A 72089-nucleotide genomic window follows, 5' to 3' on the forward strand; every position below is an offset into this window, starting at 1 on the left:
TTAGATGTCGACCAGATACGAGATTGAGAAATTTGATGGCAAGATTAGTTTCAATCTTTGGCGCATTAAGATGCAACCCTACTAACTTAACAAGGTCTTGGCAAAGGTAGAGTTAGAAAGAGGAGTTACGATCCTAGTTCTTAAAAGGGTTGTGAGGGGATTACAGAACATGGTGGGAGAATAAAATCCGTTTTCAAATGGCAATTGAAGTTGCCACAGTCCTTACAGGGAGGCAATCCCATAAAGACAGATGTGATATTGACTTTTAATAATCTTGATGGCAATGAGATAGCCCATTTGAGCGCTATTAAGATTGTTGAATATTATGGCTCAATTGAGGTCACCCATGACTTCAGCCAAGTAGCTTGCATCATTACTTACATCAGCAAACCCATTTCAAAGGCTTACAAATAGATGGGCAAATGAAAGGAGAAATCACAACAACAACCACAACAACGTACAAACAAGAGTTGTGTAAAGAGCACAGAGAAGAAACAAAGCTCAGTAGCTCAGATTAGAGCAGAGCAGAGTGAGAGACAAGAGAGAAATACAGTGTGAGTATTTTTCAGAGAGTGAGCAAGAAAACACATAGTGTATTTTTCAGAAGTGATAGAGAGATACACAGTGTATGTATGTGTGGGATCTGCTAATCCACATCTTGTAATTACTCAACAGATATAGTGAATTTTTGGTGGCGCCATGGACGTAGGCAAAATTGGCTGAACCACATATAATTATTGTCTTGTGATTTTGTGCATGTTATTGTGTATATTGACGGTAGGGTCTTAAGGGGAATTAGTGGCGTCTAATTTCCCTAACAAAGATATGGGAGGCAAGTAGTTGGTCACAATAGAGATGCAAGGAAAAGTCAAGGACGTCATATTCTCCACAAGGGTGAGAAGATGACTTTTCATTACCAATCGATGGTTAGTGGGCGGTTGGAGAAGGTTGCTGAAGGAGATGTCAAACTTAGATTTTCTGAGGGTAAGCACTTTGACAGAAAATATTGCTGGTATGTTTGTGGCTGTGTAAGACATACATGTGTTAAAGAATGAGAGCCCGATGATTAAGATTGAGAATGACTAAAATTTAACTAAAATTCTTTATTAATTTGCTTTGTGTTGGAGATGATGATGACGTTATTACTCCATTGTGTTGAAGAAAGATTCTTTATGATGTTGTCTTATCATTTGTGCTAAGGTGGAGAAATTTTGCCAAAGATGGAGTTTTGTTGACATTTGTGGTACGTTCATTCGAAATTTTTGCCAAGGTGGAGATTTGTTAAAAATTTGTCTAAAATTCATTTATGACATGGCAAAAATCTATTGTCTACAGAAGTGTGATGGTGAAGATTCCAAAGGAAGCTTTGAAATTCTTGAGCAACAAGAATTATTCTTGGGCATCAAGTGCTATTTGGCTTCCAAAGGAAGCTTTGTAATATACTTGGACACCAAGTATATTTTTGGCTATAAATAGCTTTGCACTCATTCGATGAAAAGCATCCGAGCAAGAGACAATATTTGAATCAAGAAAGAATATTGGTTTTGTGTGTGTGAGAAAATCATTTTGTGTGTTCAATCTTCAAGTGACACTTGAAGCTTGTCTTTGGGTAAGTTTCTCTCTTGGTGTAAACCATATACTATTTGGGTATTTCTTGAGAGTGTTGTGTGAGTCTTTTTTGTTGGTGAGCTAGTGGTGTGAGAAGAGAGATTATTGTGGGGAATAATCAAAACGTTCTTCAGTTTGTAATATTCTTCTTTTTTATAGTGATACGAATCATCATCGCCGCCGCCCGTGGACGTAACCCTATTTACGAGAGTGAACCACGTTTAAATTCTTATCTCTTTTGTGTGTGTTCCTATTTTATTTTTCTTATCATTAATTTTCTCTTATTCTCGTAAACTCCTATTCAATCCTTATTTCATAATATTATCAAAAAACATCTAAGTAAACTAATCTAACAGTATCTTCCCCTCTAAGAGAATCCACCAGAGTATTATAGCTTTTTTCTTGCTAGGAGCAACAGGTAGCTCCTCAGCCGTGAACTATGTAACAACAATGCTGGCATGAATATCAAAACTTCGAAGATGGACTTGAGGAGTTTTGACATGGAAGCAGAGTGAACCAGTGGAAGACTAAAATGATTAAAGGAGATGCACGTGAATTATTAGAAACCTATAGGTGCGTGAGCAGGAAACGTCGCATACAATATTTTTGTAAATTGAAGAAATTATTTTAAAGTGTATATAAATTTAAAAATTGTTTAAAACAAGAATTCTTTGAAAAAAAAAAAAAAAGAAAGAAAGAAAAGAAAAGAAAAAGAGTGTAAAACGTATAATATTTTTGTAAATTAAAAAAATTATTTAAAAATATATATAAATAATCAAAATTAAATACACTTTTATACGATATATATATATAGAGTATGTTTGCCAAGTGCTGCAAGCCTGCAAATATAAGTTATTACATACACATATTTATAGGATATAAAATGGTACAAAATTTATTTTTTCTAAATATATATTTTTAAAAATTTATTTTTACATCCAAATATAAAAGAATAAATCATTTAATTTGAATTTCAATTTATTCCGAAGATAAATGGAATTCCATTTTAATTATAATCCAATTCCTTTTTCCATTGCAATTTCAAATCTCAAAAGGATTTGGTTCCAACTTTTACTTTTAAAAAAATCCATGTTTGTACAACAAATAGGAATATAACCTATATATATTCCTTTCCTTTTGTAACTAGTATTTTTTACTTGTATATGCGATCCTAGTGTTAAAACAAAGAGAGTTTCCAGTTTTTTCATAAGCCTTTTCTATTTTCTTTTCGGCCGATCAAGGTTAACCATTAATATGTTCCTAAAACTGGATTAGGGTTTCTGATTATCAGTTCCTGTCTCTTGATTAAATATCAAAATCTAGGGTTTCGGATTATCATGAAGGGAAGGCAAAACAAAATGGCAAGGATTAGTAGCAGAATAGAATCCTTAAATTCCAATCTTCACTATCTCCCTCTTAATTCAGATCCTCATTAGACTGCCGGTAAAATTACTACTCCTATTCACGTCAGTCTGCAAATCATGGTGCTTTCTAATAACTCACCCTACTTTCATTCAAGCACATCTCAAAACCACAAGCCAAAAAAACACTTAATCATCCTCACCTACTACCCCAAATCTGAGTTGTACCAATTTGGCCGGTACTCAATACGTTATGATGATGAATCTTTGATGAATCTTTTTGGGAGGATTATGAACCGCAGTTTCCCTCACACATTCTCACACAGTCATTAGCCATGCACAGTTCCTGCAATGGGCTCATATGCTTGTCTAATGAAGGCACAGGCACCGTATTCTTATGGAATCCAGCACTCAGAAAATTAAAGACACTCCCAAACTCTCTAATTTTGGACTCCAAGTTCAATCATTTGGCATTTGGGTTCCATCCCGGAGTTGATGACTACAAGGTTGTGAGGATTTTCTACTAGCACGATATGGATATGCCCTTCAAAGATCGATTCCTAATTGAGGTTTATAGTCTTAACACGGACTCTTGGAGAAGAATTGATGTTGGCCCTTCATGTTATATTTTTCCTCAGAAACCTGCAATCGTGAATGGAGCAGTATACTGGATTGGAATGAGGAGAACTAATGAGGGTGATTGTTCTCTCCTTGTGCGTTTCGAAATGGGTGATGAAGTTTTTAAAGAGGTAGTGTTGCCAAAAATTGCTCCAAAATATCAATTGGACATTGCAGTTTTGGAGGAATCACTGTATCTTTTTCAATTTTATGCTAGTTATGGAAATGAATGGTGTGACATATGGACAATGGAGGGTGGCAAATTGGGTTGTTGGACAAAACGATTTACGGTTAATGTTAATATCCCTGACCAATCTAATATCATTCTGCTAAGCTTGAGAAAGAGCGGTGAACTGCTACAAGCAGATTCCCTAGAAGAATTCCTTAAGGGTGATTGGCTGCTATCTTATAATTTTGAGACCCAAAGAGCTAAGGATCTAGGAATCCACGGATATTTGGGGATTTATAGTGCATATTCTTATGTGGAGAGCTTTATTCAACTTGATGGTGCAGAGAGTCTTTTTTCCGGCCACTTGATAATGGAAATTGATTTAGAAAATGCTTGTGATGCAGCTATATTTACAGGGAACATCGATCTCAAGAAGCAAGAAAGGGTAGAAAGAGAGGCCAGATAAATTATTTACTCATTTTTTGTCATATTATTAGACTTGTGTCTACTGCTGCTCCTTTTTGGAACTTTCTCTTTTAGTGAATACAATACAATGTAATTATCAAAATAAAATCTGCGTCGGACTCCTAATTTTGGATGATGAAATGATGAATACAATACAATGTAATTATACGTTTTTGATATTATCATCAAGGCCTAATACTTAATTGATGCTGTTAGCTAGTTTCATGCAATAGATGAACTTACTGGTTTAAAGTGTCTTTGTTATTAATTTTTTTTTCTTTTTCAAGAAAGGAAGTGCTATATGTTTTTGGAAGGTTAGAAGGCAAAAAGAAAAAGAGGTGACAAATTTTAGCCTTTTTATTTGAGTTTTGTTTCTATTTCGTGTTTCCTTGTCCATAGGTATTTTTTTTCCTGACAAGAAGGCCTTGGGTTAATTAAGGGTTCAAAAAGTTGAAGAGATACCACTTATGTACAACTTTTTATAGTAAACATTTGCTCCTTTTATTTGAGCTTTGTTTCTATTTTGTGTTTGCTTGGCCTTATATTAGGTTAATTAATGCTTATTTCTCTCTTTGCCTCTTTATATTTTTAACCTGTCCAAAAAAAAAAAGAATTGTACATCTAATTTGTGTCCTTACTTCATAGCGTCAGATGAACAAACATTATATATCATCTCTAATTACTTAATTACTGAACCTATATCATTCGATTCACTTGTTAGTACTTTGTTCATCAAGTGTGGTAATGTTGGTCGCCATTGCCAGTATGACGGCTGAACTGGAAGAGGTTCTGGACTTATAGTATGGCAAATGAAGTTATGTTGTAGACTTCGTTTCGATTGCTTTAAAAATGAGTATTTTTAATAGGCTTTCAAAGTTGTTTCTAGTGAATGATATTCTTCAAGAGTTCTTTAACACTGTATGAACTTTCTTCATTGCACTAAGACGTGACTTGCGAATAATAATCTAAAGGGGGTGAACAGGTTCAAATTTCCCTTTTATCCAAATTTTGCAAAATATTAATTTTACTGAAATAAAACTAAATTAATCATCACACAAAGCAAAAATAAAATGCAAGTAAAGCAAACGTAGATTAAGAGCTTGACACCAAAATTTTAGCGAGTGGGAAAAACTCTCAGATACTGTCATGCGGTCTTGAGTAAAAAGATCAACTATAGTTGAAGCAAAATTCAATTGACTTTGACTCAAACTCACACCCTCGATCTTTACTCTATTGAAACATATATTATATATATTCCTTTTGTTTAATTCCCTTCTTTCCTTATTATACATATATATTACATTCGGTTTTATTTCTTTCCACATTGTTTTACTTCTTGACTCTTTCCTCCTTGATTTATTCCTTTTGTTTACAACTTTATTTCCTATATATTGTGTATCAATATAAGAGAAATGTAGCCTCAGTGACTCTTGATCCATGGATATAAGCTGTAGTGTCGAACCTTGTATATACTGTGTTCTCTACATTTCTCTCTTCCATCTTCATATTTTACATCTTATATTCTGAATTAAAAAATTAACATGGTATCAGAGCAACGATCCTTGATCGTTTGCACCAAAGGTTGCGTTGTCTTCTCTATGGCTCCATTTGGAGCTCTGCCATTTTTTTTTTCCAGTAAAATCTGATCTGTTTCTAGTTCAAATCTCACTTTATTTTCCTTTTTCGATCAACCATGCGCTTCCGAGCGACGTCCCGCACCGTTACGCGCTGACGCTTCTGCAAAATAGATCTGACTTGTGCTTCATGCGCCTATGCGACGCACGCCCCTGTGAGTAGATCTCACTCGCGCTACATGTGCCAAAGCGCTCCTCCTTCACTGACGGTAGTCAAAGCTTCGAAACGGTGACCGACTATTTCCCAGCTTTGTTCCAGCATTTGTCGGCTTTGTTCCGACTATTCCCCGGCGTTGTTCTGGCTATTTCCTCGGCGTTGTTCTGGCATTTCTCGGCTTTGTTCTGACTATTCCCCTGCTTAGTTCTGGATCATTTTCATTTCTTAAATGGATCACCCGGATGTCTCCCAGTGTCGCTCCAGCCCATTTCTCGGCTTTGTTCCGACCCATTTTCCCAGCGTTTTTTCGGCCATTTCCCGTGCGTTATTCCGGCCTTTCGCATGCTTTTTGCTTCACCACGGTTTTCAATATTTCATCTCCAAACTCAAGTTGGCTTCGAGAAACCCATCTTAAGTTCGCGGGAGAATATATTTCATACATATTATATTCATTTTCCTTTCTTTCCTCGATTTATTCCTTTTGTTTCCCTTTTTTCTTCATACATATTATATTATATTATATTTGGTTTCCTTTCTTTCCTGCTTGATTTACTTCTTGATTCTTTCCTCCTTGATTTATTCATTTTGTCTGCAACTTTATTTCCTATATATTGTGTATCAATACAATGTAAACATATCAAGTAGTACAAGAGATAAGAGAAATGTAGCCTCAGTGGCTCTTAATCCAAGAATATAGGCTTTAGAGCCGAACCATGTATATATTGTGTTCTCTACCTTTCTCTCTTTCATCTTCTTATTTTACATCTTATATTTTCACACCATAAAATTAACACACTCTACCGAGAATCAACTGTTAAACATCTTCGGCTTTGCGACTCCCCCATCCAAATGCTCTCAACTTCAGGTTTAGTCCATTGATCCATATAGAAGGATTGTTGATAGATCAACAGTCCGTGAATGCTCTAGCCCCTTCAGAGTGTGATCTTTTCCTCATTTTCTTCAAACTATAGAATTATTGAAGTACTTGAAAAAACAAATCTGTTTTGATTACAGGTAGCAATAGATCTTGGATTGTCAAGAACTCCGATTAAGAGAATCACATCATAAATCACGCATGTGTGTAGTATGTGTATTATACATGTGAAAAATAATCAATCTCTGCAAAATCTCATAATAGCTCTGTAGAGTTTTTAAAATTAGATCACAAGAGCTGTAATGATTTTAGATATAATAAATAATATATGTGTGTTAAGAGAGACCTAACAACCCTAGTAAAATTTAACAATTTAGTACAAAAGCTTCTCTCTAAACCTTGACAAAAAAGAAATTCAAATTTTGACTTTAAAAGAAAATTTCTTTTTATGTTCAAACAACTAAACAAGTGCAATTGGTTCTTTTTGAAATGGAATCGGTTTTTTACTCAGAGTTACTTCAAAACCCGAGAAAAGTGCAATCGGATGTATTTGAAACAGAACCAATTATACTTTTATTGAGAATAAAAATACACTTGTCATGACTCAGAAACCTCACAATTAAATATAAAACATATATTGGGCATGAGGTAGACACATGGTACGTGACTCTATCAAAGGCATTTATGCCGTGGTTAGTGGTGCTTATGTTTGGAAGACAAGATCTAATTGTAGGGCTCATATGTGGTCACATGGTCCTTGTTCTCCGCCTTTGTTGGCTCTTTGGCAATCACCTTGGACAGCTGATTTACAATTTGGATTTTCCTTTTTATCTTCTGTGGTGGGCACTGCTTAGTTGTCATTTTGTTACGGTTCTACGTGGTTTTGTGGCTCTTTTGTTTTGTTGGGCTGTTGAGTGGGAAGCTTTAGTTATGGTTTTTGTGTTGTTGTTCTGTTTCTTGTAGATGCTGTAAGGCATTTCTGTTACCAGGAAAAAAAAAAAATGTATGTCCTTACTCTTATGGATCTACTGTGAGCTATAATTTTATTTTATACCCCTAAATTTGTAATTTTTTGTATTTATACTCATAAAATTTTGAAATTGCCCCCACTAGATTTATGAAAAATCCTTTTATATAAATTTGCCCCCCTCATATAAATTTTTAGATTCGTCCCTGCTCTTATAAATAAGTGATATTTATTCTCAATAGTCAGCAGTTTTTATTTTCTGTATGTTTGAACACCTCGTCACAATAATTTCTTTTGTTGTAGGGGCTAAATTTTTCTCATTTTAGTACTCGGGGAGGTATCATTTTTTCTTGTTTATTCTTCATCAATATCGTTTGAATTCTCTTCTGTTCCTTTATTTGTCTCTCTGTGATTGGAAATGCAAAGAGTTGTTTTGCATTTTGTGACTTCACTTTTGGGTTTGGAGGAGACTCGCAGTTATAATAGTGCGTCGTCACAATAAAGAAGCCTTGAAATTATACCAAATTGAGCAATAGCTGTACTTTACAAACCCACCTTCCCAAAAAGAAAGTTCAAAATTCAAACTTTGGTGAAATCATAGGTCTGTAAATTTACTTAACATTTCATAAAAAAATTTTAAAAAAAAAAAACCCTTGATGATCATTGCAAAATAAAATTTATTTAATTTTAGTCATTAAAATCTATTTTCCTTTCCAATGAAGAATGTATCAACTTTTCACTTAGTAAGGTAAAAAAATGCATTAAGTTAATTTTTTATTATTTTTTATTTGGTGTTCTATGCAGCAAATATTTTATGAAAAATCCTCCATCCCAACTCTAAAAAATTTCAAAATTACGCTAACCAAACCAATCCACAGGAAGGTAAAAAACAATACAATCCGGTGAACTCAACTATTGAGAGTCAACCTAGTCTTGACAAAAAAAACTTTCTAAAAGCTGCTTTAGTGGCTTTACCTACCTTATCTTTTATTAAACAGCTCTGAAATCCGTTTTTGAAGTCCGAAAGGTTGCCTATTTATCTTTTGCTCGCTGTCAGAGAAATTATTAACATTTCCGTTTATATTTGTTTTATAGGGTTTACTTCAAGTTTTCAAGCAAGTAAGTGTATTTTTCTTATTAATTTTCACTCTAGTGTATATGTTATTTAATTTTTCCTATTGTTAATTACTTAATTTTGTGAATTGTTTGGAAGCTAGCCAGTGTTGATATAAATGGAAATCTTGATTAAGTGTGCCATTAGTTGTCCAAAAACTGTTACTGATAAATTAGAGCAAGAAGATGTAGTATTAAAACTTGTTCAGGATTGGAAGCCTCCAGAGGTTCCTATTTATGATGTTTTTCACAAGAAAGGGATTTCTTTTTTGGGTAATGTTTTCCATAAGAAAGGAATTTATGAATCGGAATCAGGTGGCTATGCGATCAAAACCCTAGAAAAAACAGTGTCAATCAAAAATCAAGGTGAAGTCGAGTTTCAAGTACATGCAAGCCGTGCAATCCAACTGCACAAGCTGAGGTATCAGTACCTCCATATGGGGTTAGTACAAGTGGGTGTGAAGCCTTTAACTAGAAATGGTTTGAATACATCTGTGTTGGTTTGTCTTCGCGATGGTCGATATCTTAAGTTCAAAGATTCTATATTAGGCACCATGGAGTCCTCTATCAGTGATGGACCAGTTTATTTCAATTGTTATCCAAACTATTCAGTGCCTCTGGAGGATGCCCTAGACACTTGGAAACTATATGTTAGGACTCAAAATGGGGAGGATGAGGTGGGCTCACAAGATATTGCTATTGTTTATAGGGTTTATTACAAAGTTATGACCGGAAGATGCCTTTTCCGTTCACCCCACTCAAAGGTGCCATTCTCTAGGGGGAAAACAACTTTCATACAGACGAATCTACTCAAGGATAATGTTGCTGTGGCGAACACTGTGGAATGGGATTCAATCCAAGTGCCGGATGAAGTGGGACTTGAACATGAAGCGTAGCTACTATATATGCATACACATACACATGTATAGCATCGCCTTAGTATCTCGGTGAGAGGAAGCTAGGCTAAAGGTGGAGTTGCTCGCGTGATTGTTAATAAAAGGTGTTGGTGTCTGGTGATGGTTTGGGTGGCTTGGTTCTCAGTCGTTTTATCCAAGCCTATTATGCTTTGGGAGTGTTTTCTTATTTATATATTTAATCAGGTCTGTAAATTTGTTTGAACTAATTTTCTGTATGTAGTTTGGTCGTGGTTGGTTTTTAGTTGCCTTTCCCTTGTGCTCTTCCATCCTTTACTTTTATTAATACAAAAAAGTAATAATAATAATTAAAAAAAAAAATCATGCTTCAGCACCCCCACAAGCGTATAATTATATAATGCATCGAGTGCTTAAACTATATAAATTAAAGACCTAATAAGTTGACAACCACCCCTCCCCAAAAAAAAAAAAAAAAAGCCAGAGATTGGATACTTCTGCAATTTTTTTGCATTGTGTACACATGTGATTTTGACAGCTAACCACCTTCGTCCAAAATTCATTCAGTGCCATGACCAAAATGCCAATCAATTAACAGAAAAAGACAATTTTTATGCTCAGAGTATCCTTTTAAAAAAAAAAAGCAATGATACATATACGGAACAATTAGGTAGACTTACTTTGCCAATTACATTTGATTCTTTAATACATAATACATATTAAATATAAGAAAATGAGATTTTAACTTTTTTATTTAATACATTAATGACCAATTAAATTTAATAGGCCTAATAATTCTGCCTAATTAATCCGTGTAAGTATATTTACTTTTAAAATAATAATAATAATAATAAATTCCTTATTTTGAGGGATAAAAAGACTGACGAAAAAAGTCTTACTCCCTCCGTCACAAATTAAATATTCAAATTTTTATTTTTGATCGTCACAAAATAAATATCTCATTTGAAAAGTCAAAGTACTATTTTTTTTTTATAACATTACCAATTTAACCTTCTTACATTGAATTTATAAAAAGTAAATCATCACATCAATGGACCCACTATGAATATATTTGGTTATTCATTCGCAATTAATATAATAAAAAAATATTAAAATCCATCCTTTTAAAAAGTTAGATTTTCAAAAAGAGACATTTAATTTAAGACCTTTTTACATTGAATTTATAAAAAGTAAATCATCACATCAATGAACCCATTATTAATATATTTGATAATTCATTCGCAATTAAGATAATAAAAAAATATTAAAATCCATCCTTTTAAAAAGATAGATTCTCAAAAAGAGATATTTAATTTGAAACGGAAGGAGTACTGTTTATGAACTTAAAAATAATTTTTGAATTTTTAAAACACTAATTTTTTAATCAATTTTATTTAAAAATACATTTAAATTAACATTTAATTAAATTTGTAAATTCACATTTCCAAAAAACCCACCCTCGTTCAATTTCTACAGCGAGAAAGAAATTGTGTGAGGGGGCAACAGGGGAAAATTGTGTGAGGGGTAATAGGGGGATTATTTTTTTTTATTTTTTATTTTTGTAATTTCCCCTTGGTGGGGAGGAGGCAATAGTAAAATAAAATTTCATAAGTATATACAATTTAAAAAATAATAATAATAAGATGTGTATTATGAACCGTACTACGACATTATTTTTGTTTTCTGACTATCAAAGTTCATTGTGACACGCTCTTATGGCCCTCACTTTCTCTCTTCCATCGAGGACTTACTTTTTATTTTTTTTTTCCTAAAGCATCCCACTTACTTTCTTCTTCTTTTTTATCCTAAATAATCGGGCTTGCCTTCTTTTATTTTATTAAAATCACCTGACTTACCTTTGAATCTTAATAAATTATTGGGAGTTTTTTTTTTTTGTTTTGTTTTTAGTAATCATAGCATTACACCATAGTATGTGGCTCCCAATGTCAATTGACAGTTACAAATATCATCATCCCTTGTACACACACACACACACACATATATATACACTTACACAACCTGATCATCTTCACTTGTACTCACACACACACACACACACATCTATATATATATATATATATATATATATATATATACACACACTTACACAACCTGATTTCACTATAACCACAAACATATAGAGTCTGAGCATTATTTGATTCGTGTGAAGGGATCGCTTTGCATTAGTTATGTAGACTAGTTGGGACAAAACCCTAGACAACTCGATTAGCGAAAAAAAAAAAACTGATCTCACAATACTGCAAACATAATCATAATGTGGGAGTTATAATGTAAATTACAGATTTCAACAACAATTATAGTAAGTTGAGGATTCAATTCGAGAATGAGTAAAGGAAAAAACTTTAAATTGCAAAGAAGGTTGAGGATTCATTCTTCTTCTATTTCCTTCAAGCTTTCAACACTGTAAAAAATTTAGTTCTTTTTTCTCACCATGCCTCTCTTATGTATGCTCTAGTCATCACCAAATTTCCACATGGGTGCCACCAAGGTTGTTAAGCCAACTCATTTACGGGGCAAACAGTTTCCTCCACAAGCCAACCTGTAGGAATCAACCCCTTCGAGGAGGACAAAGAGCTTGGCAGCTCTTATCAAGTCAAAAGATTTATAATAGTAAAATTTCTCTCTATGGACGTAACCCTAAAGTTGGGTGAACCATGAAAAGTATTGTGTTATGTGTTGATGTATATGATTGTTCTCTCCATATATGTTTGTGTTTATGTGATGTTATGATGCTTATGTAATGAATGAGGGATTTAACTCTTAACAACCGTCGATCGTTGAGTGAGTTAGACTAAGTTAATTTCCTTAACAACTAGAATTAGAGTTGATGGTGGGTAAGAACCTGTGGTTGGTCTTAAAGATTTGGGCAGAAGATTGGTGTGAAGTTCGTCAAAGTAGAAAGTTAATCATAAGTTGCTATGGAAATTCAATCAGAGTTAATGATGACACGAATGTATGTTGGTGTGAATCCCGTGAGAAACAAGTTTTGGGGACAAGCCAAAGAGTAGGTACTAGTTTTTAATTAAGATGGTGGGAGTGTGGTGTGCAGAATAAAGGGGTTTGCTCTAAGCTCGATTAAGAGCAAAGTGATCAATGTATAAAGAGTATGTAGAGAAAGTTTATTGCTTTTAGTCAAAAAAAGTAATTGATAAGAATAGTGCAGCGGAAGCTTGATGGGTTGCCATATGTGAGTAATTGAACACCAATAGAATGAACGGAATGAAGAAAGAAAGAAAGAAGAGTTTTTTTGTTTAAGGTAGAGTTGTGATGACTTTGTGAACGGGTGTGCCGTGGGCGGGTGCGATAGACACTGTCAGGCTACCACACTGACGAGCTACGGGTGCACAGTCCCACATCGCCTGGGTAGAGGAAAGGTGAAGTATTTATATGTAAGTGTGTCACCTCCAATTGGTATGAGGCCTTTTGGGGTGAAGCCCAAGAGCAAAACTGTGCGGGCTCAAACCCAAAGTGGACAATATCATGCCATGTGGTGGAGTGGGTCGTTATAGTTGGTATCAGAGCCTGACCCAGCCGGAAGTGTGCCGACGGGGACGTCGGGCCTCCAAGGGGGGTGGATTGTGATGACCTTGTGGGCGGGTGCGAGAGACACTGTCAGGCTACCACACTGGCGAGTTACGGGTGCACAAGTCCCACATCGCCTGGGTAGAGGAAAGGTGAAGTGCTTATATGTAAGTGCATCATCTCCAATTGGTATGAGGCCTTTTGGGGTGAAACCCAAGAGCAAAACCGTGCGGGCTCAGGCCCAAAGCGGACAATATCATATCATGTGGTGGAGTGGGTCGTTACAAGAGTTATTGAGGAGTGAAGACGAATCCTCGTAATTGCAAGGAAGATGCTCATCTGCAAGAATTGATGAGTCATCCTGGAGCCCTCAACATTTGAATGAGGAATCACAAGACTCAGTCTAGAATGTTTAACAACTAATTATTGGCAGAGTGAAGTAAATGCGAGACTGAGACAAGGTTAGAGGTTGTGGATGAATTTTTCGCTTTTGATTGCTTATCTTCCTGATTTTTCCTTTGGAGGTTTCTATATAAAAAATCACGTTGTCATCTCAAACTCTAACTTCATTTACTTTCTAGCATTATCTTTATTGATTTGTGTGATTTATTTCATTTAAATTATGTGGAATTAAAATAATATAAAAATTAATTAAAAGGACAAACTAAACCTATTCAACCCACTCTAATTCTTTCGCTTGGGATCAAACTAATTTCCATACCACTTCCGCTTGACTCACACAAAATAATGGAACCTTCAGAGCAAATGAGAGGTAAAAGAGATAAAGTGAGGCCATGGTGGCGACAGTGGTGGTGGGAAGAGCGAAAGAGGGTGTGGCGGCTAGCCGCAGTGTTTGAGAGGTAATTCAAAGAGAAAAAAGTTGTAGAGATCGAGAAAGAGTGGTGAATGGGAGGAGGGTAAAGAGGAAAAATAGAAAGAAATAAGAGGACAAAATTCTTGAACAACAAGAATTATTCTTGAGCAACAAGAATTCTTTGAAAAAAAAGAAAAGAAAAAAGAAAAAGAGTGTGTAAAACGTATAATATTTTTGTAAATTAAAAAAATTATTTAAAAATATATATAAATAATCAAAATTAAATACACTTTTATAGGGTATATATATATAGTATGTTTGCCAAGTGCTGCAAGCCTACAAATATAAGTTATTACATACACATATTTATAGGATATAAAATGGTACAAAATTTATTTTTTCTAAATATATATTTTTAAAATTTATTTTTACATCCAAATATAAAAGAATAAATCATTTAATTTGAATTTCAATTTATTCCGAAGGTAAATGGAATTCCATTTTAATTATAATCCAATTCCTTTTTCCATTGCAATTTCAAATCTCAAAAGGATTTGGTTCCAACTTTTACTTTTTAAAAAATCCACATTTAAACAGCAAATAGGAATATAACCCATATATATTCCTTTCCTTTTGTAACTAGTATTTTTTACTTGTATTTTAAATATTTTTTCCACATTATGTACGGAGTATATGCGATCCTAGTGTTAAAACAGAGAGAGTTTCCAGTTTTTTCATAAGCCTTTTCTATTTTCTTTTTAGCCGATCAAGGTTAAACATTAATATGTTCCTAAAACTGCATTAGGGTTTCTGATTATCAGTTCCTGTCTCTTGATTAAAAATCAAAATCTAGGGTTTCGGATTATCATGAAGGGAAGGTAAAACAAAATGGCTAGGATTAGCGGCAGAATAGAATCCTTAACTTCCAATCTTCACTATCTCCCTCTTGATTCAGATTCTCATTAGACTGCCGGTAAAATTACTACTCCAATTCACGTCAGTCTGCAAATCATGGTGCTCTCTAATAACTCACCCTACTTTCATTCAAGCACATCTCAAAACCACAAGCCAAAAAAACACTTAATCATCCTTACCTACTACCCCAAATCTGAGTTGTACCGATTTGGCCGGTACTCAATACGTTATGATGATGAATCTTTGATAAATCTTTTTGGGAGGATTATGAACCGCAGTTTCCCTCACACATTCTCATACAGTCATTAGCCATGCACGGTTCCAGCAATGGGCTCATATGCTTGTCTAATGAAGGCACAGGCACCGTATTCTTATGGAATCCAGCACTCAGAAAATTAAAGACACTCCCAAACTCTCTAATTTTGGACTCCAAGTCCGATCATTTGGCATTTGGGTTCTATCCCGGAGTTGATGACTACAAGGTTGTGAGGATTTTCTACTGGCACGACATGGATATGCCCTTCAAAGATCGATTCCTAATTGAGGTTTATAGTCTTAACACGAACTCTTGGAGAAGAATTGATGTTGGTCCTTCATGTTATATTTTTCCTCAGAAACCTGCAATCGTGATTGGAGCAGTATACTGGGTTGGAATGAGGAGACCTGATGAGGGTGATTGTTCTCTCCTTATGCATTTCGAAATGGGTGATGAAGTTTTTGAAAAGGTAGTGCTGCCAAAAATTGCTCCAAAATATCAATTGGACATTGCAGTTTTGGAGGAATCACTGTATCTTTTCCAATTTTATGTTAGTTATGGAAATGAATAGTGTGACATATGGACAATGGAGGGTGGCAAATTGGGTTGTTGGATAAAACGATTTACGGTTAATGTTAATATCCCTGACCAATCTAATATCATTATGCTAGGCTTGAGAAAGAGCGGTGAACTGCTACAAGCAGATTCCCTAGAAGAATTCATTAAGGGTGATTGGCTGTTATCTTATAATTTTGAGACCCAAAGAGCTAAAGATCTAGGAATCCACGGATATTTGGGGACTTATAGTGCATATTCTTATGTGGAGAGCTTTATTCAACTTGATGGTGCAGAGAGTCTTTTTTCCGGCCACTTGATAATGGAAATTGATTTAGAAAATGCTTGTGATGCAGCTATATTTACAGGGAACATCGATCTCAAGAAGTAAGAAAGGGTAGAAAGAGAGGCCAGATAAATTATTTACTCATTTTTTGTCATATTATTAGACTTGTGTCTACTGCTGCTCCTTTTTGGAACTTTTCTCTTTTAGTGAATACAATACAATGTAATTATCAAAATAAAATCTGCATCGGACTCCTAATTTTGGATGATGAAATGATGAATACAATACAATGAAATTATACGTTTTTGATATTATCATCAAGGCCTAATACTTAATTGATGTTGTTAGCTAGTTTCATGCGATAGATGAACTTACTGGTTTAAAGTGTCTTTGTTATTAATTTTTTTTTTTTTTTTTCAAGAAAGGAAGTGCTATACGTTTTTGGAAGGTTAGAAGGCAAAAAGAAAAAGAGGTGACAAATTTTAGCCTTTTTATTTGAGTTTTGTTTCTATTTCGTGTTTCCTTGTCCTTAGGGGTTTTTTTTCCTGACAAGAAGGCCTTGGGTTAATTAAGGGTTCAAAAAGTTGAAGAGATACCACTTATGTACAACTTTTTATAGTAAACATTTGCTCCTTTTATTTGAGCTTTGTTTCTGTTTTATGTTTGCTTGGCCTTATATTAGGTTAATTAATGCTTATTTCTCTCTTTGCCTCTTTATATTTTTAACCTGTCCAAAAAAAAAAAAGAATTGTACATCTAATTTGTGTCCTTACTTCATAGCGTCAGATGAACAAACATTATATATCATCTCTAATTACTTAATTACTGAACCTATATCGTTCGATTCACTTATTAGTACTTTGTTCATCAAGTGTGGTAATGTTGGTCGCCATTGCCAGTATGACGACTGAACTGGAAGAGGTTCTAGACTTATAGTATGGCAAATGAAGTTATGTTGTAGACTTCGTTTCGATTGCTTTAAAAATGAGTATTTTTAATGGGCTTTCAAAGTTGTTTCTAGTGAATGATATTCTTCAAGAGTTCTTTAACACTGTATGAACTTTCTTCATTGCACCAAGACGTGACTTGCGAATAATAATCTAAAGGGGGTGAACAGGTTCAAATTTCCCTTTTATCCAAATTTTGCAAAATATTAATTTTACTGAAATAAAACTAAATTAATCATCACACAAAGCAAAAATAAAATGCAAGTAAAGCAAACGTAGATGAAGAGCTTGACACCAAAATTTTAGCAAGTGGGAAAAACTCTCAGATACTGTCATGCGGTCTTGAGCAAAAAGATCAACTATAGTTGAAGCAAAATTCAATTGACTTTGACTCAGCCTCACACCCTCGATCTTCATTCTATTGAAACATATATTATACATATGTATAATATATTATATATATTATACATGTATATTATATTAGTTTTCCTTTCTTTCCTTTTTGATTTATTACTTGATTTATTCCTTTTGTTTAATTCCCTTCTTTCCTTATTATACATATATATTATATTCGGTTTTATTTCTTTCCTCCTTGATTTACTTCTTGATTCTTTCCTCCTTGATTTATTCCTTTTGTTTACAACTTTATTTCCTATATATTGTGTATCAATAAAAGAGAAATGTAGCCTCAGTGGCTCTTGATCCATGGATATAAGCCGTTGTGTCGAACCATTTTTATACTGTGTTCTCTACATTTCTCTCTTCCATCTTCGTATTTTACATCTTATATTCTGAATTAAAAAATTAACATGGTATCAGAGCAACGATCCTTGATCGTTTGCACCAAAGTTTGCGTTGTCTTCTCTATGGCTCCATTTGGAGCTCTGCCATTTTTTTTTCCAGTAAAATCTGATCTGTTTCTGGTTCAAATCTCTCTTTATTTTCCTTTTTCGATCAACCATGCGCTTCCAAGCGACGTCCCGCACCTTTACGCGCCGACGCTTCTGCAAAATAGATCTGACTTGTGCTTCATGCGCCTATGCGACGCACGCCCCTGTGAGTAGATCTCACTCGCGCTACATGTGCCAAAGCGCTCCTCCTTCACTGACGGTAGTCAAAGCTCCGAAGCGGTGACCGATTATTCCCCAGCTTTGTTCTAGCATTTGTCGGCTTTGTTCCGACTATTCCCCGGCGTTGTTCCGGCTATTTCCTCGGCGTTGTTCTGGCATTTCTCGGCTTTGTTCTGACTATTCCCCTGCTTAGTTCTGGATCATTTTCATTTCTTAAATGGATCACCCGGATGTCTCCCAGTGTTGCTCCAGCCCATTTCTCGGCTTTGTTCCGACCCATTTCCCAGCGTTTTTCCGGCCATTTCCTGTGCGTTATTCCAGCCTTTCGCATGCTTTTCGCTTCACCACGGTTTTCAATATTTCATCTCCAAACTCAAGTTGGCTTCGAGAAACCCATCTTAAGTTCGTGGGAGAATATATTTCATACATATTATATTCATTTTCCTTTCTTTCCTCGATTTATTCCTTTTGTTTCCCTTTTTTCTTCATACATATTATATTATATTATATTTGGTTTCCTTTCTTTCCTCCTTGATTTATTTATTTTGTCTACAACTTTATTTCCTATATATTGTGTATCAATACAATGTAAACATATCAAGTAGTACAAGTGATAAGAGAAATGTAGCCTCAGTGGCTCTTAATCCAAGAATGTAGGCTTTAGAGCCGAACCATGTATATATTGTGTTCTCTACCTTTCTCTCTTTCATCTTCTTATTTTACATCTTACATTTTCACACCGTAAAATTAACACACTCTACCGAGAATCAACTGTTAAACATCTTCGGCTTTGCGACTCCCCCATCCAAATGCTCTCAACTTCAGGTTTAGTCCATTGATCCATATAGAAGGATTGTTGATAGATCAACAGTCCGTGAATGCTCTAGCCCCTTCAGAGTGTGATCTTTTCCTCATTTTCTTCAAACTATAGAATTATTAAAGTACTTGAAAAAACAAATCTGTTTTGATTACAGGTAGCAATAGATCTTGGATTGTCAAGAACTCCGATTAAGAGAATCACATCATAAATCACGCATGTGTGTAGTATGTGTATTATAAATGTGAAAAATAATCAATCTCTGCAAAATCTCATAATAGCTCTGTAGAGTTTTTAAAATTAGATCACAAGAGTTGTAATGATTTTAGATATAATAAATAATATATGTGTGTTAAGAGAGACCTAACAACCCTAGTAAAATTTAACAATTTAGTACAAAAGCTTCTCTCTAAACCTTGACAAAAAAGAAATTCAAATTTTGACTTTAAAAGAAAATTTCTTTTTATGTTCAAACAACTAAACAAGTGCAATTGGTTCTTTTTGAAATGGAATCGGTTTTTTACTCAGAGTTACTTCAAAACCCGAGAAAAGTGCAATCGGATGTATTTGAAACAGAACCAATTATACTTTTATTGAGAATAAAAATACACTTGTCATGACTCAGAAACCTCACAATTAAATATAAAACATATATTGGGCATGAGGTAGACACATGGTACGTGACTCTATCAAAGGCATTTATGCCGTGGTTAGTGGTGCTTATGTTTGGAAGACAAGATCTAATTGTAGGGCTCATATGTGGTCACATGGTCCTTGTTCTCCGCCTTTGTTGGCTCTTTGGCAATCACCTTGGACAGCTGATTTACAATTTGGATTTTCCTTTTTATCTTCTGTGGTGGGCACTGCTTAGTTGTCATTTTGTTACGGTTCTACGTGGTTTTGTGGCTCTTTTGTTTTGTTGGGCTGTTGAGTGGGAAGCTTTAGTTATGGTTTTTGTGTTGTTGTTCTGTTTCTTGTAGATGCTGTAAGGCATTTCTGTTACCAGGAAAAAAAAAAAAATGTATGTCCTTACTCTTATGGATCTACTGTGAGCTATAATTTTATTTTATACCCCTAAATTTGTAATTTTTTGTATTTATACTCATAAAATTTTGAAATTGCCCCCACTAGATTTATGAAAAATCCTTTTATATAAATTTGCCCCCCTCATATAAATTTTTAGATTCGTCCCTGCTCTTATAAATAAGTGATATTTATTCTCAATAGTCAGCAGTTTTTATTTTCTGTATGTTTGAACACCTCGTCACAATAATTTCTTTTGTTGTAGGGGCTAAATTTTTCTCATTTTAGTACTCGGGGAGGTATCATTTTTTCTTGTTTATTCTTCATCAATATCGTTTGAATTCTCTTCTGTTCCTTTATTTGTCTCTCTGTGATTGGAAATGCAAAGAGTTGTTTTGCATTTTGTGACTTCACTTTTGGGTTTGGAGGAGACTCGCAGTTATAATAGTGCGTCGTCACAATAAAGAAGCCTTGAAATTATACCAAATTGAGCAATAGCTGTACTTTACAAACCCACCTTCCCAAAAAGAAAGTTCAAAATTCAAACTTTGGTGAAATCATAGGTCTGTAAATTTACTTAACATTTCATAAAAAAATTTTAAAAAAAAAAAACCCTTGATGATCATTGTAAAATAAAATTTATTTAATTTTAGTCATTAAAATCTATTTTCCTTTCCAATGAAGAATGTATCAACTTTTCACTTAGTAAGGTAAAAAAATGCATTAAGTTAATTTTTTATTATTTTTTATTTGGTGTTCTATGCAGCAAATATTTTATGAAAAATCCTCCATCCCAACTCTAAAAAATTTCAAAATTACGCTAACCAAACCAATCCACAGGAAGGTAAAAAACAATACAATCCGGTGAACTCAACTATTGAGAGTCAACCTAGTCTTGACAAAAAAAACTTTCTAAAAGCTGCTTTAGTGGCTTTACCTACCTTATCTTTTATTAAACAGCTCTGAAATCCGTTTTTGAAGTCCGAAAGGTTGCCTATTTATCTTTTGCTCGCTGTCAGAGAAATTATTAACATTTCCGTTTATATTTGTTTTATAGGGTTTACTTCAAGTTTTCAAGCAAGTAAGTGTATTTTTCTTATTAATTTTCACTCTAGTGTATATGTTATTTAATTTTTCCTATTGTTAATTACTTAATTTTGTGAATTGTTTGGAAGCTAGCCAGTGTTGATATAAATGGAAATCTTGATTAAGTGTGCCATTAGTTGTCCAAAAACTGTTACTGATAAATTAGAGCAAGAAGATGTAGTATTAAAACTTGTTCAGGATTGGAAGCCTCCAGAGGTTCCTATTTATGATGTTTTTCACAAGAAAGGGATTTCTTTTTTGGGTAATGTTTTCCATAAGAAAGGAATTTATGAATCGGAATCAGGTGGCTATGCGATCAAAACCCTAGAAAAAACAGTGTCAATCAAAAATCAAGGTGAAGTCGAGTTTCAAGTACATGCAAGCCGTGCAATCCAACTGCACAAGCTGAGGTATCAGTACCTCCATATGGGGTTAGTACAAGTGGGTGTGAAGCCTTTAACTAGAAATGGTTTGAATACATCTGTGTTGGTTTGTCTTCGCGATGGTCGATATCTTAAGTTCAAAGATTCTATATTAGGCACCATGGAGTCCTCTATCAGTGATGGACCAGTTTATTTCAATTGTTATCCAAACTATTCAGTGCCTCTGGAGGATGCCCTAGACACTTGGAAACTATATGTTAGGACTCAAAATGGGGAGGATGAGGTGGGCTCACAAGATATTGCTATTGTTTATAGGGTTTATTACAAAGTTATGACCGGAAGATGCCTTTTCCGTTCACCCCACTCAAAGGTGCCATTCTCTAGGGGGAAAACAACTTTCATACAGACGAATCTACTCAAGGATAATGTTGCTGTGGCGAACACTGTGGAATGGGATTCAATCCAAGTGCCGGATGAAGTGGGACTTGAACATGAAGCGTAGCTACTATATATGCATACACATACACATGTATAGCATCGCCTTAGTATCTCGGTGAGAGGAAGCTAGGCTAAAGGTGGAGTTGCTCGCGTGATTGTTAATAAAAGGTGTTGGTGTCTGGTGATGGTTTGGGTGGCTTGGTTCTCAGTCGTTTTATCCAAGCCTATTATGCTTTGGGAGTGTTTTCTTATTTATATATTTAATCAGGTCTGTAAATTTGTTTGAACTAATTTTCTGTATGTAGTTTGGTCGTGGTTGGTTTTTAGTTGCCTTTCCCTTGTGCTCTTCCATCCTTTACTTTTATTAATACAAAAAAGTAATAATAATAATTAAAAAAAAAAAAAATCATGCTTCAGCACCCCCACAAGCGTATAATTATATAATGCATCGAGTGCTTAAACTATATAAATTAAAGACCTAATAAGTTGACAACCACCCCTCCCCAAAAAAAAAAAAAAAAGCCAGAGATTGGATACTTCTGCAATTTTTTTGCATTGTGTACACATGTGATTTTGACAGCTAACCACCTTCGTCCAAAATTCATTCAGTGCCATGACCAAAATGCCAATCAATTAACAGAAAAAGACAATTTTTATGCTCAGAGTATCCTTTTAAAAAAAAAAAGCAATGATACATATACGGAACAATTAGGTAGACTTACTTTGCCAATTACATTTGATTCTTTAATACATAATACATATTAAATATAAGAAAATGAGATTTTAACTTTTTTATTTAATACATTAATGACCAATTAAATTTAATAGGCCTAATAATTCTGCCTAATTAATCCGTGTAAGTATATTTACTTTTAAAATAATAATAATAATAATAAATTCCTTATTTTGAGGGATAAAAAGACTGACGAAAAAAGTCTTACTCCCTCCGTCACAAATTAAATGTTCAAATTTTTATTTTTGATCGTCACAAAATAAATATCTCATTTGAAAAGTCAAAGTACTATTTTTTTTTATAACATTACCAATTTAACCTTCTTACATTGAATTTATAAAAAGTAAATCATCACATCAATGGACCCAATATAAATATATTTGGTAATTCATTCGCAATTAATATAATAAAAAAATATTAAAATCCATCCTTTTAAAAAGTTAGATTTTCAAAAAGAGATATTTAATTTAAGACCTTTTTACATTGAATTTATAAAAAGTAAATCATCACATCAATGAACCCATTATTAATATATTTGATAATTCATTCGCAATTAAGATAATAAAAAAATATTAAAATCCATCCTTTTAAAAAGATAGATTCTCAAAAAGAAACATTTAATTTGAAACGGAAGGAGTACTGTTTATGAACTTAAAAATAATTTTTGAATTTTTAAAACACTAATTTTTTAATCAATTTTATTTAAAAATATATTTAAATTAACATTTAATTAAATTTGTAAATTCACATTTCCAAAAAACCCACCCTCGTTCAATTTCTACAGCGAGAAAGAAATTGTGTGAGGGGGCAACAGGGGAAAATTGTGTGAGGGGTAATAGGGGGATTATTTTTTTTTATTTTTTATTTTTGTAATTTCCCCTTGGTGGGGAGGAGGCAATAGTAAAATAAAATTTCATAAGTATATATAATTTAAAAAATAATAATAATAAGATGTGTATTATGAACCGTACTACGACATTATTTTTGTTTTCTGACTATCAAAGTTCATTGTGACCCGCTCTTATGGCCCTCACTTTCTCTCTTCCATCGAGGACTTACTTTTTATTTTTTTTTTCCTAAAGCATCCCACTTACTTTCTTCTTCTTTTTTATCCTAAATAATCGGGCTTGCCTTCTTTTATTTTATTAAAATCACCTGACTTACCTTTGAATCTTAATAAATTATTGGGAGTTTTTTTTTTGTTTTGTTTTTAGTAATCATAGCATTACACCATAGTATGTGGCTCCCAATGTCAATTGACAGTTACAAATATCATCATCCCTTGTACACACACACACACACACATATAAATACACTTACACAACCTGATCATCTTCACTTGTACTCACACACACACACACACACACACACACACACACACACACACACATCTATATATATATATATATATATATATATATATATATATATATATATATATACACACACACACTTACACAACCTGATTTCACTATAACCACAAACATATAGAGTCTGAGCATTATTTGATTCGTGTGAAGGGATCGCTTTGCATTAGTTATGTAGACTAGTTGGGACAAAACCCTAGACAACTCGATTAGCGAAAAAAAAAAAACTGATCTCACAATACTGCAAACATAATCATAATGTGGGAGTTATAATGTAAATTACAGATTTCAACAACAATTATAGTAAGTTGAGGATTCAATTCGAGAATGAGTAAAGGAAAAAACTTTAAATTGCAAAGAAGGTTGAGGATTCATTCTTCTTCTATTTCCTTCAAGCTTTCAACACTGTAAAAAATTTAGTTCTTTTTTCTCACCATGCCTCTCTTATGTATGCTCTAGTCATCACCAAATTTCCACATGGGTGCCACCAAGGTTGTTAAGCCAACTCATTTACGGGGCAAACAGTTTCCTCCACAAGCCAACCTGTAGGAATCAACCCCTTCGAGGAGGACAAAGAGCTTGGCAGCTCTTATCAAGTCAAAAGATTTATAATAGTAAAATTTCTCTCTATGGACGTAACCCTAAAGTTGGGTGAACCATGAAAAGTATTGTGTTATGTGTTGATGTATATGATTGTTCTCTCCATATATGTTTGTGTTTATGTGATGTTATGATGCTTATGTAATGAATGAGGGATTTAACTCTTAACAACCGTCGATCGTTGAGTGAGTTAGACTAAGTTAATTTCCTTAACAACTAGAATTAGAGTTGATGGTGGGTAAGAACCTGTGGTTGGTCTTAAAGATTTGGGCAGAAGATTGGTGTGAAGTTCGTCAAAGTAGAAAGTTAATCATAAGTTGCTATGGAAATTCAATCAGAGTTAATGATGACACGAATGTATGTTGGTGTGAATCCCGTGAGAAACAAGTTTTGGGGACAAGCCAAAGAGTAGGTACTAGTTTTTAATTAAGATGGTGGGAGTGTGGTGTGCAGAATAAAGGGGTTTGCTCTAAGCTCGATTAAGAGCAAAGTGATCAATGTATAAAGAGTATGTAGAGAAAGTTTATTGCTTTTAGTCAAAAAAAGTAATTGATAAGAATAGTGCATCGGAAGCTTGATGGGTTGCCATATGTGAGTAATTGAACACCAATAGAATGAACGGAATGAAGAAAGAAAGAAAGAAGAGTTTTTTTGTTCAAGGTAGAGTTGTGATGACTTTGTGAACGGGTGTGCCGTGGGCGGGTGCGATAGACACTGTCAGGCTACCACACTGACGAGTTACGGGTGCACAGTCCCACATCGCCTGGGTAGAGGAAAGGTGAAGTATTTATATGTAAGTGTGTCACCTCCAATTGGTATGAGGCCTTTTGGGGTGAAGCCCAAGAGCAAAACTGTGCGGGCTCAAACCCAAAGCGGACAATATCATGCCATGTGGTGGAGTGGGTCGTTATAGTTGGTATCAGAGCCTGACCCAGCCGGAAGTGTGCCGACGGGGACGTCGGGCCTCCAAGGGGGGTGGATTGTGATGACCTTGTGGGCGGGTGCGAGAGACACTGTCAGGCTACCACACTGGCGAGCTACGGGTGCACAAGTCCCACATCGCCTGGGTAGAGGAAAGGTGAAGTGCTTATATGTAAGTGCATCATCTCCAATTGGTATGAGGCTTTTTGGGGTGAAACCTAAGAGCAAAACCGTGCGGGCTCAGGCCCAAAGCGGACAATATCATATCATGTGGTGGAGTGGGTCGTTACAAGAGTTATTGAAGAGTGAAGACGAATCCTCGTAATTGCAAGGAAGATGCTCATCTGCAAGAATTGATGAGTCATCCTGGAGCCCTCAACATTTGAATGAGGAATCACAAGACTCAGTCTAGAATGTTTAACAACTAATTATTGGCAGAGTGAAGTAATTGCGAGACTGAGACAAGGTTAGAGGTTGTGGATTAATTTTTCGCTTTTGATTGCTTATCTTCCTGATTTTTCCTTTGGAGGTTTCTATATAAAAAATCACGTTGTCATCTCAAACTCTAACTTCATTTAATTTCTAGCATTATCTTTATTGATTTGTGTGATTTATTTCATTTAAATTATGTGGAATTAAAATAATATAAAATTTAATTAAGAGGACAAACTAAACCTATTCAACCCACTCTAATTCTTTTGCTTGGGATCAAACTAATTTCCATACCACTTCCGCTTGACTCACACAAAATAATGGAACCTTCAGAGCAAATGAGAGGAAAAAGAGATAAAGTAAGGCCATGGTGGCGACAGTGGTGGTGGGAAGAGCGAAAGAGGGTGTGGCGGCTAGCCGCAGTGTTTGAGAGGTAATTCAAAGAGAAAAAAGTTGTAGAGATCGAGAAAGAGTGGTGAATGGGAGGAGGGTAAAGAGGAAAAATAGAAAGAAATAAGAGGACAAAATTCTTGAACAACAAGAATTATTCTTGAGCAACAAGAATTCTTTGAAAAAAAGAAAAGAAAAAAGAAAAAGAGTGTGTAAAACGTATAATATTTTTGTAAATTAAAAAAATTATTTAAAAATATATATAAATAATCAAAATTAAATACACTTTTATAGGGTATATATATATAGTATGTTTGCCAAGTGCTGCAAGCCTACAAATATAAGTTATTACATACACATATTTATAGGATATAAAATGGTACAAAATTTATTTTTTCTAAATATATATTTTTAAAATTTATTTTTACATCCAAATATAAAAGAATAAATCATTTAATTTGAATTTCAATTTATTCCGAAGGTAAATGGAATTCCATTTTAATTATAATCCAATTCCTTTTTCCATTGCAATTTCAAATCTCAAAAGGATTTGGTTCCAACTTTTACTTTTTAAAAAATCCACATTTAAACAACAAATAGGAATATAACCCATATATATTCCTTTCCTTTTGTAACTAGTATTTTTTACTTGTATTTTAAATATTTTTTCCACATTATGTACGGAGTATATGCGATCCTAGTGTTAAAACAGAGAGAGTTTCCAGTTTTTTCATAAGCCTTTTCTATTTTCTTTTTGGCCGATCAAGGTTAAACATTAATATGTTCCTAAAACTGCATTAGGGTTTCTGATTATCAGTTCCTGTCTCTTGATTAAAAATCAAAATCTAGGGTTTCGGATTATCATGAAGGGAAGGCAAAACAAAATGGCTAGGATTAGCGGCAGAATAGAATCCTTAACTTCCAATCTTCACTATCTCCCTCTTGATTCAGATCCTCATTAGACTGCCGGTAAAATTACTACTCCAATTCACGTCAGTCTGCAAATCATGGTGCTCTCTAATAACTCACCCTACTTTCATTCAAGCACATCTCAAAACCACAAGCCAAAAAAACACTTAATCATCCTTACCTACTACACCAAATTTGAGTTGTACCGATTTGGCCGGTACTCAATACGTTATGATGATGAATCTTTGATAAATCTTTTTGGGAGGATTATGAACCGCAGTTTCCCTCACACATTCTCATACAGTCATTAGCCATGCACGGTTCCAGCAATGGGCTCATATGCTTGTCTAATGAAGGCACATGCACCGTATTCTTATGGAATCCAGCACTTAGAAAATTAAAGACACTCCCAAACTCTCTAATTTTGGACTCCAAGTCCGATCATTTGGCATTTGGGTTCCATCCCGGAGTTGATGACTACAAGGTTGTGAGGATTTTCTACTGGCACGACATGGATATGCCCTTCAAAGATCGATTCCTAATTGAGGTTTATAGTCTTAACACGGACTCTTGGAGAAGAATTGATGTTGGCCCTTCATGTTATATTTTTCCTCAGAAACCTGCAATCGTGATTGGAGCAGTATACTGGGTTGGAATGAGGAGACCTGATGAGGGTGATTGTTCTCTCCTTATGCGTTTCGAAATGGGTGATGAAGTTTTTGAAAAGGTAGTGCTGCCAAAAATTGCTCCAAAATATCAATTGGACATTGCAGTTTTGGAGGAATCACTGTTTCTTTTCCAATTTTATGTTAGTTATGGAAATGAATGGTGTGACATATGGACAATGGAGGGTGGCAAATTGGGTTGTTGGACAAAACGATTTACGGTTAATGTTAATATCCCTGACCAATCTAATATCATTATGCTAGGCTTGAGAAAGAGCGGTGAACTGCTACAAGTAGATTCCCTAGAAGAATTCCTTAAGGGTGATTGGCTGTTATCTTATAATTTTGAGACCCAAAGAGCTAAAGATCTAGGAATCCACGGATATTTGGGGACTTATAGTGCATATTCTTATGTGGAGAGCTTTATTCAACTTGATGGTGCAGAGAGTCTTTTTTCCGGCCACTTGATAATGGAAATTGATTTAGAAAATGCTTGTGATGGAGCTATATTTACAGGGAACATCGATCTCAAGAAGCAAGAAAGGGTAGAAAGAGAGGCCAGATAAATTATTTACTCATTTTTTGTCATATTATTAGACTTGTGTCTACTGCTGCTCCTTTTTGGAACTTTTCTCTTTTAGTGAATACAATACAATGTAATTATCAAAATAAAATCTGCGTCGGACTCCTAATTTTGGATGATGAAATGATGAATACAATACAATGTAATTATACGTTTTTGATATTATCATCAAGGCCTAATACTTAATTGATGCTGTTAGCTAGTTTCATGCGATAGATGAACTTACTGGTTTAAAGTGTCTTTGTTATTAATTTTTTTTTTTTTTTTTTCAAGAAAGGAAGTGCTATACGTTTTTGGAAGGTTAGAAGGCAAAAAGAAAAAGAGGTGACAAATTTTAGCCTTTTTATTTGAGTTTTGTTTCTATTTCGTGTTTCCTTGTCCATAGGTGTTTTTTTTCCTGACAAGAAGGCCTTGGGTTAATTAAGGGTTCAAAAAGTTGAAGAGATACCACTTATGTACAACTTTTTATAGTAAACATTTGCTCCTTTTATTTGAGCTTTGTTTCTGTTTTGTGTTTGCTTGGCCTTATATTAGGTTTATTAATGCTTATTTCTCTCTTTGCCTCTTTATATTTTTAACCTGTCCAAAAAAAAAAAAGAATTGTACATCTAATTTGTGTCCTTACTTCATAGCGTCAGATGAACAAACATTATACATCATCTCTAATTACTTAATTACTGAACCTATATCGTTCGATTCACTTGTTAGTACTTTGTTCATCAAGTGTGGTAATGTTGGTCGCCATTGCCAGTATGACGACTGAACTGGAAGAGGTTCTGGACTTATAGTTTGGCAAATGAAGTTATGTTGTAGACTTCGTTTCGATTGCTTTAAAAATGAGTATTTTTATTGGGCTTTCAAAGTTGTTTCTAGTGAATGATATTCTTCAAGAGTTCTTTAACACTGTATGAACTTTCTTCATTGCACCAAGACGTGACTTGCGAATAATAATCTAAAGGGGGTGAACAGGTTCAAATTTCCCTTTTATCCAAATTTTGCAAAATATTAATTTTACTGAAATAAAACTAAATTAATCATCACACAAAGCAAAAATAAAATGCAAGTAAAGCAAACGTAGATGAAAAGCTTGACACCAAAATTTTAGCGAGTGGGAAAAACTCTCAGATATTGTCATGCGGTCTTGAGCAAAAAGATCAACTATAGTTGAAGCAAAATTCAATTGACTTTGACTCAGACTCACACCCTCGATCTTCACTCTATTGAAACATATATTATACATCTATATTATATTAGTTTTCCTTTCTTTCCTTTTTGATTTATTCCTTTTGTTTAATTCCCTTCTTTCCTTATTATACATATATATTATATTCGGTTTTATTTCTTTCCTCCTTGATTTACTTCTTGATTCTTTCCTCCTTGATTTATTCCTTTTGTTTACAACTTTATTTCCTATATATTGTGCATCAATATAAGAGAAATGTAGCCTCAGTGGCTCTTGATCCATGGATATAAGCCGTAGTGTCGAACTATGTATATACTGTGTTCTCTACATTTCTCTCTTCCATCTTCGTATTTTACATCTTATATTCTGAATTAAAAAATTAACATGGTATCAGAGCAACGATCCTTGATCGTTTGCACCAAAGTTTGCGTTGTCTTCTCTATGGCTCCATTTGGAGCTCTGCCATTTTTTTTTCCAGTAAAATCTGATCTGTTTCTGGTTCAAATCTCTCTTTATTTTCCTTTTTCGATCAACCATGCGCTTCCAAGCGACGTCCCGCACCGTTACGCGCCGACGCTTCTGCAAAATAGATCTGACTTGTGCTTCATGCGCCTATGCGACGCATGCCCCTATGAGTAGATCTCACTCGCGCTACATGTGCCAAAGCGCTCCTCCTTCACTGACGGTAGTCAAAGCTCCGAAGCGGTGACCGACTATTTCCCAGCTTTGTTCCAGCATTTGTCGGCTTTGTTCCAGCATTTGTCGGCTTTGTTCCGACTATTCCCCGGCATTGTTCCGGCTATTTCCTCGGCGTTGTTCTGGCATTTCTCGGCTTTGTTCTGACTATTCCCCTGCTTAGTTCTGGATCATTTTCATTTCTTAAATGGATCACCCGGATGTCTCCCAGTGTTGCTCCAGCCCATTTCTCGGCTTTGTTCCGACCCATTTCCCCAGCGTTTTTCCGGCCATTTCCCGTGCGTTATTCCGGCCTTTCGCATGCTTTTCGCTTCACCACGGTTTTCAATATTTCATCTCCAAACTCAAGTTGGCTTCGAGAAACCCATCTTAAGTTCGCGGGAGAATATATTTCATACATATTATATTCATTTTCCTTTCTTTCCTCGATTTATTCCTTTTGTTTCCCTTTTTTCTTCATACATATTATATTATATTATATTTGGTTTCCTTTCTTTCCTCCTTGATTTATTCATTTTGTCTGCAACTTTATTTCCTATATATTGTGTATCAATACAATGTAAACATATCAAGTAGTACAAGTGATAAGAGAAATGTAGCTTCAGTGGTTCTTAATCCAAGAATGTAGGCTTTAGAGCCGAACCATGTATATATTGTGTTCTCTACCTTTCTCTCTTTCATCTTCTTATTTTACATCTTATATTTTCACACCATAAAATTAACACAATCTACCGAGAATCAACTGTTAAACATTTTCGGCTTTGCGACTCCCCCATCCAAATGCTCTCAACTTCAGGTTTAGTCCATTGATCCATATAGAAGGATTGTTGATAGATCAACAGTCCGTGAATGCTCTAGCCCCTTCAGAGTGTGATCTTTTCCTCATTTTCTTCAAACTATAGAATTATTGAAGTACTTGAAAAAACAAATCTGTTTTGATTACAGGTAGCAATAGATCTTGGATTGTCAAGAACTCCGATTAAGAGAATCACATCATAAATCACGCATGTGTGTAGTATGTGTATTATAAATGTGAAAAATAATCAATCTCTGCAAAATCTCATAATAGCTCTGTAGAGTTTTTAAAATTAGATCACAAGAGCTGTAATGATTTTAGATATAATAAATAATATATGTGTGTTAAGAGAGACCTAACAACCCTAGTAAAATTTAACAATTTAGTACAAAAGCTTCTCTCTAAACCTTGACAAAAAAAAAATTCAAATTTTGACTTTAAAAGAAAATTTCTTTTTATGTTCAAACAACTAAACAAGTGCAATTGGTTCTTTTTGAAATGGAATCGGTTTTTTACTCAGAGTTACTTCAAAACCCGAGAAAAGTGCAATCGGATGTATTTGAAACAGAACCAATTATACTTTTATTGAGAATAAAAATACACTTGTCATGACTCAGAAACCTCACAATTAAATATAAAACATATATTGTGCATGAGGTAGACACATGGTACGTGACTCTATCAAAGGCATTTATGCCGTGGTTAGTGGTGCTTATGTTTGGAAGACAAGATCTAATTGTAGGGCTCATATGTGGTCACATGGTCCTTGTTCTCCGCCTTTGTTGGCTCTTTGGCAATCACCTTGGACAGCTGGTTTACAATTTGGATTTTCCTTTTTATCTTCTGTGGTGGGCACTGCTTAGTTGTCATTTTGTTACGGTTCTACGTGGTTTTGTGGCTCTTTTGTTTTGTTGGGCTGTTGAGTGGGAAGCTTTAGTTATGGTTTTTGTGTTGTTGTTCTGTTTCTTGTAGATGCTGTAAGGCATTTCTGTTACCAGGAAAAAAAAAAAAAATGTATGTCCTTACTCTTATGGATCTACTGTGAGCTATAATTTTATTTTATACCCCTAAATTTGTAATTTTTTGTATTTATACTCATAAAATTTTGAAATTGCCCCCACTAGATTTATGAAAAATCCTTTTATATAAATTTGCCCCCCTCATATAAATTTTTAGACTCGTCCCTGCTCTTATAAATAAGTGATATATATTCTCAATAGTCAGCAGTTTTTATTTTCTGTATGTTTGAACACCTCGCCACAATAATTTCTTTTGTTGTAGGGGCTAAATTTTTCTCATTTTAGTACTCGGGGAGGTACCATTATTTCTTGTTTATTCTTCATCAATATCATTTGAATTCTCTTCTGTTCCTTTATTTGTCTCTCTGTGATTGGAAATGCAAAGAGTTGTTTTGCATTTTGTGACTTCACTTTTGGGTTTCGAGGAGACTCGCAGTTATAATAGTGCGTCGTCACAATAAAGAAGCCTTGAAATTATACCAAATTGAGCAATAGTTGTACTTTACAAACCCACCTTCCCAAAAAGAAAGTTCAAAATTCAAACTTTGGTGAAATCATAGGTCTGTAAATTTACTTAACATTTCATAAAAAAAATTTTTAAAAAAAAAACCCTTGATGATCATTGTAAAATAAAATTTATTTAATTTTAGTCATTAAAATCTATTTTCCTTTCCAATGAAGAATGTATCAACTTTTCACTTAGTAAGGTAAAAAAATGCATTAAGTTAATTTTTTATTATTTTTTATTTGGTGTTCTATGCAGCAAATATTTTATGAAAAATCCTCCATCCCAACTCAAAAAAATTTCAAAATTACGCTAACCAAACCAATCCACGGGAAGGTAAAAAACAATACAATCCGGTGAACTCAACTATTGAGAGTCAACCTAGTCTTGACAAAAAAAACTTTCTAAAAGCTGCTTTAGTGGCTTTACCTACCTTATCTTTTATTAAACAGCTCTGAAATCCGTTTTTGAAGTCCGAAAGGTTGCCTATTTATCTTTTGCTCGCTGTCAGAGAAATTATTAACATTTCCGTTTATATTTGTTTTATAGGGTTTACTTCAAGTTTTCAAGCAAGTAAGTGTATTTTTCTTATTAATTTTCACTCTAGTGTATATGTTATTTAATTTTTCCTTTTATTAATTACTTAATTTTGTGAATTGTTTGGAAGCTAGCCAGTGTTGATATAAATGGAAATCTTGATTAAGTGTGCCATTAGTTGTCCAAAAACTGTTACTGATAAATTAGAGCAAGAAGATGTAGTATTAAAACTTGTTCAGGATTGGAAACCTCCAGAGGTTCCTATTTATGATGTTTTTCACAAGAAAGGAATTTCTTTTTTGGGTAATATTTCCATAAGAAAGGAATTTATGAATCGGAATCAGGTGGCTATGCGATCAAAACCCTAGAAAAAACAGTGTCAATAGAAAATCAAGGCGAAGTCGAGTTTCAAGTACATGCAAGCCGCGCAATCCAACTGCACAAGATGAGGTACCAGTACCTCCATATGGGGTTAGTACAAGTGGGTGTGAAGCCTTTAACTAGAAATGGTTTGAATACATCTGTGTTGGTTTGTCTTCGCGATGGTCGATTTCTTAAGTTCAAAGATTCTATATTAGGCACCATGGAGTTCTCTCTCAGTGATGGACCAGTTTATTTCAATTGTTATCCAAACTATTCAGTGCCGCTAAAGGATGCCCTAGACACTTGGAAACTATATGTTAGGACTCAAAATGGGGAGGATGAGGTGGGCTCACAAGATATTGCTATTGTTTATAGGGTTTATTACAAAGTTATGACCGGAAGATGCCTTTTCCGTTCACCCCACTCAAAGGTGCCATTCTCAAGAGGGGAAACAACTTTCATACAGACGAATCTACTCAAGGATAATGTTGCTGTGGCGAACACTGTGGAATGGGATTCAATTCAAGTGCCGGATGAAGTGGGACTTGAACATGAAGCGTAGCTACCATACATGCATACACATACACATGTATAGCATAGCCAGGGTCGGCCTGAGATTGAAAAAATCTCGAGAGATTCTAGGCAAGGCAGACTTTAAATGTAAGACTCTCAGTATATAAATGATATGTTTGTCCTAAATTTTTTTTTTTTTTTTTTTTGTTCTTCTTTTTGAGGCTCATTTTTGTTGCATTTGGTTAGATTTCTTATTTTTTTAATTTTTGGTAGCCCATCATTTTTGAGGCCTTTTGTAGCGATTATAATTTTTTTTTTTTTTTTTTTTTTTGTGACCCAACATTCATGGGCCTATAAATTTTAATTTGCTGTATTTGGTTGTAATTTTTTTTTTTGTGGCCCATCATACATGGACCTATAAATTTGGAAGCCCCTTATATTCTGAGGCCCTAGGCAACCGCCTTGGTCACCTTGGGCCAGGGCCGGCCCTTAGCAGCGCCTTAATATCTCGGTGAGAGGAAGCTAGGCTAAAGGTGGAGTTGCTCGTGTGATTGTTAATAAAAGGTGTTGGTGTCTGGTGATGGTTTGGGTGGCTTGGTTCTCAGTCTTTTTATCCAAGCCTATTATGCTTTGGGAGTGTTTTTTTTTTATTATATTTAATCAGGTCTGTAAATTTGTTTGAACTAATTTTCTGTATGTAGTTTGGTCATGGTTGGTTTTTAGTTGCCTTTCCCTTGTGCTCTTCGATCCTTTACTTTTATTAATACAAAAAAGTAATAATAATTATTATAAAAAAAATCATGCTTCAGCACCCCCACAAGCATGTAATTATATAATGCATCGAGTGCGTAAACAATATAAATTAAAACACCTAATAAGTTAACAACCACCCCTCCACAAACACACAGAAAAAAAAAAAAAAAAAAAAAAGAAGCCAGAGATTGGATACTTCTGCAATTTTTTTGCATTGTGTTCACATGTGATTTTGACAGCTAACCACCTTCGTCCAAAATTCATCCAGTCCCATGACCAAAATGCCAATCAATTAACAGAAAAAGACAATTTTTATGCTCAGGTATCCTTTAATTACTTTGCCTATTACATTTGATTTTTCAATACATATCAAATATAAGAAAGTGAAACCTTCATTTTTTTATTTAATGCATTTATGACCAATTAAATTTAGTAGGCCTAATAATTCTGCCTAATTAATCCGTCTAAATATCTTTACTCTTAAAAAAATAATAATAAAAAAAAAAATTCCTTATTTTGAGGGATAAAAAGACTAACGAAAAAAGTCTTACTCTCTCCATCACAAATTAAATGTTCACATTTTTATTTTTGATTGTCACAAAATAAATATCTCATTTAAAAAATCAAAGTACTATTTTTTTTTTAACATTACCAATTTAACCTTATTACATTGAATTTATAAAAAGTAAATCATCACATCAATGGACCTACTATGAATATATTTGGTAATTCATTCGCAATTAATATAATAAAAAAATATTAAAATCCATCCTTTTAAAAAGTTAGATTCTCGAAAAGAGACATTTAATTTGAGACCTTCTTACATTGAATTTATAAAAAGTAAATCATCACATCAATGAACCCATTAAAAATATATTTGGTAATTCATTCGTAATTAATATAATAAAAAAATATTAAAATCCATTCTTTCAAAAAGATAGATTCTCGAAAAGAGATATTTAATTTGAGACGAAAAGAGTACTATTTATGAACTTAAAAATAATTTTTGAATTTTTAAAACACTAATTTTTTAATCAATTTTATTTAAAAATATATTCAAATTAACATTTAATTAAATTTGTAAATTCACATTTCCAAAAAACCCACCCTCGTTCAATTTCTATAGCGAGAGAACCTAAGAAATTGTGTGAGGGGGCAATAGGGGAAAATTGTGTGAGGGAGTAATAGTGGGATTATTTTATTATTATTATTATTATTATTATTTTTGTAATTTCCCCTGGGTGGGGAGGAGGCAATAGTAAAATAAAATTTCATAAGTATATATAATTTAAAAAATAATAATAATAAGATGTGTATTATGAACCGTACTACGACATTATTTTTGTTTTCTGACTATCAAAGTTCATTGTGACCTGCTCTTATAGCCCTCACTTTCTCTCTTCCATCGAGGACTTACTTTTTATTTTTTTTTGTAAAGCATCCCAATTAGTTTCTTCGTCTTTTTTATCCTAAATAATCGGGCTTGCCTTTTTTTATTTTATTAAAATCACCCGACTTACCTTTGAATCTTAATAAATTATTGGGAGTTTTATTTTATTTTATTTTTTGTTTTTAGTAATCATAGCATTACACCATTGTATGTGGTTCCCAATGTCAATTGACAGTTGCATAATATCATCATCACTTACACACACACACACACACACACATATATATATACTTACATAACCTGATCATCTTCACTTGAACACACACACACACATATATATATATACACTTACACAACCTGATTTCACTATAACCACAAACATATAGAGTCTGAGCATTACTCGATTCATGTGGAGGGATCGCTTTGCATTGGTTATGTAGACTAGTTGGAATGAAACCCTAGACAACCCGAATATCGAAAAAAAAAAACTGATCTCACAATATTGCAAACATAATCATAATGTGGGAGTTATAATGTAAATTACAGATTTCAACAACAATTATAGTAAGTTGAGGATTTAATTCAAGAATGCGTAGAGGAAAAAACTTCGAATTGCAAAGAAGGTTGAGGATTCAATCTTCTTCTATTTCCTTCAAGCTTTCAACACTTTAAAAAATTTAGTTCTTTTTTCTCACCATGCCTCTCTTATGTATGCTCTACCAAATTTCCACATGGGTGCCACCTGTTGTGATTTATATGCCCTGACATAGCAAATTCCTATTTGGATTATAGTGACATATGTTCCTGACGTTTCTGAAATATTTATACTTTATACAATTGGTGAATTAAATGTATTATGTTTCAATTCATTATAGAATTGATAGTGTCCACTTGATTACAAGAAATACTTATATATGTATGTGATGACGATCAATACATGAATATAAATAGTAATCATAAATTGTTCATAGTCGGTAATAATGGATGGACTCATAATTAATTAAGACTTGAACTGGATCCGCGTTAGGTTGAGATATATTGCGAGAGCCGTCATATGCAATTGCTCCCTATCACCGTCATGGCATTTGACTCTTAAGCATGAGAAAAGTATAAACTCTTTTATTAATTAATAATTACTTTGATTTGTTCGGCGAATACTTCAGGATCCTTAGACCGACACTTTGGGTAGTTATGTAATTAATAGTCAGAGGGTTATATTTTCAATATTTGCATCATTGTTACTTGTATTTATTTTGTAGTGATTATGGTTGATCACAAAGTAAATTCGAAGGCCTTCGTGTGTTTTTAGACAAAATGATTTATTATATATTTATTTATTTAAATTATTATTTTTGTCAAACAAATGTTTTATTGTGATCGAATCAGAAATAATCAAAGGTACCAAAATAAATATATTAATTAAGTAGTCAGATTGATGACTTTATTTATCCGATAACTAATTATGCATAGAGGGGTAAAAGTGCAACATTAACTTAGAGGTTATTTATTATTTAATTAGAATTCAATTAATTTCTTTCAGTGGAGTAGAAATTAATTTATGAATTAATTGAATTGGGTCCATGGACCGGGCCAATTATTAGTTCATTATAGCCAATAAAATAATAAGCCCAAAGGATTCTCACTTATAGCCCAACTTGATATTGGAATCCTATTAGATTTGAGACATGTGAATTAGAGATTGAGAAGGATTTATTCTTTCCTTTTCTTTATCTTTATGTTACCTATATATATACATGGTCTATGTATATTTGAGGGGTGATTTTTAGGAGAAGGAAAAAGATATATATTTTCTCTCTCTAGAAAATTAGGGTTAATGTTCTCATCTAATGGAGGCTCCCACAAGCCTAGTTTTCCAATGTCATTCATGGAGGCTTATGGGTGATTCTTAAAGGCAAAATTATTACCAAGAAGATGGAGATCCATGGAGATAACATCTTGCTAAGGGATCTACAATAAGTGAGAACATTCACTTTAGAGGAAAGATTTAAGGGTTTACTCAGACCTTTAATGTAAGTATTCAATCTATTAATTGAATGATACATCATATTTTATTTTTGCATAGAACTTGTCTCTATGTGATGAATCAAGATCTATGAATCAAAATCCCTCAAAAGTTTTTAAAACTTGCACGTTTCCCAACAGTGGTATCAGAGGATGGTTTGATTCATTAATAGAGATCATGTTTTTATCAAAATTCATCATTCATGGATCCAATTTTGATATGCATATATTTATTTATTGATGTATGAATTAATACATTGATATATGATGATGTATGTATAATTGTGAATGGATGATGATGTGTGTTTGGGTTATGGATGAAATTTATAGGTTTTTTAATGTAATTATCTTTGGATGAATGTAATTAAGGCTTTGATTTAGCCGTTTGAAAGTTCAATGATGTAATTTAATTTTTTCCATTGTATTTCAAATTGTAAATTTATTTAAAGCCATGTAATTTTCATCAAATGATACTATGAAGCTTCAAGAAGGTCCAAAAGGGTTAAATTAGGCTTCAGGAATTTTCTAGAATTTTTTCGAAATTTTTCAGAATTTTTCTGGAATTTTTTTGGGCTTTGTTTAATTTTTTCGAAATTTTTTATTATTTTTCGACGGTTTTTTGGTGACATTCTGGCGATCAGAGGGCACCGGCAGCAAGGGCGGCGCTGGAAGGGAGAAGGTTGATCCTGTGCTTCGTGGCGCACCAAGATAAGGTGCAACCACAAGCTGAACCATTGGATCAAGAGGGATAAAATGATTTATCCCATGCAGCGCAACTCGGTACAACCGGCGCGCATAGATTCCAGCTAGCACGTGAAACCACGCGCCAGCAATTGTTTGACCTTTGACCCGCGTGTGGCAGAGTGTGAAGGCGCGTGCCACGCGCCACTTGATCACCCCAGCACGTGCAAGCGCATGGGGACACGCTGCACGCTCCCCAAGCGCGTGCCAGCGCGGGGGACGCGCTGTAGCTTCCCCAGGCGCGTGCATGTCCCTCCGGGCATGTTCCAAGCGCTGTTTTGTTTCTCAAGATGCGTACCAGCTTCCTACAGGTGTTTAAAAGTCGTTGGAGGATGCTTGTATAATACTTAGAGCAATTAAATGTTAAAAGCTAAATCCATTGGTCATTTAAATTACTTATGTCTGTTATTTATTTATTAATCTGATGTATAGAATAATTAATTGTTTATTATTATTATTCATGCATTGGATTCATGATATTTATTTAAATGGCTTGATTTATATTAATTAAGTTATGAAAATTAATTGGATTTGATTACTAATTAATTAGAGAGTACTTATTGGGAAATAAAAAATTATTTTTGGAAATTATTTTAAAGTATGCCTCAAATTAAATATTAGTGAATCATTTAAAAGTCCAGTTATTTTCTAAATTTAATTGAATTAAAATCAAGACCTTTTTCATGCATTATATCATATATATGAATAAATAAAAAACCCTAATTATGAATGATTAAAATTTGAGTGGGAGCGGGAATTTTTATACATTGCCCCATGGCCTTCGTTATTAATGTTTTTATACATTGCCCCATGACTAGATATTTAATGTTTTATTTTTCATTAGAACTTTAATAACGTTATACACTCAATCTAAAATCAATAGTGTTAGCTCCCCAACGGAGTGGTTTACACTAGGTGATTTTAGAAAGGTTAAACAAAATCGGGAATCATTTCATATGATAGACAAGGCATTGTCTTAAGAGATATGGAAATGATAGGATTTGCCCGCCAATAACAATAATGAATTTCGCCAACCGAATAAGTTATTAGCGTATTGGTTATCCGATTTTTCATGCAGTGGTTAAGGGACCCACTTATTATTATTGGTGGGTCGCACTACCATAAGCTTAAGAGTGTGCAATTAAGGCGAGGGCCAAGTTTTACATTTATAAAAGCCACTTCTACCTTTCACTATAAATATAGCTAGGGCGAGTACGGATCGTCCCAAGGAATTGGAGTCGTAGTTGGTTGTGCAATCGCTATTAGGGTTAGTAGGTCGAGTGATCAAACAAGTGATTGGTTGGTTGATTAAATTAGAGAGCAAATTAAACTAAATAATTGAATGCAATAAGGAGTAAAGTAAGAGAGAGAGAAAGTTCTTGGGGTTTAGAGATCACCACCAAGCAATGCATTTCTAAACCATTGACAAGTGACTAATGAGGGCAAATGGTATGTTGCAATATTGGTGTGTGTGTTTGTTTGGTTGATTCAACAAGTAAGGATGACTAGTTAAGCATGTATTATCTAAACATCATGTGAAAGGCACAATATATCTAAGTAATGAAGCATATATTGTCTAAACAACATGTGAAAGGCACAATAGATCAAAACAAGTCATTAATCCTTTCATTAAGCTCACAATCCAAATACAACACAAGGTTAGAGACGTATGCTACTTGCATTCAAAAGTATGGATCATCAAACAATAAGCATGGATTGTCCTCCCATTTAACACTACACTACATCTACACTACTAGCGTGAAAATAAACTAAGGGAGAGGCGCAATCCATCAAGGAATAAGTATGAACCATAAAAAAAATTACAAGAGCATTCCATTAAGCACTATGTTTTGACAATCTCTAAATTTATAGCATCAATACAAATAGACATGCATCAATAATACAAAATCTAAAGATAAGCACATGAACATCTATTCTAGCATACATAGACATATGGATAGAATGAAATGATCAATTGAAAGCATTTAACCACGTAAATCATTGAACAATCAAGATCTATATATATCAAAGTGTCAAAACATTAATTACAACACTAATCCCTCAATAATACACAAGATTAAGATATAGAAAGCATGTTTGGGGCTAACTCTAACCCCAAGAGGATGTCTAGCCACTCATGATAGTGCTCCTCCAACCCTCAAGGGCTAACTCCATGGTAGAGATTTGCTCATTGGATGATGAAGAGTCTCCAATGGTATCTCTAGCCTCATCCTCCTCTAAGCTTGCTCTCCAAAAGATGATATGATATGATATTAGGCTCTCCCTTTGTAAAAAGCAATCCTTATCCTTATATAGGTAGGTCAAATGATACCCAAAATGAGCTGGGGTCGTGCACACAATATTCCCCAATGATTGGATAAATGACAACTTTCAATGAGCTGGAAATTTAACTTTTTCGCACTGGAGGAAGTTCGATCGATCGAACCTTGGACTTGGATCGATCGAACTTGGCTGAGATCTATCGAACTTAGGCTGGATCGATCTAACTGGTTGAGCTTTTTGGGAAAAGACAAATATGAGATATTTTGGGAGATATTTTTGGGAAAAGAACAAAAGTGGTTAGTGGGTGGTACAGCTGTGGATAAGATCAATCATTTGAATAAAGATAAAAGTGTTCGATCAATCGAAGGGTGGTGTTGGATCGATTAAACTTTGGACTTTCTGCTTTAGGTTAAGGTTTGGACCTATCTTGAAGTACTGAGATCGATCAGTCTTCGATCGATCGAACCTTGGACTTGGATCGATCGAACTTGGCTACTTCCTTCCTTTGGCTTCATTTGCTTCTTTCTTTCTCCACTTTGCTCATTTCTTTGTTTAATCCCAGAATTGCTTCAATTAAGCTCTTATTTGGCTGAGTTAGCTTATTTTCGGGATAAGTGCCTGAAAATGGAAATAATACGAAATCAATCTAAAATGGTAAAGTAAGATAGATAATGGTACTAGAATGCCTAAGTTTAAGGGGTTTAAATACGCACTTTTCAGCGCTCATCAATTATTTTAATGGAAGTGCTCACCTAATAGCAAATGAATCCCAACAATAGTAATAATGAACTCCTCCATCAGGATAAGTTATTGATGTATTGATTATATGATTTATTATGCTACGAAGTTGAGGGACCCGCATTAATTAAAAGGGATTGTTTACCAATAATGATAATGATCTCTTATTCTATTTGAGATTTATTGTATTATATGGTTAACAAACTCATTTTAATTTAAAATATGCATCATAGTATTAATAATTCACCTTGCATATTGTATAAATGCATTTATATTCAGATTAATTATGTCTAATCCATTTTATTTGCTTGCTTACATATTCAATGTATTTGGACCTTATTTATATTGACTGGAAAATGAACTTAAATATTTTATTCACAATCGAGTGGTACAAAATATATTTATTACTCCTAAACCTAGTTTTTTTTACTTTAAGATACCTAAGAGCACATTAATGCTTTTAATAAGTGAAATAAGGCGAATGATAGGACTTGATGCAATATTCTAGAGTTTATCTCGAATATGCTCTAAAGCTAACATTTGCATTATTTTATTTTCTTCAAGTATCATGTTAAATGTCAATGAGATGTTTTGGTGAGATTAGATAGAACTGATGTCTAAATACTATGTCAGACTTAAATACCATTGAGATAGCCTAAGGAACTCCAGTATGAGATCGTATTTTAAAAATGATTGTTTATTATTTAAAAATTGAACTGGAGGTCAATAGGGCTGACTTGAATGGTAAGTTTCAAATTGACATGATTATTACCTTGTTACCAAACCGGTTCGACTCTTTCAGAGTAAATTAAATAAGGAATCAGTTTGAGATCACACTCGCTGATATTCTTATAGAATTGGTAACAAAGGAAGGGATAATCAAAAGTATAGGCGTTCCTATCAATCTAACCTAGTCTATAATATCTTCTTCTAGGCCTAAGTGGAAGGGCAAAGGAAAGAAAAATGATGATAATAGGACTAGCCTAGCACAAAACATGGGTATTCAAAAGGTTAAAGGGAATAAGGCAGTGTATGTAGAGGGCGAAAGAAACTGTTTCTTTTGCCGCTAACAGAGATACTAAAAGATGAACTGTCTAAGCAATGACGTGGCATAGGAAAATATATATTTAATCATTGAGCCATGTTATATGGTTGTATCTATTAATTCCTGATGGATAGATTCTGGAGTCACTAAACATGTTTGCAATTCGTTGTAAGGATTTCAGGAATCCAGAAGCCTCGATGATATGGATATATATTTGTACTTGACCTGATGTCAAGGTTGTACCTAAGTTAGTGGGAGTATTACACCTGAAATTAAAGAGTATGAGGATATTAGTATTAGAGAACTATCTTTATGCACAGATGTTAGACGCAATCTAATTCTTGTTTCACTTTTGGTTTATAAAAACTGCATTGTTATTTTGTAAAACTGGTTTTATAAAATTGAATAGATGTGCGATTGCTTCTGGTGCATTGAAAGATGGTTGATATACTATAATCACAAACTCTTAATATTTGCATGATGTAGAAACTAATGTTGCATTTTCTGAATTGAATGTTAAGAGAAGATTTATTTTTCCTGACTCATTGTATTTTTAGTGTCTATTTTTGGGTTATAATCAGTCAAAATAAGATTCAAAGATTAGTCAAAGAAGGTTTATAACCTAGTGAGGCAGAGAAGCCTAAACCCACTTGTGAATTCTGTTTTGAAAGATAGATAACCCTGAGGGATTTAAATCAGCCAAATGAAATAGATATAAAGAACAATTGGAGTCGGTACACACTGATACGTGTGATCTTATGAACATCCAACCAAGATTACTCACGTTTTGGATAAATTTACCTGTTGCGATACAAGTCTTAAACTTTTGGTATATTCCGAGAACGTCAAGACTGATGTGGAGCACAGATTAGGTAAACTTATCAAAACACTTCGGTCTGATCGTGAATATGAGTATTTCTTGGGATAATGCAAAGACTATATGGTCAATGAGGGTGTTGTGTACCAATTTTTTCCGCAATCGACGCTCAATGAATTGAGGTGTCAAATAGGAATAACAACATTCTGCTTAACATGGTTAGATCTATGATTTGATATGTTTCATTATCTTTTTCATTTAAGAGTTTAGCATTAATGATATCGAAGCGCATTATGAACTGCATTCCATCTTAGCCTGTCTCAAGGTACCGTTTGAGTTGTGTTTTTTTACTAAATCTTAGTTTGAATCATATGCACATATGGGGTAGTCTTGCACATGTGCGCTTGATATGGACAAGTAAGTTGGAAGCAGATTATAAGCATGCTTGATTTGATGGCTACTCTAAAAGCACTAGGATGGATTATTTTATGATCTTAATGATAAAAGTTGATTGTTTACACTCATTATTTATCTATAGGAGGATCATATTATGAATCATATACCTAGTAGCATAATGTTAGAGAATATGGTATGAGTATCAGATGTACCACAAGTGAACACACTTATTATAGAGATTGAGAATGATATATGAATTCCCGATTGATGCGTCAGCATCATCTAATATACAGATTCCTGCATCGGTACATTATTGTAGTGGGAGGATTATCATTCAATCTAACAGAATCATGTTTTTAGGTGAAACCTTTATGGACATCCCTGTTAAACATGAGTTGTACCCAGTAAGCTACACGGAAGCGTGAACCGATTTGGATACAAATTGTTTTGGCAAGTTGCTATGAAATCAGAGTTGGAATCTATGTATTCTAATAAAATTTGGGATCTTGTAGAACTTTCTAGTAGGGTGATACCTATGGAAGGCAAATTAATCTACAAAAAGATACCAGAAGATTTCTTAGTAAATAAATCATAAGTGTACAAGGGAATGTCATTATTTTTTAAATTCTATATATATTGTTGACATTCTACTCATTTATAATGACGTGGAAGCTTTGTCATCAGTAAAGAGATAGTTGTTTAATTATTTTGAAATGAAGGATTTTCAAGATGTAAGCCATATTCCTAGGATCAAGCTTTTGCAAGATCAGGTTAAAAGGAAAATAAGTTTATCTTAATAATCCTACATTGATAAAGTTTTGACCAGGTTTGGTGTGCAAAACTCAAAGACTGAGTTCTTGCGTGATTGACATGATTTGTTCTCTCTAGTAAGTAGTTTTCCAAGACTAGTAGATGAGATTGAGAAAATAAGACTGGAACAATATGCTTCGCCATATGGGAGTCTCATATATGCTATAATCTATACCAAATAGGACATCCGCTACATAGTAGGGATAGTCAATGGATATCAGTCCAATCCTAGACTTGATAATTGGTCTGTTGTGAAAAATATCATAAAGTACCTTAGAAGAACCAATGATCTCATACTCATTTATGGATGTGATAATATGGTTCTAGTCAGGTATGTTAGTTTTGATTTTCAATCAGAATTAGATACTATGAGGTTTATAACTTAGTGTATGTTCACTCAATGGAAGGGAAATCAGTTAGTAGATTGTTAAGCAGATTTCAACTATTGACTCAAACCTAAAGGTGGAGTACATTGCACCCTTAAAGGCAACAAATGAAGTCTTTTAGTTTGATCTCACTGATTTAAAGGTTGTGGAGCATACTAGCCTACCTATCGAGCTAAATTGCGACAATAGTGCAGAAGTAGTCCAAACCAATGACCCAAGGTTCCATAGAGGAACAAGGTACACTGAGAGGAAAGTATCATGTCCTACATGATATTGTCCGGTAAGAATATGTACTCATGGCTAGGACATTGCATTAGAACATAACTTTATTGATCCATTTACAAAGGTGTCTGATAAGCGCTGAATACTGTATATTCAAGCACCCTAAATTACATTAACAAAGTCCAGTTATTAATTATTTTATGTAGATTAACTCCATTTGCATGTTTTTATGCATTTTCAGGTTAAAGTGCAAAAAGGAAGCAAAAATGATGCCTTGTGGAATTTTGAACAAAAAGGATGTCATTTCTGAATTTCTGGCAGCAGTGATCCTGACTTTTGTCGCAATTTTTGACCTAGCAAACTCAAGAACTAGACTTCCATCATAACATGAAAGATTTAGATCTCTAAATCAGCTTTCCAAATCTTCATGTGGTTTATCATTCGAAGTTCGGAGTAGAGAGTTATGATCTTCGTAACATAGGTGCGCAGAACTGCCTGGCAGTACTAAAGTACTGCCTTTCTCCCCATTTTCGACCAACCAGACTTGAGAATTGGGTCTTCATCAAAACATGAAGTTTTTAAAGCACTGAATCACCTCTCCAGATATTCAAACAGATCATCATTCGGAGTTTGGTGCACAAAGTTATAGCAGTTTTACCAAAGTAGGTCAGCGCTGAGCAAGAAGAGCATGTTGCACATTGCACTAATTTAGAGTGCTCGAGACCACTTTTCGAGTGCTCGAAAATCAGGCAGATTGCACTCGGAAATGGCTCAATTTCAGCCACTTGCACATTGGTTTCCTCAATGCCATCTTCTTTCTTTATGAAGTGGTTGGAGGTGTTCCTTGGAGGAGAGAGAGGGTTTTTGTTGGAAAATAAAAAGCTACCAAAGGCCACACATTGGCTATCCTACATTTTCTACAAGATAGAGGAGAGAGAAGAGAGCAAGAAAAGGGAGTTCTTCAAGCTAACAAAGGGAAGCTCGAAAATTGGAGATGGAGTTCAAGCTTCTTCTTCATTCTAAGGCCCCAATGGGTAACTAACTCTTCTTCTAGGGAGGTGATGAAGTCCCTCCTTTGTAAGCATGTTCTAGTGTAGATTTTATTTTGGGATTTCAATGTATAACCTATGGTCTTTTCATGGTCTAGAGCATTTTGCTTCTTGTAATGGATCTTCATGTATTTTAATGATTATTGTTGAATTAATTATCTATCTTAAATGGTTTATTCTTTTAATCATAGTGCTTGCACTCTCATGGTGACAATGGTAGTGAGATCATGGAATAGTTTTAATGGCATGAAGTTGGAGAACTTTGATAGTCCATTGCTTAGGTTCCCCCTTTGATGGTCTATTCTTGATTCCTAACTTTATATGCTTTTATCATTCAATTAAGGGCTTGATAATCTTTGGCTTAGGGAGCATGTTGAAGACTACACCCTAGTTTAGGTAGTTTAAGCATGTATTTCTTTGATGGATTATTCTTGTTTTTGATTCAATGAACCTCTTGAGGATATTAGAGCAACCAAGGGTTGTTATATATCATGACCATCGTTTATGTTGATTTCCCGAATTTAAATTTAGCCTAGCATGTGTATAGGGATGGAGACGGATTCACTTCCTTAGTTTTTCTTACTAGTATCTTATCTCGCTTCAATTATTGCAAGTTTCTATTTCATGCACTTCACATATTCAATTTAGTGACAGACAAACAACTCCTTATTTCCCCTTCATCATTCTAAGAACGATTCTAGACATTTAGGTTGCCTTAGACTAGCGCAGTCCTAGTGGTTCGACTTACCCGACCAATAGGCCTATTTTACAATGATTCGTGCTATTGCGAAGGTTGATGTATGATTGACCAACCGATCAATTTTTGGCGCCGTTGCCGGGGACTGCAAATGGTTTAGCGACCAAAGTTCTAGGGTTAATTTTAGTTTGATTGTGCATATTGTGTCTTGTGAATATTCCTTGTGTGTTTTGATCATCTTCGTGTTGTAAGATTCTAGGGACTCGAAGCTCGCCGTGGGATTGCTAGCAAATTGTAAGTCTAGAGGACCCCAGGTAAGTCTCGTGACTTCTAGTTTCAAATTGTGAATATCGTGCATGTGTTAAGCTTAGAAGTAGATAAATTGCAAGCCCTTGTCGAGGCTACTTCAATTGTGTATTTTCAATTCCAAGCATCGGTCCTTGTCGTGGCCATTTATTTTCTATCTTGATAATTGAGGAGAAAGGGAACATCGTATGTGGAGTTGATGATAAAGATTTGTTGTGATGATGTTGTTGTGAATTGTTGATGTTTGGCCGTAGGTCACTCTCTCTACCCACACTTGACTCGCCTATTGATATAAATTCACTTGAAAGAACTCTTAGACGGAACCTTAGGGAACCCACTCTTACAGGGGACCTTGAAACTGAATTCAATATAATGGGGGATAATGTAGGAAATCCAGGGAATGAAAGGGCTGAAATTCCTAATGTAGAACCAATGACTCTTAGAGATCATTTCATTCCTACCACCTATGCTTCTCCTTCTTGTATAGTGATGCTAAACATCAATGCAGCTCAATATGAGATCAAGTCTAGTACCATTCAAATGCTTCCATCATTTCATGGCTTTGATAATGAAGATCCATATAAGTATCTTGATGAGTTCCTTGAAATCTGTTCGACCATCCGGTTGAGAGGTTTTCCGGACAATGCACTTCATCTCCATCTTTTCCCATTCTCCCTAAAGGATAGGGCAAAATATTGGTTGAACTCCCTCGCTCCCAACTCTATTACTTCTTGGGCTCAATTGCAACAAGAATTTCTTAAGAAGTATTATCCGGTGAGTAAAACCAACCAAATGAGGCGTTCCATTTTAAGTTTTTCTCAAGTTGATGGAGAACAACTCCACGAGACTTAGGAAAGGCTACAAGATCTTCTTCGAAAATGCCCTCATCATTTGATCCCAAAATGGCAATTAGTGCAAGCTTTCTATGCTGGCTTGACCGAAACCCATAGATTCATGGTTGATTCTTCTTGTGGTGGGATGTTTATGTCCAAGAATGCGGATGAGGCTTGGACCTTGCTTGAGAATTTGAGTGAAAATTCACTTCAACACAATTCTCGTAGGGCTCCGACCGCAACCACTCCAAACAACACCAACCCTTGTCAACCAAAGTCAATAAGGGAGGAATCATCTCAAGTGGATGCCATCGCTCATAAATTCTACCAATTGATGGCACCACATCTTCCTCCTTCATTATCTCAAAATTCGGCAAGTTCAGTTTGTGCTTCATGTACTAGTCCATTCCATCTCTCGGAAGATTGCCCCACACCAGAGCAATTTCCCAATCCCAACCAAGAGCAAGCTAATGCCATGTTCTCGCGGCCCGGGAACAATCCATATTCCAACACCTACAATCCGGGTTGGCGAGATCATCCGAATTTCTCGTGGCGGCAACAAGCCCCACAAAATTCCCAATTCCAAAACCAAGGGCGGCAACATCAGCCCTCTTCTCAATATCAAGGTAGACCCTTCCAAGCCTCTTCAAGCTACCGTCCTCCTTACAATCCAAATGTCTCCAATCAACCTCCTGTGTGTCCAACTGACGAGATAGTAGCTGCAAACAAGCAAATGATGGAATCATTAAATAAGCAAATAATGGATGCCAACAAGCAACTCTTGACATCCTTGCAGCCTACTCTCCAAATGGTTCACTCTCATACTCAATCCATAGCTAATCTCGAAAATCAAGTGGGCCAAATAGCTAACTCGGTGAATCAATTGCTTCAAAAGGACAAGGGCAAGCTTCCCTCTCAACCTTTTGAAAATCCTAGAGGAATGCATGTGATTGACGAAACCCCTCCTCCGAGTGGGCCGACTCATGAACAAGTTCAGGCTATCACCACCCTTCGGAGTGGTAGAGTGGTTGACAACAAGGTCGATGGAGACAAAAGTGAGGAAGTTTCTCCTTTAAAAAATCCAAATTCAAGCTCTTCTAATCCAAATTCTTATCCAAATACCATTCACAAAAATCCCACACATGTCACCCCAAATGTGGACATGACTTATGAGCCAAAAGCTCCGTTTCCTCAACGTCTTCAAGAGTCGACACATTTTGGGAACAAGAATTGTAAAATTCAAGACATGTGGGAAGTTTTCAAGCAAGTGAAGATTAACTTGCCCCTCTTGGATGCTATCAAGCAAATCCCTCCCTATGCAAAATTTCTCAAAGATTTGTGCACTCAAAAGCGCACTTCTAAAAATCATTTGCCAAAAAAAGTGAGGTTGACTGAAAATGTTAGTGCTACCATTCAGCACAGCACTCCCCCGAAGTATAAGGATCCGGGTGCCCCCACAATCTCTTGCGTCATTGGTGACAGCAAAATCGAGAGGGCCCTCCTTGACTTAGGAGCTAGTGTGAATTTAATTCCATACTCAGTCTACCTACAACTTGGTTTGGGAGATCTTAAGCCGACTTCCGTGGTTTTGCAACTTGCTGATAGATCGGTCAAGCATCCACGAGGTATTCTCGAGGACGTTATCATCAAAGTGGACAAATTCTACTTCCCGGTAGATTTTGTGGTTCTTGATACGGAACCGGTCCATGACCCAAAAAAGCACATTCCCGTGATCCTTGGTAGGCCATTTTTAGCCACGGCTAATGCATCAATTAATTGCCGAACCGGGGTGATGGACATTACTTTTGGAAACATGCAAGTCAAACTCCACATCTTTCATGCAACTCAACATCCCTCCAATGAGGATGATTGTTTTCTTATGGATGTCATCGATGAAGTGGTCGAAGAATCTCTCCCCTTCATCCTAAACAAAGATCCTCTTGAAACTTGCATGTCCCATTTTGACTTCTCAAACTTTGATGTTGATCAAGCCATTCAAGAAGTCAATTCCTTGCTTGATATTAGTGCTATCATGGATGTACCTCCTTGGAAAATTCCAAAAGAACCACTTCCCCAACTTTCCACCACTCCTCCGGTCCCATCATTGTTATCTCCGCCACAACTTGAGCTTAAGCCGCTCCCGGCCCATCTCAAGTATGTGTTCCTCGGTCCAAAGCAAACCCTTCCGGTCATTATTGCCTTAGACCTTCAAAAAGACCAAGAGACCAACCTTTTAGCGGTGCTCCAAGAGCATAAAGAAGCTATTGGTTGGATAATGGCAGATTTGAAAGGAATTGACCCCTCCATTTGTATGCACCGCATTCATATGGAGGATGACGCAAAGCCTACTAGAGAGGTCCAGCGCCGGTTAAATCCAAATATGAAGGAAGTGGTCATGAAAGAGGTGATCAAATTGCTAGATGCGGGAATCATCTATCCTATCTCTGATAGCAAGTGGGTGAGCCCCACACAAGTTGTCCCCAAGAAATCCGGGCTCACCGTTGTTGAAAATTCAGCGGGTGAGCTCGTGCCACAATGAACCACCACCGGGTGGCGTGTGTGCATTGACTATCGTAAACTCAATTCATCAATTAGGAAGGATCATTTCCCACTCCCATTTATTGATCAAATCCTAGAGAGGTTAGCCGACCAAAGCTTCTATTGTTTTCTTGATGGTTATTCCGGCTATAACCAAGTGGCAATCGCCCCCCAAGATCAAGAGAAAACAACATTCACATGTCCCTTTGGTACTTTTGCCTATCGACGCATGCCTTTTAGTCTATGCAATGCACCGGCAACGTTCCAAAGGTGCATGATGTCCATATTCTCCAATATGGTTGAAAGGTTCTTGGAAGTTTTCATGGACGATTTTTTCGTATTTGGCTCTTCCTTTGACTCGTGTCTCAAAAATTTATCTCTTGTGCTCCAAAGATGCAAAGAGACGAATCTCATTCTAAGTTGGGAGAAAAGCCACTTCATGGTCCAAGAAGGCATTGTTTTAGGACATGTCATTTCTAAGCGGGGAATCGAGGTAGACAAGGCAAAAGTTGAGTTAATCTCTAATCTTCCTCCTCCGAATTCCGTCCGTCAAATCCGTTCTTTTCTTGGCCATGCCGGATTCTATCGTCGCTTAATCAAAGATTTTAGCAAAATCTCACGGCCCTTGTGTAATCTCTTAGCCAAGGATGTTCCGTTCAATTTTGATGACGCTTGCATGGAAGCTTTCATCAAACTTCGCATTCTCCTCTCCTCCGCCCCAATCATGAAACCCCCTAATTGGTCTCTTCCCTTTGAGATCATGTGTGATGCATCCGACTATGCATTAGGGGCGGTTTTGGGCCAACGTGTGGATAAACTTCCGCATGTCATTTATTATGCTAGCAAAACTCTCTGTGATGCCCAATTGAACTACACCACCACTGAAAAAGAATTGCTAGCTGTGGTGTACGCCTTGGATAAATTTCGCTCTTATCTTCTTGGCTCCAAGGTCATCGTCTTTTCAGATCATGCCGCTCTTAGGCATTTGTTAGCGAAAAAAGAGACAAAACCTCGTTTAATTTGATGGATCCTCTTACTTCAAGAGTTTGACATTAACATCCAGGACAAAAAAAGGGACCGACAATGTTATCGCCGATCATCTCTCTCGCTTACTTATTGAGAAATCTTCAGAATTCGCAGCCATCCGTGATTCCTTTCCGGATGAGCAACTTCTTCAAGTTTCACATTCTACTCTTCCATGGTTTGCGGATATTGTCAATTATCTTGCGGTTGGCAAAATTCCAGCCCATTGGTCCAAACAAGAGAGGGACCGGTTTTTCTCGCAAGTCAAGCATTTCTTTTGGGAAGATCCGGAACTATTCAAGTATTGCCCGGACCAAATCATCCGGCGATGTATTCCTGAAACCGAGGCCACAAGCATTTTAAATTTTTGCCATACTCTTGCTTGTGGAGGCCATTTCAGTGCCAAAAAGACCGCTAACAAAGTCCTTCAAAGCGGATTCTTTTGGCCTACCTTGTTCCGGGATGCATACAATTTTTGCAAATCGTGTGAACGATGTCAAAAACTTGGATCCATGTCCCGAAGAGACATGATGCCCCTCACCAACATTTTAATTGTTGAAAATTTTGATGTGTGGGGGATTGACTTCATGGGACCATTTCCATCTTCTTATGGCTATGAGTACATCCTTGTAGCGGTGGATTATGTGTCTAAATGGGTTGAAGCCGAGGCTACCAAAACCGATGATCATAAAGTCGTGATCCATTTCATTTAGTCTCACATCTTTAGTCGTTTTGGTATGCCCCGAGCAATCATTAGTGATGGCGGATCTCATTTCCGAAATCGTTATCTAAAATCCGTCCTTGCTAAGTATTCCGTCATTCATAAGGTTGCTACACCTTACCACCCTCAAACGAGTGGTCAAGTAGAGATTTCTAACCGAGAGATTAAGCACATTTTGGAAAAAACGGTTAGACCGGACCGCAAAGATTGGTCAGTAAGGCTAAACGATGCGCTCTGGGCTTACCGGACAGCTTATAAGACACCCATTGGCATGTCACCATATCGACTTGTCTTTGGCAAAGCATGTCATCTCCCGGTAGAATTAGAGCACCGTGATTATTGGGCCATAAAAAGGTTCAATTTTGATCTCAAACAAGCCGGCTCTAATCGTGCGTTGCAATTAAATGAACTTGAGGAATTGCGTAATGACGCGTATGAAAGCGCAAAAATTTACAAGGCAAAGACTAAAGCTTTTCATGACAAACATATCATCAAAAAGTCTTTTGCCCCGGGACAAAAGGTCTGGCTTTTCAATTCCCGCTTGAAACTCTTTCCCGGTAAACTCCGGTCAAGATGGGATGGTCCATACATTGTCACTACCGTCTTTCCTCATGGAGCAATCGAACTTCATGATCCTGCAAGTGGATCACTCTTCAAGGTAAATGGCCAAAGGCTTAAGCCTTGCATTGACGGCACAATTCTAACCCGAAAAGTTGAGGAAGTCCTCTTGACGGATCCAATTTATGAGGATTAGTGCCTACTCTAGCTTTGTCTAGCTATCGACATTAAATTTAGCAACTCAAGGGAAGAAATTCTTTCAATTCCCAAGCTTCCTTTTCTTTGAAATTGCTCGTGCCTTGCAAAATTTTCTGGGAAACGGGGTAGAAATGCCAAAATTTAACTTTCTCTGGAATTATCTTAACTTGTGTTCCACATTTTTTAGACTGGCTTCTTAGACCTTCTCAACTCTAATTTTCATTCCCGGAAGTCTCCATCGCTTTCTAGCAATTTCATTAGATTTTTCAAATGCGACTCATGTGCATCTTTTATCATTTTTAATGAAAAGTCTGAAAATTTTCTCAAAATTGTTCATGCATTTGAGATGATTAAAAGGTTGAAAAATTGCAAGGTTTCAAAACAAAACTTTCAAAATTTCCCATGCATTGGAATGGAATGAATTTGCAAGTTTAAAATTTTCTCCCTAAATTTCATTCATGCATTGTGTGATGTTGCAAAGGTTTGAAAATTTTCTTACATCCACCCATGCTTTGTGTGATGTTCTGAAAGTTGGCAATTTTTCCATGCCTTAGAAATTGCAAAGTTTGAAAAGTAAAAAAAAAAAAAAAAAAATGAGAGAGTTCTTTTCAAATTTTCCATCCATTTGAATGAGAGGATGTTGCAACGTTTAAATTTTTCCCATACATTGGCTTGAATCCATCAACATTGCATGCATAGGAATTTCATGCTCCTCAAAAAAAAAAAAAAAAAAAAAAATTTATCATGATCCGCAAAGTTCCTTGCTTGCATGCATTTCATGCATTTCTATATTTCATGCATGGTTGCATGCATTTCTCTGATGCATGCATTCTTTCCTATTCGAGCCCACTGCTCCAAGTCTTTATGCTTCCATGTATTAATAATCTCATTCCTTGAACCATCCATGCAAGCTCATGCATGGCCATGCAACAACATTCAAGCTCCATGCCGAGTGCTTTAGTTTTCAAGCTTCACTTTAATTGGCTGCAATTTTCGAGCTCTCTCAAACCCATTTCGAGTGCTTGAACCCCCCTCTCAACCTCATCCCAAGCTACTGTCCTCATCTCGAGCACTCGAATTCCCATTTCGAGTGCTCGAGCCTCCAACCAAAAATTTCAGCATGCTCGAAACTTCCACAACACAATTCTGAGACTTCTGCTTGTTTTTGGAGCACTCGAAGCCACTATTCGAGTGTTCGAAATCCCAAACCAACCTCAACACCATGCCCCTTACACACCAACCAACCTCACACCCCCTTCCTCTCGGCATCTAACCATGCAACCACCTACCATCACACACATTTCCCAACCCATGCAAACCTCTCCTCTCGGCAACCCCTCACCCAAGCAAACCTCACACACCATGCACCAAACATCACCCTCTCGGCATCTTGCCTGAACCATCCCAACCACTTCATACAACCCAACCTCACTCTCTCATGCCACCCTCTCAGTATTCCCCAACCCACCCCTCACCACCCTGCATCCCCCCCTCTCCACTCTCCACCAAACAACCCACACCTCCCCACCCAAGCATGCAAACCATGCATGCTCCATCACCTCACACCATCATCCAACCATCCCAACCACCTCTCCTTCACCACCCAAGACATCCTTGCATGCATGCAAGCTCCATGCATGCATGCATGCAAACCACCTCCAAACCTCTCCACACCTCAACCTAACCACTCTCCACTCTCTCACTCTCAACTTCAACCTCACCCCCACCCATGCATTGCAACCCACCTTTCTCTCTCATCACACCCCACCATGAAACCAGCCACCAACAAACCTCTCTCTCTCGGCAACTTCGAGCTCCATCAACCATCTCTCTCACAACCAAACCCAACCTCACCACCACAATCCTCTCTCTCCAACAGCATCACCACCATGCACACAACAACCCCCGCTCGGCATCGCTGCAGACCAACTTCCACAACCCACCACCTCATGCATGCCTCCTTGCCCAGCCACCTCACCACCATCATCAAACCCTGCAACCTTCATGCATCCACACTCCATGCTTGCCCCAACAACCAACCAACCCCCACTTCACCCTCCACCACATCTCATGCCACAGCAAACCTCACTGCCAAGACTTCGAGCACTCGAAGTCCCATTTCGAGTGCTCGAAGTGTAGAGCACCATGCCCCATCCTCAGCTGAGGCCACTGCCCCAATTTCGAGCACTCGAAAACACCCTTCGAGTGCTCGAACCAAGCTTCCCTCTCTCTTTTAAAACCACACAACCTCTCTCTCTCGACCTAAGCTCCCTTCTCTCCTTTTAACCCCCAGCCCTCCTCTATTTCACCCACACCAACTCACCCAAACCTCACATCTCTCTCTCTCTAAACCCTCACCACCTCCATCAACCATCACCACATTTCCTCTCTCATCCATACTCTCTCCAAACCCCCTCACCCCCACCTTTCCTCACCTCCCCCCACAACCACCACCTTTCTCTCCCCCATGCAATTCACCCTACTCACCCACCTATCCCTCATCCACAACCACCAACCCATCATCTCCCCTCCCTCTTCCTACCATTCTTCTTACTCTAGGATAGAGTGTAATTCAGGTCAGTCTCTTCTTCCTTTGTTTTTCATGCCTTTGTTCATTCATTATGATTTTACAAGGAGGATGGGCTTGCAATGTTGGTGTTTTGTTGTGTTGATGGTTTGTTGATACTAGCTCTATGCTAGAGCTTCGTTGCTTGTAAAAAATTTTGGGTTTGCTCCTCCATCCCACTCACTTTCACCTTCTCCTTTTTGTAGTGCACGCCAGGTGCTCGCTGAAAGTCCTCAACTAAGTCCACCTCTCTAAATGTCTCGTGCCGGTTCTTCTCGCCCTCCTCAACCCTCTTCGGGTGCCCGTGCTGTCAATCGTGAGCGACCACGTGATCCTTGGGATCGCAAACACCTCAACTACGAACTCTCATTTCCGCTCACGGATGCCTTTGACATTCTACCCACTACTTCGTGGGCTGTCACCGAATTGACTAACCGACGTCTACAGCACATTTGCGCACCCCTTGCCAGGGTTTCCTACCCCCGTGTAGTGCGCCTCTTCTATCAGAATCTCCAATGCCCTGAAGAGCCACCCATTTCTCTCACTACATCCATTGATGGCACCACCTATGCTTTCACTATGACTGACATCATTCAGGTTTCTGGTTGCCCTATTGAGTGCCCTGATGACATTGTCAATCGTGAGAATCTTCCTTTATATGATGAGCCGGATACATTAACTGTGGAGCAGATTGCCGCTGCCATTTGCACTGTTGACGATCTTACTAGGCCACGGTCTTTTATCCGAAAAACCAATCTTCCGGAACGCCTATGGTTCATTGACACTGTCTTCAAGCACAATGTCTGCCCTTTGGTGCATAGCACCGAGCGTCGAGGCCTCCTTTTGCAAGCCTTATATGCCATGGACCAAGGCCAATGGTTCTCCATCCCAGAGCTCATTTGGACCACATTTATGAAGTTTTGGCATGATGCTCATAATGCACGGGTTCCGCGAGTTGAAAATCGAAAATTGCCTTTGCCGTTTTTCATCACTCGGCTCCTTCAGCACAAGGGTTTCATTGTTCCTCCCCATGAACCAAAAGGCGAAAAGATTAAAATTTTTACCTAGCACCGGTGGATCAATGTTCTTAGCCATTCTAGTACCCCTCAGCCTGCTGCCCCCCTGTTCATCCACGCTCCACCTCCTCCTCCTTCTGAGGATGCTTCCACCGCAGCAGCCGCTGCACGGGTAGAGCCTCCGGTCGACTCTCACCAGGACCAGGCTTTCAGCCGGGCTAGCTTTGCTGGTATTCATGAACGACTGGATCGTTTTGAGAATTCTTTGTCCGCGTACACTCGGACTCTGTGTGAGACTTCTTCACGTGCTGAAGAAGATCGTCGTCTTGCTGCTGAAGACCGCCGTGTCGCCACTGAGGAACGTCGTTTGGCCTCCGCTGAACGGCGTAAGACTCAATCTCTCCTCCATTCCATCCTCGCCCGTTTACCCTCTGGACCATAGCTTGTTGCCAGTGTGGACCTTATCTTTTTGTTTCATATGTAACTATTTCTCTTGTATCTTGTGTTTTCCTTTTGAACTGTAAGAATTTGCTATGTATAGGTTGCTCTAGTAGACATGATCCCTGTACAGCTCTTTTTGTAATCATGTAAACTCTTTTTGCAATGCAAATTCTTTCTGTTCTGCTAACTTTCGGTACATTCTTTATCTGTATTTATGCTTGTGCTATTAATACTGTTTGTGGTTGTTTCTTTTTGTTCTTCGTGATGCTCTCCAGGTTGCGCAGTCCAATTCAAGTTTGGGGGTTTTTGTATCAAAATGCCGTTTCCTCCCCCTGGGTATTATTGTTCCTTTTTATACTCTTTGTCATTTTTGTCTCTAACTTACATCCATGTCCCACATTGAGGACACTATGTAGTTTAAGTTTGGGGGTGCATCAAAGCATTCTTGGCATATTTTTGGTTTCATAATTTTTGCTAAGCAATGATAGTATAACTTGACACTTGTCGGAGATGAAACATATGTTTAATACCTTGTGTATAGAAGCAATTGAAATTTTTGAAAATAAAGAAAAATTTGAGTTGAAATGATCATGTAGATTCAAATTAGTCTGTATAAATGTTTCAATTAGATTCTTGCTGGATTTACACTCTTATAAGCTTCACAATGCACAGATGCACATTGGAAACTTAACTGTGAGGCATGCAGCTTGATTAACCTTGACCTTGGCCTAGTTAATCTGATTTGATGAACCTGATAGATGAGTATCTTTGGCATGATTTAAGTTAAAAAAAAAAAAAAAAATGAAAAATGACCAGTTGACGTTCGTAGCCTTTCCAACTCGAGCTATTAAGCCCTTTGAAGTGTCTCTACACTTAACACCCTAAAGCCGTCTGGTTTGGGAGTTGTTGGCCTAACGCTTGCTACAAGGGTTGGTTAGAAAGCTTAAAGGACTTAAACATTGCACGGTCATTCAAAAAAAAAATTGTAATAAACATGGTTAGCTAGAGTTCGTAGCCTTTCCAACTTGAGCTATTAAGTCCTTTGGAGTGTCTCTACACTTAACACCCTAAAGCCGTCTGGTTTGGGAGTTGTTGGCCTAACGCTTGCTACATAGGTTGGTTAGAAAGCTTAAGGGACTTTAGCATTGCACAACCATTCTATGTTTCGCTTATGAGTTGCAATAAATTGTTAACAAGCAACAAAGGTTGTCTTGTAAATAAAATCATGCCTTAGGGACCTCATTTAAAGGGGAATTCAATGATTTGAAAACTTGTGCTTTGGAATTGGAAAAGAAAGTAAAAGCCGCATGTTGAGAATCCAATTCACTTTCACTGGAGTTTGAGTTATTTCCATTTAAGAGATGACAATTGAATTATTTATATGGACTATGATGTTGATGCATGCATGTTGAAATGGGTTTTCCCATTTTTTGTATCAATGCTTCATATATGCAATGTAGTCTTCCCAATGATCCCGTCTCCAGCTCTTTTTCTGTTTCAAGTTGTATTTGAGCTATGTTTATGTTTATCTTTGCAATGGTGAATATTTTTGTAATAGCATTCCCATGTTTTCTTTCCATTGAGCTTTGCATTTTGGTTTTGCTAAGGGACTAGCAAAATGTAAGTTTGGGGGTGTGATAAGCGCTGAATACTGTATATTCAAGCGCCCTAAATTACATTAACAAAGTCCAGTTATTAATTATTTTATGTAGATTAACTCCATTTGCATGTTTTTATGCATTTTCAGGTTAAAGTGCGAAAAGGAAGCAAAAATGATGCCTTGTGGAATTTTGAACAAAAAGGATGCCATTTCTGAATTTCTGGCAGCAGTGATCCTGACTTTTGTCGCCATTTTCGACCTAGCAAACTCAAGAACTAGACTTCCATCATAACATGAAAGATTTAGATCTCTGAATCAGCTTTCCAAATCTTCAAGTGGTTCATCATTCGGAGTTCGGAGCAGAGAGTTATTATCTTCGTAACAGAGGTGCGCAGAACTGCCTGGCAGTACTAAAGTACTGCCTTTCTCCCCATTTTCGACCAACTAGACTTGAGAATTGGGTCTTCATCAAAACATGAAGTTTTTAAACCACTGAATCAGCTCTCCAAATCTTCAAACAGATCATCATTCGGAGTTCGGGGCACAAAGTTATAGCAGTTTTACCAAAGTAGGTCAGCGCTGAGCAAAAAGAGCATGTTGCACATTGCACTAATTTAGAGTGCTCGAGACCACTTTTCGAGTGCTCGAAAATCAGGCAGATTGCACTCGGAAATGGCTCAATTTCAGCCACTTGCACATTGGTTTCCTCAATGCCATCTTCCTTCTTTATGAAGTGGTTGGAGGTGTTCCTTGGAGGAGAGAGAGGGTTTTGTTGGAAAATAAAAAGCTACCAAAGGCCACACATTGGCTATCCTACATTTTCTACAAGATAGAGGAGAGAGAAGAGAGCAAGAAAAGGGAGTTCTTCAAGCTAACAAAGGGAAGCTCGAAAATTGGAGGTGGAGTTCAAGCTTCTTCTTCATTCTAAGGCCCCAATGGGTAACTAACTCTTCTTCTAGGGAGGTGATGAAGTCCCTCCCTTGTAAGTATGTTCTAGTGTAGATTTTATTTTGGGATTTCAATGTATAACCTATGGTCTTTTCATGGTCTAGAGCATTTTGCTTCTTGTAATGGATCTTCATGTATTTTAATGATTATTGTTGAATTAGTTATCTATCTTAGATGGTTTATTCTTTTAATCATAGTGCTTGCACTCTCATGGTGACAATGGTAGTGAGATCATGGAATAGTTTTAATGGCATGAAGTTGGAGAACTTTGATAGTCCATTGCTTAGGTTCCCCCTTTGATGGTCTATTCTTGATTCCTAACTTTATGTGCTTTTATCATTCAATTAAGGGCTTGATAATCTTTGGCTTAGGGAGCATGTTGAAGACTACACCCTAGTTTAGGTAGTTTAAGCATGTATTTCTTTGATGGATTATTCTTTTTTTTGATTCAATGAACCTCTTGAGGATATTATAGCAACCAAGGGTTGTTATGTATCATAACCATCGTTTATGTTGATTTTCCGAATTTAAATTTAGCCTAGCATGTGTATAGGGATGGAGACGGATTCACTTCCTTAGTTTTTCTTACTCGTATCTTATCTCGCTTCAATTATTGCAAGTTTCTATTTCATGCACTTCACATATTCAATTTAGTGACAAACAAACAACTCTCTATTTCCCCTTCATCATTCTAAGAACGATTCTAGACATTTAGGTTGCCTTAGACTAGCGCAGTCCTAGTGGTTCGACTTACCCGACCAATAGCCCTATTTTACAATGATTCGTGCTATTGCGAAGGTTGATGTATGATTGACCAACCGATCAGTGTCATCGATCAATAGTTTTGATCAACACCTGGATAACATTGGAGTTAGATGCAATTTAAATTGGCTATGAGGGCAAGTGGGAGCTATTAGGATTTATATGCCCTGGCATAGCAAATTCCTATTTGGATTATAGTGACATATGTTCCTGAAGTTTCTGAAATATTTATGCTTTATACAATTGGTGAATTCAATGTATTATGTTTCGATTCATTATAGAATTGATAGTGTTCACTTGATTACAAGAGATATTTATATATGTATGTGATGGCGATCAATACATGAATATAAATAGTAATCATAAATTATTCATAGTCGGTAATTATGGATGGATTCATAATTAATTAAGACTTGAACTGGATCCGCGTTAGGGTTGAGATATATTGCGGAGCTGTCATATACAATTGCTCCTTATCACCGTCATGGCATTTGACTCTTAAGCATGAGAAAAGTATAAACTCTTTTATTAATTAATAATTACTTTGATTTGTTCGGCGGATACTTCAGGATCCTTAGACCGACACTTTGGGTAGTTATGTAATTAATAGTCAGAGGGTTATATTTTCAATATTTGCATCATTGCTACTTGTATTTATTTTGTAGTGATTATGGTTGATCACAAAGTAAATTCGAAGGCCTTCGTGTGTTTTTAGACAAAATGATTTATTATATATTTATTTATTTAAATTATTATTTTTGTCAAACAAATATTTTATTGTGATCGAGTTAGAAATAATCAAAGATACCAAAATAAATATATTAATTAAGTAGTCGGATTAATGGCTTTATTTATCCGATAACTAATTATGCATAGAGAGGTCAAAGTGCAATATTGACTTAAAGGTTATTTATTATTTAATTGGAGTTCAATTAATTTCTTTTAGTGGAGTAGAAATTAATTTATGAATTAATTGAATTGGGTCCATTGACTAGCTAATTATTAATTCATTGTAACCAATAAAATAATAAGCCCAAAGTATTCTCACTTATAGCCCAACTTGATATTGGAATCCTATTAGATTTAAGACATGTGAATTAGAGATTGAGAAGGATTTATTATTTCCTTTTCTTTATCTTTATATTGCCTATATATATACATGGTCTATGTATATTTTAGGGGTGATTTTTAGGAGAAGGAAAAAGACATATATTTTCTCTCTCTAGAAAATGAGGGTTAATGTTCTCATCTAATGGAGACTCCCACAAGTCTAGTTTTCCAAGGTCATTCATGGAGGCTTATGGGTGATTCCTAAATGCAAAATTATTACCAAGAAGATGGAGATCCATGGAGATAGCATCTTGCTAAGGGATCTATAATAAGTGAGAACATTCACTTTAGAGGAAAGATTTAAAGGTTTACTCAGACCTTTGATGTAAGTATTCAATCTATTAATTGAATGATACATCATATTTTATTTTTGTATAAAACTTGTCTCTATATGATGAATCAAGATTTATGAATCAAAGTCCCCCAAAAGTTTTTAAAACTTGCACGTTTCCCAACATAATCATAATAGAGGAGTTATAATGTAAATTACAGATTTCAACAACAATTATAGTAAGTTGAGAATTCAATTCGAGAATGAGTAGAGGAAAAAACTTCGAATTGCAAAGAAGGTTGAGGATTCAACCTTCTTCTATTTCCTTCAAGCTTTCAACACTTTAAAAAATTTAGTTCTTTTTTCTCACCATGCCTCTCTTATGTATGTTCTAGTCATCACCAAATTTCCATATGGGTGCCATCAAGGTCGTTAAGCCAGCTCGTTTAAGGGGCAAACAGTTTCCTCCACAAGCCAACCTGTAGGAATCAACCCTGTCGAGGAGGACAAAGAGCTTGGCAACTCTTATCGAGTCAAAAGATTTATAATAGTAAAATTTCTCTCTATGGACGTAACCCTAAAGTTGGGTGAACCATGTAAAGTATTGTGTTATGTGTTGATGTATATGATTGTTATCTCCATATATGTTTGTGTTTATGTGATGTTATGATGCTTATGTAATGAATGAGGGATTTAACTCTCAACAACCGTCGATCGTTGAGTGAGTTAGACTGAGTTAATTTCCTTAACAACTAGAACAGAGTTGATGGTGTGTAAGAACCTGTGGTTGGTCTTAAAGATTTGGGCAGAAGATTGGTGTGAAGTTTGTCAAAGTAGAAGGTTAATCATAAGTTGCTATGGAAATTCAATCAGAGTTAATGATGACACGAATGTATGTTGGTGTGAATCCCGTGAGAAATAAGTTTTGGGGACAAGCCAAAGAGTAAGTACTAGTTCTTAATTAAGATGGTGTGAGTGTGGTGTGCAAAATAAAGGGGTTTGCTCTAAGCTCGATTAAGAGCAAAGTGATCAATGTATAAAGAGTATGTAGAGAATGTTTATTGCTTTTAGTCAAAAAAAAGTAATTGATAAGAATAGTGCATCGGAAGCTTGATGGGTTGCCATACGTGAGTAATTGAACACCAATAAGATGAAAGGAATAAAGAAAGAAAGAAAGAAAGAAGAGTTTTTTTGTTTAAGGTAGAGTTATTGAGGAGTGAAGACGAATCCTCGTAATTGCAAGGAAGCTGCTCATCTGCAAGAATTGATGAGTCATCCTGGAGCCCTCAACAATTGAATGAGGAATCACAAGAGTCAGTCTAGAAGGTTTAACAACTAATTATTGGAAGAGTGAAGTAAATGCGAGACTGAGACAAGGTTAGAGGTTGTGGATTAATTTTTCGCTTTAGATTGCTTATCTTCCTGATTTTTCCTTTGGAGCTTTCTATATAAAAAATCATGTTGTCATCTCAAACTCTACTTTATTTACTTTCTAGCATTATCTTTATTGATTTGTGTGATTTATTTCATTTAAATTATGTGGAATTAAAATAATATAAAATTAATTAAAAGGACAAACTAAACCTATTCACCCCACTCTAATTCTTTCGCTTGGGATCAAACTAATTTCCATACCACTTCCGCTTGACTCACACAAAATAATGGAACCTTCAGAGCAAATGAGAGGAAAGAGAGAGAAAGTGAGGCCATGGTGGCGACAGTGGTGGTGGGAAGAGCGAAAGAGGGTGTGGGGGCTAGCCGCAGTGTTTGAGACATAATTCAAAGAGAAAAAAGTTCTAGAGATCGAGAAAGAGCGGTGAATGGGAGGAGGGTAAAGAGGAAAAATAGAAAGGAATAAGAGGACAAAACTGTCCGCTAATAAAAGTGTTACTTAATGTGCCTTTTAGAATTTTCACATCATACTTGAGGGTTAAGTTATGGACCCAACAACGACTATTTGGAGTCAACCTGGTAGTCTTCACATAAAACTTTCCAAAAGCTGCTTTAGTGCTTTACCCACCTTATCTTTTATTAGAACAGCTTTGAAATCTGTTTTTGAAGTCCGAAAGTTTTGCCTATTTATCTAAGCTATGTGTCGAACAAATTATTATCCCATATTTAAGTGTTAGCTTTACTATGTATATGTATATATCTTGTTACAGTATTGGGTTTAGTTAAAAGCTTCAAAGAAGTGAAGTGTGTTTTTTATTTATTTTTCATTCTGTCTTCTCTTTGGTAATTGGTATTTATATTGTATTCCTTAATTTTGTGAATAGTTTGGAAGCTATAGCTAGTGTTGATAAATGGAGATCTTGATTAAGTGTGCCATTAGATGTCCAAAAAATGGTACTGGTGAATTAGAGCAAGAAGATGTAGTAGTATTAAAAGCCGTTCAGGATTGGAAACCTCCGAAAGTCCCTCTCTATAAAGTTTTTCATAAGAAAGGAATTTCTTTTTTGGGTGGCCATGCAATCAAAACCCTAGAAAAAACAGTGTCAATCCAAAGAGAAGAAGAAGTCGAGTTTGAATTACATTCAAGCCGTTCAATCAAAATGCACAAGATATGGTACGAGTACCTCCACATGGGGTTAGTACAAGTGGGAGTGAAGCCTTTAACTAGAAAAGGTTTGAATACATCTGTGTTGGTTTTTCTTCGCGATGATCGATCTCTTAAGTTCAAAGACTCTCTATTAGCCACCATGGAGACCTCTCTCAGTGACGGACCAGTTTATTTCAATTGTTATCCAACTCTCTTGCGCCGGTAAAGGATGTCCACCGTACTTGGAAACTGGATGTTAGAACTCAAAATGGGGTTGATGAGGATGATCAGGAGGGCTCACAGGATGTTGCTATTGTTTATAGGGTTTATTACAAAGTAATGACCTCAAAATGTTTTTCTGGTTCACGTGGTTCACACTCAAAAGTGTCACGCACAACCGGGAAAACAACTTTTGTTCAGACGAATCTACTCAAGAATAAGGTTGCTGTGAAGAACACCGTGGAATGGGATTCAATTCAAGTACCAGATGAACTCAATTAGGGTTTGGATTTTCGATCTCCAATGAATTTTCTGTCCATGTATGCATCTATAAGACGACACACACCGACATCATCAAAACACTACTGGTTTGGTGTGGTGTGGTGTGGTATGGCTTCATTTCTTGGTGAGAAGAAGCGAGGCTAAAGGCGTGGAGTTGCTTTAAGTCAAGGAATTAAGCTAGTATTTGTTCAAGGTGTTGATGCTAGTATTTGTTGAAGCCTATTATGTTTTGGGAATTTTTTTTTTTTTCTTTTTCAGTTTTGTATATTTGTTTGAACTAATTTTCTGTGTATGTAGTTTGGTCATGGTTGGTTTGTAGTTGTGTTTCCTTTGTGCTCCTCAATCCATTAGTTTCATGAATGCAACTACTTTTCTTAACAAAAAGTAATAATAATAAAATAAATATATAAATAAACCATATATTAAATTACATGTATTTTTTTGGAAAGGTTAAACAAATTATATAAATGGTATAGTAATTACAGTGGGATTCAGCCTTGGCAGAAGAACTAAAAACCCAATGGGCCAAAAGTAACAAATTACATTGTAAAAGAACAATAATGGCCCAAAGGCCCCAAAAACAAAGCAACTACATATGGCACTGATCTAGTTGAGAGAGAGTTGCTACTGGCTAACTGAGCCAAGAGTATAAATGGAAGGTCGTTGCAAGGTAATCGTCGATCACATAACTACATAAGGCACTGATCTAGTTGCCTTGAAACTTAACGGGCTAATCAGGTGGTTGAGGAGGCGGTCTAGGCGCCATCGAGCCCTCTTCCCATTCCGTTTAGAACAAGAATGCTAACCATTCAGGTTCCCAGAACTCTAGAATGTAGCTTGCCTATAATTAATTCGAAAATTCGGTGAAGAACATCATTCTGAGAGGAGGATTCGCCTTTGAATGTGTGAATTAGGAGTGCCAAATGTGGTAAACAGTTGCCGCGAGAACTATTTTTGAAACAAAGTTTTTCAAGGTCATAGATCGCCAATGAAAGGAGGACCAGGCAGGCACGGACCTATCATATGGTCAGGGGGCAATTTTCCCTACTGATTTTTTTATTCAAGTAATTTTTTTTACTTTTTTATGACTTGGAAACCCTTAGACTACTACCCTTTGAATTTATGGCTGCCAAGTAAAATCCCTGAATATTTTTTAATATAAAATGCTTTGAGGGACCATTTTATATTATATTTAAATATTCATAAAAGGCCGTGAGTGCTTAAGTAATAGGAGTATATATAAAATACCTAACCAAAAAAAAAAGAGGGTATATGACACTGACTTCCATTGAGATTTGGTTTAATTACACAAGGCTAATACTTCTGTATTTTTATTTTGCTAGTGCCCTAGAAAAAAATGGTTGCAGAGACCATAATGTCCATCAACTAAGAAAAAAATAGGCTATTATACTTAGAGTATGTACCCTAAAATAATAATAATAATAATAATAATAATAATAATAATAATAGTGAACCTTATTTTAAGGGACTTAAATACTCATAAAAAAATCCTACTGTTTATGAACTTAGAATTGATTATTGGAGTTTAAAACACTAATTTTGTATCAATTATTTATAAATAAAAAATATATATATTCAAATTAAACATTTAGTTAAATTTGTAAATTCACATTTCAAAAAATCCCACCCTCGTTCAATCTCTGCCCAATTCTTGTTTCTCTTCACTTTCAAACCCAGCACCACCTCCATTCCATCGTTGACATCTTCCAGAACAAAATCCTCACATTCCATGTTTCATATATCCTACAATCAATACAAGCCAATACAAAATATATTGACTAAACACAACACCTCAATGTTGGTATTGTATCATGTTCCACTTAACTCATGTTCTAAGCTTTTCAAAATTTACTTTTCAATTAAAATATATTTTGACTATAAAAACCTTTTTTAACTGTGCTTACACACTAACTTACTTCGTCTAACCGATATTAATCAAATTCAATCCATATATATATATATCAAGTTTGCGTCGCACACTCATCGTTTAGTTTCCAAAATTGATATTTAAAGTAAATATAAAATTACAACTTGATTAACATGTCTTGACACCGAAACTTGTCAACACAAAAATGGGCTGATCCGAATGGGCGAATGTGTCTTGCATTTTGATTTGTATTTGGAATTAGAGTGAATTTAGGGTTTATATAGGTGAGAAAGTAGTGTTTGTGAAATCGGCTGTGATTTGGTGAAAAGAAAATTAATAATAATAATAATAATAATAATAAAAATCCTGCAACGACTATTTGGACCCATTCAACTCATAAAAAATCAAAAAATAAAAATAAATAAATAAATATATATATATATATATATATATATATATATATATATATATATATATATCCTTCACTCATTTTACAAGAAGTATCGTGTAGGTCAAAGTTATGGACCCGGCAACGACTATTTGGAGTCAACCTAGTCTTCTTCACACACAACTTTCCAAAAGCTACCTTAGTGTCACGGACTTGAACCTTTTCAAGCTCCCGTGCGGCCTTAGACACTTTCAAGCCCCCTTGAAACGCTAAGTCAGCCTACCCGAGTGTGCTAACTTAGTGAAGACTAAGGTTAGACAAGTGTTTTGCTTACTTGGGTGTGTAGGAAGAGGTTAGGCAAGTGAGCAAGAGAGTTTGGGAATGTATAGAACTTGTATTGCTTGAGAGGAGAGATTACAACTTGGTTGCTTGGCGAGGAGCAAATGAACTCCCACCTCCTATTTATAGGCCTTTAGCCTTACAAGAACATTCTAAATGTGTACAAATGTGTGGCCTAGATTTAGTGTCTAGAATCCTCCAAACAAATATCTACACAATTCTAGAACTATCTATTATGTACAAGACAAGTCTAGATAATTCTAGAGAATTCTATATAACTCTAGACAAGTCTAGAAAAGGCTAGACAACTCCACACTAATCTAAAGAATTCCGGAAAGTTCCATACTTGTGTAGAGAAGTCTAGAAAGCTCCAGTCCATGCAGGCTCTATGTCATCGTCTGCTGGGCGTCTGCGTAGCGCCTGCGTGGCATAGCCTTTTGGTTGCGGGGTATGACATTAGTGCCTCTACCTACCGTATCTTTTATTATAACAGTTCTGGAATCCATTTTTGAAGTCCGAATTTTTTGCTATTTATCTTTGCTCTGTATCAGATAACTTATTGTCCCATATTTGAAGTGTCAGAGTTGCTATCATAGACCGCTCCATTTTCATCCTCAACAAAAATAGGCTGATCCAAATGTGTCTTGCATTTTGATTTGAAGATGAAATTAGAGTAAATTTAGAGGGGTTAAGTGCAAAAAACCCTCCTGATATATAGGGTTTGTGTAGAAATAATTCCTACTTTTTAAAAATGTGCATTTCGGTCCATAAAATTCAAAAAAGTACAAATAAGCCCCTCAGACCACTTTTTGTCAAAATTGGCATAAAATAAATTTAAAAACCTTATTTTGCCCTTGGGTTAAGTGAAAAACCCCCTTATTATAGATATAGTGTAAAACAGTCCCTGTGTAATATAAAACCTCCTTATACTATCAATTTGGTGCAATTACCCCATATTCGCATAAAAAGACATTAATACCCAATCTAATATAAATGAAATAATATGAAAAAAAAAAAAAAAAATAGGCAATGTAAAATTACCATTTTAAATAATTTATTCCTCCCCCCCCCCCCCCCCCCTTTTTTTTTCTTTTCCTTTCTATTTGGTTTATTGATTTGTAGGTTGTGGTGGTGAAGGGTTCAAAGGCGACTGAGGTGATGGAAGAAAAAGAGGAAGGGGCTTTGCAGAAGGAAGAAGCCTTGGAGGCCCCAGCGGTGGCAGCGGCTTTAAAAGTTGTATTGACGGTAGAGGTGATGGAGGGAGAGGAGGAAGGGGCTTCGGAAGAAGAAGAACTGTAGGGATAGCAATGGGGCAGGGCGGGGTTCTCATTCCCTATCCCCATCCCCGCTGAATTTTTCAATCCCCTTCCCTGCCCCCATCCCCATCCCCGCTTAAAATTTTACCACCACCCCTATACCCGCCCCTGCCCCCGACCTCTTATCCCCATCCCCGCCCCATCCCCGGCCCTGGCCCCAATTAACATATATTATTTTTGATAAGCGCTGAAAAGTGCGTATTTAAACTCCTTAAGCTTAGGCATTCTAATACCTTTATCTATCTTACTTTATCGCTTTAGATTGATTTCGTGTTATTTCCATTTTCAGGCACTTATCCTGAAAATAAGCTAACTCAGCCAAATAAGAGCAGAAATGAAGCAATTCTGGGATGAATAAAAAAAAAGGAGCCAAGTGGAAGCAAAAGGTGGAATTCAATATCTTCGATCGATCTCAGATCAAAGTTCGATCGATCCAACATGATCGATCTCAGCACTTCAAGATGGATCTGAGCCATGATGATATTTTCAGAGATCTCAAAAGTTCGATCGATCCAACATCATTCTTCGATCGATCAAACTTGTCCTTATCCAAATGATTGATCTTTTCTAGTTGTACCATCCTACCAACCACTTTTGTCATTTTTCTTATAAATATCTTCGAAATATCTCACATTTTTTTTTTATCCAAAAAGGCGCCGCCATTGAGAATCGATCCAACTTCAGTTCGATAGATCTCAGCTATGTTCAATTGATCTAAGTCCAAGGTTTGATCGATCGAACTTCCTCCAGTGCGAAAAAGTTAAATTTCCAACTCATTAAAAGTTGTCCTTATCCAATCATTGGGGAATATTTTGTGCACGACCCTAGCTCATTTTGTGTCACTTGACCTACCTATATATAGAATATGATACACTTTTTGAGGGAGATCCATCTATCACAATAGAGGCTATTCTTAGGGAGGAAGAAAGGAGGAGAAGGCTAGAGACATAAGCTTGGGAGCTCTTCATCAATCAAGGAGTAGATTTCTTCCATGGAGTTTGCCCTTGAGGGTTGGAGAAGCATTACCATGAGTGACTAGACATCCTCTTGGGGCTAAAGTTAGCCCCAAACATACTTTTTACATCTTGATTTTGTGTATTATTGAGGGATTAGTGTTGTAATATATGTTTTGGCACTTTTATATATATAGATCTTGTTTATTTAATAATTTATGTGATTTAATGATTCTAATTGATCATTTCATTCTATCCATATGTCTATGTATGCTAGAATAGATGTTCATGTGTTTACCTCTATTTCTTGTGTTATTGATGCATGTTTATGTGTATTAATGCCATAGATCTAAAGATTGTCAAAACATAGTGTTTAATGGAATGCTCTTGTAATTTTCTTGATGGTTCATGCTTATTTCTTGATGGATTGTGCCTCTCCCTTAGCTTAATTAGTTTAATTTCATGTCATTAACTTAATTATAGTGTAGTGGTAGTATAGTTGTTAGATGGGAGGACAATCCATACTTATTGTTTAATGTTCCATACTTTTGAATGCAAGTAACATATGTCTCTAACCTTGTGGTGTATTTGGCTTATGAGCTTAATGAAAGGATTAATGACTTGCTAGATATATTGTGATTTTCATATGCTACTTAGACAATATATACTTAATTGTTAGATATATTGCGTTTTTCACATATTGCTTAGACAATATATACTTAATTGGTTATCCTTACTAATTGAATCAACCAAACACACACACATATCAATATTGCAACACACATTTCCCTCATTAGTCACTTGTTAAGGGTGTAGAAAAATATTGTTTGGTGGTGACTTCTAAACCCCAAGATCTCTCTCTCTTACTTACTCTTTATTACATTCAATTATTTAGTTTAATTTACTCGCTAGTTTAATCAACCAACCAACTATTTGTTTGATCACTTGACCTACTAACCCTAATAGTGATTCCACAACCAAATTCGACTCCAATCCCTTGGGACGATCCCTACTTGCCCTAAATATATTTTTAGTGAAGGTAGTAGTGGCTTTTATAAATGTAAAACTTGGCACTCGCCTTAATGCACACTCTTAAGCTTATGGTAGGACGGCATACCAATTTTTTTTTAAAAAAAACATAATTTTTCTTATTTTCATATATATAATCAATCTAATTTAGTAATAAATTATTAAATGTAAGGATATATTACTAAATATTAGTAATTAAATATTTAGTAATTTACATTTATTAAATTTAAGGGTTTACCCCATCCCCCCCGCCCCCGCCCCCGCCCCCGCCCCCGCCCCCGCCCCCGTCGGGTTTTTAAACTTTACCCTCATCCCCATTCCCATCCTTGTTTACATAAAAGGGTCCCAATTCCCGTTATAAACAGGGCAAGGCGAGGCAGGGACCCGGCGGGAATGGAGAATTTGTCATTCCTAGGAGAAGCCCCAGAGGCCCCAAAGGTGGCGGTGACTTTAAAAGCTGTGGTGGCGGTAGAGGTGATGGAGGGAAAGGAAGGGGGAGAGGTGGACGTGGTGGTGGAATGAAGGGAGGGAGTAAAGTAGTGGTTGAGCCTCATAGCCATCGCAGAGGCCCTCATCGCCGCAGGACTGTACTTGGCCAACCCCACTTACCTCATCCTTAGAGGCGGCAGAACCACTCTTGTTTAGAACCACCTCATGAGGTTCACCGTCTGCCGTCTCATCGTCGTAGAATAAGACGTCAACCTTTCACCGTT

The 72089-nt window shown here is 36.0% G+C and overlaps 3 protein-coding genes and 1 long non-coding RNA gene across 4 annotated transcripts; all 4 read left to right on the plus strand.

The window, feature by feature from the left end:
• Window positions 1–3502: 3502 nt before the first annotated feature.
• Window positions 3503–4222, plus strand: LOC132296271 (uncharacterized). The gene has a single exon (XM_059794482.1). It carries the CDS (start codon window positions 3503–3505, stop codon window positions 4220–4222), a length of 720 nt encoding a protein of 239 aa, XP_059650465.1.
• Window positions 4223–15421: 11199 nt separating this feature from the next.
• LOC132296272 (uncharacterized) lies at window positions 15422–16312 on the plus strand. The gene is made up of 2 exons (XM_059794483.1): window positions 15422–15835; window positions 15938–16312. Exons 1-2 carry the CDS (start codon window positions 15422–15424, stop codon window positions 16310–16312), a joined length of 789 nt encoding a protein of 262 aa, XP_059650466.1.
• Window positions 16313–27636: 11324 nt separating this feature from the next.
• Window positions 27637–28554, plus strand: LOC132296273 (putative F-box protein At3g23260). Its single transcript, XM_059794484.1, has one exon. The coding sequence runs from the start codon at window positions 27637–27639 to the stop codon at window positions 28552–28554; it is 918 nt and encodes a 305-aa protein (XP_059650467.1).
• Window positions 28555–33257: 4703 nt separating this feature from the next.
• LOC132295068 (uncharacterized) lies at window positions 33258–35116 on the plus strand. Its single transcript, XR_009478302.1, has 2 exons — window positions 33258–33343; window positions 34046–35116. It is a non-coding gene; the product is annotated as an uncharacterized LOC132295068 (long non-coding RNA).
• The last annotated feature ends 36973 nt before the right edge of the window (window positions 35117–72089 follow it).

The sequence above is a fragment of the Cornus florida genome, unplaced genomic scaffold (assembly GCF_030987335.1).
Source record: "Cornus florida cultivar Cherokee Brave unplaced genomic scaffold, ASM3098733v1 CherokeeBrave_3.0.0_Hap2_Chr02, whole genome shotgun sequence".
In the NCBI taxonomy this organism is placed as follows: Eukaryota; Viridiplantae; Streptophyta; class Magnoliopsida; order Cornales; family Cornaceae; genus Cornus; species Cornus florida.

Excerpts from the sequence above, each read along its gene's own strand:
- LOC132296271 (XM_059794482.1), top strand. The coding sequence starts at position 3,503 with ATGGATATGCCCTTCAAAGATCGATTCCTAATTGAGGTTTATAGTCTT.
- LOC132296272 (XM_059794483.1), top strand. The coding sequence starts at position 15,422 with ATGCACGGTTCCAGCAATGGGCTCATATGCTTGTCTAATGAAGGCACA. Across the intron at positions 15,836-15,937 it reads GTGATGAAGTTTTTGAAAAG|TGTGACATATGGACAATGGA; the intron begins GTAGTGCTGCCA and ends GGAAATGAATAG.
- LOC132296273 (XM_059794484.1), top strand. The coding sequence starts at position 27,637 with ATGCACGGTTCCAGCAATGGGCTCATATGCTTGTCTAATGAAGGCACA.